The sequence below is a fragment of the Euleptes europaea genome, chromosome 8, assembly GCF_029931775.1.
Source record: "Euleptes europaea isolate rEulEur1 chromosome 8, rEulEur1.hap1, whole genome shotgun sequence".
Lineage (NCBI taxonomy): Eukaryota > Metazoa > Chordata > Lepidosauria > Squamata > Sphaerodactylidae > Euleptes > Euleptes europaea.
The window spans coordinates 14,252,609-14,314,947 of record NC_079319.1 but is presented as its reverse complement, the minus strand read 5'-3'; the positions used below and the strand labels follow the sequence as shown (position 1 = coordinate 14,314,947).

At 45.7% G+C, this 62,339-nt stretch overlaps 3 protein-coding genes and 1 non-coding gene across 4 annotated transcripts; 1 reads left to right on the top strand and 3 right to left on the bottom strand.

The window, feature by feature from the left end:
* Positions 1-7,474: 7,474 nt before the first annotated feature.
* Positions 7,475-21,113, top strand: FAM83A (family with sequence similarity 83 member A). The gene is made up of 4 exons (XM_056854669.1): positions 7,475-7,957; positions 10,167-10,334; positions 12,614-12,738; positions 20,561-21,113. The coding sequence occupies exons 1-4, from the start codon at positions 7,475-7,477 to the stop codon at positions 21,111-21,113; spliced, it is 1,329 nt and encodes a 442-aa protein (XP_056710647.1).
* A 405-nt stretch (positions 21,114-21,518) lies between these two features.
* On the bottom strand, positions 21,519-21,587 carry TRNAV-GAC (transfer RNA valine (anticodon GAC)). The gene has a single exon. It is a non-coding gene; the product is annotated as a tRNA-Val (tRNA).
* Positions 21,588-29,648: 8,061 nt separating this feature from the next.
* C8H8orf76 (chromosome 8 C8orf76 homolog) lies at positions 29,649-37,520 on the bottom strand. The gene is made up of 6 exons (XM_056854838.1): positions 37,402-37,520; positions 34,883-34,978; positions 34,407-34,550; positions 32,434-32,927; positions 31,263-31,395; positions 29,649-29,822 (listed from the first exon to the last, which is right to left on the bottom strand). The coding sequence occupies exons 1-6, from the start codon at positions 37,516-37,518 to the stop codon at positions 29,649-29,651; spliced, it is 1,158 nt and encodes a 385-aa protein (XP_056710816.1). The 5' UTR covers positions 37,519-37,520.
* A 17,345-nt stretch (positions 37,521-54,865) lies between these two features.
* ZHX1 (zinc fingers and homeoboxes 1) lies at positions 54,866-57,491 on the bottom strand. Its single transcript, XM_056854837.1, has one exon. The coding sequence runs from the start codon at positions 57,489-57,491 to the stop codon at positions 54,906-54,908; it is 2,586 nt and encodes an 861-aa protein (XP_056710815.1). The 3' UTR covers positions 54,866-54,905.
* Between the last annotated feature and the right edge of the window lie 4,848 nt (positions 57,492-62,339).

Here is a 62,339-nt window from a genome sequence, read left to right as displayed (position 1 = left end):
AACTCTGCTGCCCTTCACCTCTGCACATTAAACAAAAATGCAAAGCAATTGCAATCGTGCTGTGAATTATATAGATTATCCAAAATAAACAGCAGCTATGGCCAAAATGCCATGTACGTACGATACTAAAAATTACAACTTTAATGTGCAATTAAAAAAATAATAATAACATGAGTCTCCCTGTTCTTGGTGGGTCTGTGCCATTTTGTAAGGTTTTTTAAAATGCTAACAGGTTACATAATAACTCCCAAAAAAAGAATAGATCTATAAATTCTTTACATTGATAAACAAATTTTGCATCCAACAATACTACAACGTGATGTGACACCATCAAAAATACATATCTACCTACTATCTATAAACATAAGTACATTACAGTCAATACAGAGGACAGTGATCTATAGCGGCATCCTATAATCTGTTCAAGGCAACATTCCACATTTCATCCTCAGGATGCTAAAGGCATAATCCTCAAATCAGTTTCAATATCAGTCATATGAACCGGTCATTAAAGTTGTCATTTTTAACCTCTGCACAGCAACTGGAAGCTCCTCGGTTATTCCCGCAATTGTGAAGGCTACGGTTTTGAAACCCGCTGGTCGTAAAATAGGGGGCCAGTGAAGAAAAGGCTCTGGTATCGAACAACAGAACCATTGCCTAGCAGGGTCAGTACAAAATGACCCGCTTCTCACCCAGCACTGTGGTTTCCAGGCAAGGAACTCGCCAGATGTCTCCAAAACCAGCCTGGAGGCAATGACCATCCTCCACCGTGGGTTCCCAACCTCTGGTGCTCAGAGGTACACTGCCTCTGAATGTGGAGGTTCTGTTCATGCTCAAGAGCCGCAGATCTCTTCCAACTGAATGCTATTTTTTTACAAGCCGGGTAAGCTAGTGGCAGTCGCCACACCTTGCGGCAATGAATGCCTTACGTTCATTATGCACAGGGTGATTTCTGTTGAATATAGTGCCAATCTGCTTTACAGGAAAGCGGTATATAGGATGGTATAATACAAAGCCCTTTTCAGACATTCAGGTCTGGCACCCCAACCATACATAACAGGAGCCCGGACTATCCACAAAGTTGAATGGATTCCCCCTCTTTGGTATGTGTGAACAGAACAGGGGATATTTGAGGGTACCTGTTGGTGCATAGCAATGCTTTAGGCCAGAGGTCCCCAGCATGGTGCCTACCAACGCCTTTCCTGGTGTCTGCCAAGTGTTTTAGCAAGTTGGGGCTTCTGCCCAGCAAGACTTCTGACTGGCCATTGGAGATTTAGGTGCTATTTACACAGGCTGTTACCGCACTAGGTATTCCCAGCGATGTATTAAGAGTTTGAAAATGTTATAAAAAACATTGCTTTAAAAGGGTTTTCAGATGCCACGGCTCAGAAATGGTTGGAAGACGTCTTCACAGCTAAAGGGGCCAAACAAAGTGTGAACAGTATTTTTTAATAACAGTTTCAAACTCTTAATACATCGGTGGGAATACATAGAAAGTGCGAACAGTATTTTTTATAACATTTTCAAACTCTTAATACATCGGTGGGAATACATCGAAAGTGCGAGCAGTATTTTTTATAACAGTTTCAAACTCTTAATACATCGCTGGGAATACATAGAAAGTGCGAGCAGTATTTTTTATAACAGTTTCAAACTCTTAATACATCGCTGGGAATACATCGAAAGTGCGAGCAGTATTTTTTATAACAGTTTCAAACTCTTAATACATCGCTGGGAATACATAGAAAGTGCGAACAGTATTTTTTATAACAGTTTCAAACTCTTAATACATCGCTGGGAATACACAGCCCAAATAATGCACTTTCAATCCACTTTCACTGCACCTTAACGATCGTTTGCAAGTGGATTTTGCCCGTTCACACAGTAAAATCCAGCTGCAAAGTGCATCGAAAGTGGCTTGAAGGTGCATTATTTGGGCCCGTGAACGCACTAGCAACTTACCTCGCAATTTAAACGTGTCCAGTACTCAAGCACCCAACATGACTTAAAATTTCTGTTCCCACCGCGACGCCTTCCTCCGCTGTATTAGATAAAATCCGTTATGTTTTCCCCTCCCGGCAGCATTCACGCGCCAGCTCGAAGGAGCATTGTGATTGGCTGAGGTGGTAGCCTGCCGCGCATGCCCACTCGGTGCTTGAAACAAGGATGGCGATCGGTCCAGCGTGGGCAGGGAGGCGGGGGGAGTGGATGGTGGGCTGGCAGCAGGAAGAGGATTGAAGACAGATTTTATGTTCTCACTTCAGGTTCCGGGTGAGGAAAACGTTTAATTTCTATTAATTCGCCGTAGAAGCGGATGCTCTTAACACGGAGAAATTGTGCTCTGGAGACGTCTCCGGAATCCTTCGGAAGAGATGAAGTGCGAACATGCAAGGAAACCCTGCAGAAATCGGAGCTGCAAATGCAAAGTGCGGACGTGGTCTGGGTTGGCTGTACAGATTTTTTTTTTAAGTGTTGCTTTGGCAGCAGATGTCATCACAGCATGGGGATCCGCCTCCTGCAGCAGTCATTTTGCCGCAGCCATTTTGTGCTTGGGCCCACCATGCTGCGTCAGAATTCCAGATGTGCCGCCCTGCAGGCTCAAAACAGTTGGGGACCCCTGCTTTAGGCACACGGAAACACATGTTATCCTAGTCCAGGGGTCGGCAAACTCATTAGTCAAAAGAGCCAAATATCAACAGTACAACGATTGAGATTTCTTTTGAGAGCCAAATTTCTTAAACTATATAGGTAGGTACACTGTTTATTAACTTAATGAACTTTAATTAAAGTTTTAAGTCTTAATTAAACTATAGGTACACTGAATAAAACTTGATATCATACTTAATAGTGATCTTGTTTATTGATAAAAATTAAATTGTAAGTCCCTGCCATTTCCCCCTCCCCGTCCGGAGTCCTCGTCTGGAGGCCTGGTCTACCGCCATAAAAGCCTGTTGGTAGATCTGGCCTCCGGCGGAGTCCCATTGGGAGGCCAGGTCTACCCATTGGCTTTCTTGGCAGTAGACCTGGCCTCCAGAGGCCCATAGAAGCCAATGGGTTGACCTGGCCTCTGAAGGGGGACTTTTTCCCCCTCCTCAGAGTCCAGGTCTACTGCCAAGAAAGCCAGTGGGTAGACATGGCCTCCCAATGGGACTCAGCCGGAGGCCAGGTCTACCAAAGGAAGCCCGCCCCGCCCAACAGCTGATAGGCGGGCGGGGGGGGCAGGAACCGCCGAGCCGCCCGCCCGGCAATTGCACGGCTAGAGGGGAGGGGAGGCTTTCGCCTCCCAACCATTGAGGGCAAGGGAAAGGGGGACCTGGCTATTCTCCACGGTGGGGGGGAGAGACAGTGCGCCCGCTCACCTGCTCTCTCACGCTCGCGCTCTCTCTCAGATGCGCTGGCTCCGCAGCCCAGCTGCCGGCGCGAGCGGGCGCGAGAGCAGGGGCTCCGAACCAAGTTCGGAGAGCCGCACTCAACGGGCCAAAGAGCCGCATGCGGCTCGGGAGCCGCAGTTTGCAGACCCCTGTCCTAGTCACACAAAATGGCAACCATGCCTATCTAGAAGATTATAGGGAAAGCATACTCTCCAGCTCATTATATATGGGAACGGCGTCGAGCTTCCCAGGAATGAGGTATCGTGCATACAGAAAAAATTGATCCTGGCTGAAACAGGGAATAAAGGAGGTTAAAGCGACCGTGCATACGTGACCAGAGAAACTTCCATTTCTCCAACCTGTTCATAATTTTATATGTCGTTAATATGGACCATGGGGTGGTTAATATGGACCACCTTCTTTTCTAATCTCCTTTACAAACAAACGTGTGATATCGGAACCTTTTAACAGTTGCATAAGCCAGCAGGTGTGGTATAGGGGCCAGAGTGTCAGACCCAGAGGCTTATCGCACCCAGTCCACGAAACGTGTGGAAAACACCTTAAAAGCGTTTGTCCTGGATGAGAGTTCAAATCCAACCCCCCACCACACTCCTGCCCGTTCTAACGTCTCAAATCCCCAATCTTGCATGGAAGCTTGCTGGGTGACCTTCAGGATTTCAACCTCACAGGGTTCTTGCAAGGAGAAAACTGTTTTCCGTGAGCATAAGGGAGAAAAGTGGGAAATAAATAAAATAGCTGCAGCTTTTCTCACCCCTTCGGTGACACGTCTGTCAAGACCGACAGGCACCAGAGCCTCCTTTTTGCCTCCGGCTCAATACCACCCAATTAATCCTCAAAGACTACCTTTGATCAGGTTGCCGTTGATACATATATAGCTGGCTAAATCTCCTGTTATCACACAGTATTTCAACACGCAGCCACAAAGATTCCTTTTGTTGTTTTTATAAATTATTTTTCTTATGCTCACATAGACAAGTATTCCCAGTTCACAGAATCATCATTGCAAACAAAGTAACCTTGTAATATTACAACTAACAACTAACAAAAGCTTCTCAAGTAACTATAAAGAGACAGGATCGAATTACTGTTCACCAGAGTCACACAAGTCTCTACAGCAACACATTCACTTGCTGCGATCCTCTGTGTTGTATAAGCATTGGGCTTCTCCGTAGTCAGCTGATGGCAGCAAGTGAATGTGTTGCTGTAGAGACTTGTGTGACTCTGATGAACAGTAATTCGATCCTGTCTCTTTATAGTTACTTGAGAAGCTTTTGTTAGTTGTAATATGACAAGGTTACTTTGTTTACAATGATGATTCTGTGAACTGGGAGTACTTGTCTCTGTGAGCATAAGAAAAATAATTTATAAAAATAACAAAAGGAATCTTTGTGGCTGCATGTTGAAATACTGTGTGATAACAGGAGATTTAGCCAGCTATTATATGCAACACGCCCTTGCTTAATAGTTGATACATATATAGGCAGAGCCTCTGAGTCCTTGACTTCCTTGGCAATTTGTCTGTTAGTCTGTTGCAGCAAAAAATAAATGTTTCTGGGTTTTGTTTTGATTTGTTTTTTCCTTTTGGCACCTTCAAGGCTAACAACATTGTATTCCGGCTAGGGTATCCGATTCTCCCTGGCCACTGTGGGGTGCCAGTTCCAGATAGGGAAATTCCTGGAGATTTGGGGGTGAAGCCTGGGGAGGACAGGGACCTCAGTGGGGTACAATGTCATAGAGACCACCCCAAAAAACATCCTTTTTCTGCAGGAGAACCGATCTCCGTAGTGTGGAAGTCAGCTGTAATTCTGGGGGATCCCCAGGCCCCACCTAGAGGCTGGCATCGTACACCTTATATTTTATATTTCTGTACGTTTGGTTATTTCTGTATTACTGAATTTACTGAATTTGTTTTGCACATGACCTGTTAGTCCACGAGCGTAAGAAACAGAAATAAAGGAAAAGGAAGTTGGCATCCCTAATTCCAGCTGAAGTTTTTACGGACTAGAGCTGACTTCTTCAGACGCTTGAGTGGACTGTGGATCTTCTGTACTGTAGGGGTGCTTTTCTGGCTGCACCCATCTGTGGTGGATTCCAGCCCATGAAAGCTTTATTTTAAGCTGACAGGTAGACATTCAACAGGCAAGGCATTCCCCATCACTACATTCTCACACCCCAAAAAGCTGCATGCCTGCCTGTCACAAAGTTCTTAAGAAAAAGCAGCCATTCTAATCAAGGTTAAGCCGAACATGGTTTGAGCCAATATACCCCTCCCATGTCCCAAAAAAACCCCAGTAACTCAAATACTTGTAATGCTGATTTTAGCTGGTCTGATTGAAGCTGACAGGCTGCTATTTACCTGTCAAGTTCATAATTCCAAATAACTCTGTCCCATGTGATTGAACCTAGCAGCTTGCTGATTAATAACTTTTTTTTCCTTTCTGCAGAGGATTAATTGAGATTTGTTAGTGTCAGTTCTTCTAGCGGGGTGGCCCTGTCAGTCCGTTGCAGCAAAATTAGACAGGACTCTTGCGACATCTGAAAGACTAACAACAGTTTATTTATTGAAAGAAAATGTGGTGTAGTGGTTAGTGCCAGACTAGGATCTGGGTGACCCAGGATCGAATCCAACCTCTGCCAAGGAAACTTGGTGGGTGAACGTCCTTCTCTCAGCCTAACTTAACCTACCTCACAGGGCTGTTGTGAGGATACAACAGAAAAGAGCAAAACAACGTCAGCCTCTTCAGCTCCTCACTGGGGAGAAAGGTGAGGTATGAATGAAGTAAATAAACACAAATTCCAGCATCGGTTTTCATCAGTGGCCTGGAGCCCAATTCTTTAGATGCAATGAGTGAATCCTCTCTATGCAGGTCTTTTATAGAGGTGGTGTGTAAGGAAGGGTCATAGGGCCATGAAATGAAGAAGCACAATGTGACCACCTTTTACAACTGGTAATTAGCTTACCTGACCTGGCTAGTGCAGGCTAGCCTGATCTTGACAGAACTTGGAAGCTAAGCAGGGTGGGCCCTGGTTAGTACCTGAAGGGGAAACCACCAAGGAAGTCTAGGGTTGCTACAAAGAGGCAGGCAATGGCAAACCACCTCTATTAGGCTCTTGCCTTGAAAACCCTATGGGGTTGCCCTACGTTGGCAGCAACTTGATGGCAGCACCAGCTGCCTTAGCATAACTCCCATAATGGGTTCTGCATTTTTCCAGATTAAATGTAGATTTTATGCAGGCTTGCTTCCACCCAGCGAAAATCCACCCACTTTGCTTTCTTTGTCACTGCGAATGCAGAGACAGGCTCATTGGCAATGAAGTTTCCACAACTGGAGTTTTATGCACATAGAATCATAGAGTTGGAACGGGATCACCAGGCTCATCTAGTCCAACCCCCTGCACAACGCAGGGGGTTGGACAAGTTGCTCTGTCTTTTTTTTAACCTTCCATTCTGTACCTAAAACGTTAGCCAGACGTTGCAGATGGTGGTTGCAGATATTTCTTGATAATGCCAATGGACAGTATCGGGGCGCTGATGGGATCTGCCCCATAATGCATTCTGCAGGGACTCCAGCACACCCTAAGCCCGGTTGAAAATTGTGCAGAGGTATTCAGAAATGCTTTCACATGAGCCCAGCGTTTGCTTCACGCTTGCCGTGTCAGAGCGAGCGACAGGAAAGAGGTAATCATCTGATGAAATCAGAATTGGATAATGATGTGCTGAATCTTTTCTTTCCTGTTCCCTGGGGGAGAAGGTGTAACTTTCTCAGACGAGCAGATAGATCAACTCGAAAGCTGGATGCCGTTTGGAGCACAATCGTAGTTGAAGTGCATTGTCTAAAGCTGTCTGTATCGGGAGAACGCTGGCTGGGGTAATGCGCCTCGGGCGCTGTGGGTTGTGTGCTTTCGTTAACAAATGATGCTCTTGACAGGAGCATTTGCAGCACAGCCTATCCAGGTGCAAGATGTGGGATCTCCGCACCTGGATGGCTTACAAGTGGGAGGCCTGCGGGATTAGTTTTGTTTAAACACGAGGCACGCCAGAGCCGTCTCTTCAGTCTCACGTACGAGCCCGGTGAGGAATCATGAACCGGTTGAAACAGATGGGCAAGATCCAGAGGCGACTGGAGGAGGTCAAGAACTGGTCATCCCGACTGGCCAAAGCAGATTTTAGCCACAACGAGAGTGTGCGGCTGGCCACCGATGCCCTCTTGGACGGCGGAGTCCAGTCCTACTTCAAGGCCTTGGAGGAAGAAGGAGAAGTGGACTTCTTGTCTTCGGAGGAAGCGCACTACATCGAGAGGAATGCCAAGGAACCTTACTATGCCAACGACACTCACGCCGACGGAGAAGCCGGGCCAAGGCAGGCGAACGATGCCAGGTCCGTACAATCAGGGACATATTTCCCGCTCGTTTCAGAGGGCAGTGAGCCGGCCCTTTTCCACACATGGAGCACGACAGAAAAGCCCTACCTGAAGGAGAAGTCGAGCGCCACGGTGTATTTCCAAACCAACAAGAACAGCAATATCAGAGACCTCATACGCCGGTGCATTAACAAGACCAGCCAGGTATGGGAATTGGGCAAGGGGAGCTTTGCCATGGAGGCAGGCTGGGCCTAGGGTAGCAAAATCTGAGGGATGCCTCTGATGGTGGAAACGGTGCTCAGATCTATGTTGCCGTATTGTTTCTGGCCCAGCCCGAACATAAAGTACTCCCCCCAGAAATGCTTAGAGAGCCAGAAATGCTCAGAAAGCCAGCATGGTGCAGTGGTTAAGAGTGGTGATTTGGAGCGGTGGACTCTGATCTGGAGAACCGTGTTCAATTCCCCACTCCTCCACATGAGCAACAGACTCTAATCTGGTGAACTGTTGGTTTCCCCACTCCTCCACATGAAGCCAGCTGGGTGATCTTTGGCTAGTCACAACTCTCTTAGAACTATCTCAGCCCCACCTACCTCACAGGGTGTCTGTTGTGGGGAGGGGAAGGGAAGGTGATTGTAAGCCAGTTTGAGTCTGCCTTAAGTGGTAGAGAAAGTCGGCATATAAAAACCAACTCTTCTTCTTCAACAGTAGGGTTGCCAACCTCCAGGTACTAGCTGGAGATCTCTTGCAATTACAACTGATCTCCAGCTGATAGAGATCAGTTCACCTGGACAAAATAGCCACTTTTGCAATTGGACTCTATGGCATGGAAGTCCCTCCCCTCCTTAAACCCCACCCTCCTCAGGCTCCACCCCAAAAACCTCCCGCAGGTTGCAAAGAGGGACCTGGCAACCCTACTCAACAGTGACCCCACCAGCTGGCAGGGCAACGCAAAATTTATTTAGTTACTTAATTCATGCCCTGCCATTTCTTCCCAAAGGGGTCCCAAAGCACCTGACATCATTCCCCCCTCTTCCATTTTATCTTCACAACAGCCCTCTGAGGTAGGTTAGACTGAGAGTGTGTGGCCGGCCCAAAGTCACCCAGCAAACTTGCACGGAAGAGCAGATATTCAAACGTGAGTCTCCTAGAGATCCTAGTCTGACACTCTAACCCAGGAGACCCCATCATGGTGCCCGCAAGTGCCAGGGTACCCACCAAGTGATATTAGAAAGTAGGTATGGCCAGGTGGAGCAACTGCCCAGCAGGGCTTCCGATTGGCCATTGGAGATCTGACTGGCTGTGCAAATTAAAATAGCGTCATTTCAGCACAAGCTGCCACCAGAGTGTTTTTATAGGCCTTTCATGCAGGAATGTTTTCCCGCGGTCACCCCCGCCGACTGCTTCGGGGCTTCCTTTTGTGATGGTCAGAAAAGGCATGCATAATCAAAGGGAAGCCCCGGATGCAGTCGGCGGGGGTGACCGCGAGGAACTGTCCCTGCATAAAAGGCCATTACTCTCTCTCCTCTTTCCCAGTGCATTTTTAAAAAGTGCTTCTCTTGTCCTCTGCCTTCCTGTGTGTTTATGTGTGTGTTTGCCTTCTGCAGCGTCCGTTTTGGGGCTGGCTCCTCCTCCTGCAGCCGCCATTTGTGGCTGCACCCACCACCCTGTGTCAGAATTCCCAAGGTGCCCACAGGGTTAAAAACATTGCCCTCCCCCCTCCTCTAACCTCTACACCACACTGTCTCTCAATGCTTAAGAGGATGCCCTTATCCCAGTGTTGGAAGGAGAAAGCAAGCTCTCCTCTGCCATGTAAAGCGAGGGGATGTACTTGCTTGGCATCTGTTAAGAGCATCCATAGCCTCCAGATGCATAGTTTAGATTGGCCAAATGGAATAAAAATATTGATCTACCTAACCAGAATATGATTCTAGATTTACTGATATCTGAGCAAACTATAACAGCAAAGGATTACCAAAATACAAAGAACTTGTCTATAGAAACAGTGATACTGAGTCTGACAATTGATTAAAATGTTGAGACTAACTGAATGGATTTGATTAAGAGATAGATGGCAAAATATACCTATTTTTCTATCCATGCTGGAAACTTTTTTTTAATTGCATAATACTCTTGGGTTAACAATAGGCTTTTATAATTGAATATCTTTGTTGAGATTGCTATATGATGCAACATTCATGTAACTTTTAAAATCCATTTAAAAGTATTTTTAAAATGAATATTGGCCTACCTTACAGGGTTCTTGTCAGCTTGACTAAGATAAGTATATGTGAAGGATTTTTCAGTACGCTAAAAGTTCTATCACTGACACTGGGGCTGTGGACTCCCAGTTGCTCAGGGTTGAAGATTTCAGATCCTGATGCTCTTATTTCTGTTCTGACTTTTTCCCTCCCAGGTATTGGCTATTTTGATGGACGTGTTCAGCGATGCCGAGATATTCTGCGATGTCTTAGAAGCCGCGAACAAGAGAAAGGTCTTCGTCTACCTGCTGCTGGACCACAGCAACCTCCAGCTCTTCACCGAGATGTGCGACAAACTACATGTCACAGAAGATCACTTCAAGGTACCTCTGACCATTGCAAACTCCCGGCTGGTTGTCCTTTGTACACGTTCCCTTGAATCACACCATGATCATGCTGTTTTTCTTTGGATCCTTTTTTTGGGGAGGGGGTTAATCTGGGCTATCAGGGCTGGCTCTACAATTCAAATTTATTAAATTTATATCCCACCCTCCCCGGCAAAGCCTGTGTTTTCTGGATGCTGTTTTAGCCAGAATCTGGAAAATGCGGGCAAAACGCGCGAGGAGGCAGATTTGGGATGCTGTTTGAAGGAGGAAAACAGTCAGCTATTGGATATTTTCCTATGGGAGCAAGAACATCCCCCCCACCCAAAGTTGAGTTGGTAAAGTGTCTCAGGCCAATTCAAATATGGACAATAATTTTTATTTGTTTTGCAATACATGTTCATTTTTAGATTTTCTTCATGGCCTTGGGTGCGATTGTGTGAAGGACAGAGTATAAATATTCTATGCTCATAAAGATTTGGCATTTATTTAGGACCAATAACTGCCCTGACCTGAATGGCCCAGGCTAGCCTGATCTCCCCAGATGTTGGACGCTTAAGCAGGGTCTGCCCTGGTTAGTACTTGGTTGGGAGACCAAGGAAGTCCAAGGTCGCTACACGGAGGCAGGCAATGGCAAACCACCTCTGTTCATCTCTTGCCTTGAAAACCCCCGGGGGTTCGTCATATGTCGGCTGCTGCTTGACATCACTTTATACACATAGTCCCAATAACTCTTTTATCAGGAATCTCTTTTAGTTTCCAATTTTAGTTGTCAGAACGTCAGACTAGGATCTGGGAGACCAAGGTTCGAATCCATACTCTGCCATGAAAGCTCACCAGGGGACCTTGGGCCACTTACGCACTCTCAGCTCAACCTACCCTCACAGGGTTGCCATCAGGTTAAGACAGGACAATGTTGTATTCTGCTCCGGATTCCCCATTGAGGAGAAAAATGAGGTATAAATGAAGTAAATAAATAAATAATGAGTGTTTACTCAATGGGGATGTTAGCTGTTAGGGTAGAGGTATGCAGCCTATGGCTTTAGAGCCAAATGGGACTCAGTAAGGAATAAAATCAGAGAAGGGCTGTGGCTCAGTGGTAGAGCATCTGCTTGGCATGCAGAAGGTCCCAGGTTCAATCCCCGGCATTTCCAGTTAAAGGGACTAGGCAAGTAGGTGATGGGAAGGACCTCTGCCTGAGACCCTGGAGAGCCGCTGCCGGTCTGAGTGGACAATACTGACTTGGATGGACCAAGGGTCTGATTCAGTAGAAAGCAGCTTCATGTGTATGTGTAAATATGGATTTTGTAAAAAAAACAAAATAAAATCTATTGGGTCGGTAGGCGGGATGCTAGAATAACCAGTATATGAAGGGCATGGAACTCAAGGGCTGACCTGGATAGCCCCAGGCTAGCCTGATCTTGTCATATCTCAGAAGCTAAGCAGGGTCAACCCTGGCCAGGATTTGGGTGGGAGATCTGCAAGGAATACCAGGGTTGTGACGCGGAGGCAGGCAATGGCAAACCACCTCTGAAACCCTATGGGGTTGCCATCGGTTGGGTGTAACTTGGCAGCAAAAAAAGGGTCTGTTTAGAGAGGTTTTTACAGAAAGGGAAATTATAGAGGTGAGCAGTTGCTGTTAATCCAAATTCGAACCATGTGCAGATTAATGCCACTGCCCTGAAATAATCACAGCGTGCTCCCGTGTAGATTTATTACGTATTGTGCAACTATGTACGTGCCACTTCCATGCAACAAGGAGTGTTTTAAAATTTTTGAGTCTGGTTCGTTGCCATACAGGCTTTCACGGAGGTTCTCCCATCATACATCCACATGAACACACGCATGAAGCTGCCTTAATACTGAATCAGACCTTTGGTCCATCAAATTGTCTACTCATACCGGCAGCAGCTCTCCAGGGTCTCAGGCAGAGGTCTTTCACATCACCTACTTGCCTAGTCCCTTTGACTGGAGATGCCAGGGATTGAACTTGGGACCTTCTGCATGCCAAGCAAATGCACTACCACTACGGCCCTTCCCCAGATCAGCTTCCCATTGGAGGAAGGGGCTAAGCTTGCAGTGGCGGCCAGGAACCTAAGTCTGAAACCAAGACACTATGGACTACGTCTTCCACCCCACCACCCACCCCCACACACTAATAATTCTAAAATTCAGCGGGAAGGGATTAATAGTGGCAGCCAGTAACACATCAGAACACAAGCGGTATTTGCAAGTATCAGCGTACTAGAAGATTATTTCACGCTCTTTGATTTTGACAGAATATTTCCGTGCGAAGCGTTACCGGAGAAGTTTATTGTGCTAAATCGGGCCGGAAATTCTCAGGGCAAATCCAAGAAAAATTTATCATCTCAGACTGGAGATATGTTCTGTCTGGTTCATACAGGTAAGACCACCTGCCATGGTTTTGTAACAGAGTTCAATTCAAGCTTGTCTCTCAAGCTTGTCTCTCGAACAGCAATTGTTCTTCAGTGAGCATCTCCCGGCTGCCACAGCATTCTTTCTTGGACTCAGGCTGCAGAGCTATGAATGCTCTACAGTTCTGCAACACGCATCCTGATTTGGGGACTGAACTCTCGGTCCTTCATATTTGAAAGCGGTGCTAGGAATACTCTCCGTTTGCCCTTCCCATCCAAGGAGCAGTGCTGCTCCCTCTGCTACAAAGAGCATCGTGGAAATATTCTGCTTCGCTCTCCTGGTTTTCAAGGCCTACAGAGGGGCTGGAAAAACAGGTGCAGAGAATAAAAGGGGGCAGAAGGATGAAGGGGGGGAACAGCATCAGGGGAAGTGGGACAAGTTTCACTCAGCTACCAGTGGGCTGGAATAATTTAGATTTATTATGATCATTTTGCATAACCTGGAGGCCAGCAGGTATTGTGTAGCATTAAGAGAGTGCTGGATTGAGCAGTGTATAGTGTACGCGGGAACCCAACGAATGTGTATGAAGCTGCCTTATTCTGAGTCGGACCATTGGTCTCTCAAGGTTAGGTTTGTCTACTCTGAGTGGCAGTGGCCATCGAGAGTTTCAGGCAGAGATCTTTCAAAACACCTGCTCCCTGATCCTATAAACTGGAGGTGCCAGCGATTGAACCTCGGGCTTTCTGCATGCAAAGCAAATGCTGTACCACTGAGCCACCGACCCTCCCAAATGGGTGGTGAAACATACTAATTGCCTGTTAATTTCAATGGGACCAAAATCTCTGTCTTTTATGCTGCACTGTTTCCCTTCGGTCACCCCAGCCAACTGCTTCGGGGCTTTCTTTTCATTATGCATGCCTTTTCCACCTGTTAGAGGTCGCCTCGCTCTCCCCGCACATTTTGCCCATGTTTTCCAGATGCTGTTTTAGCCAGAATCTGGAAAATGTGGGCAAAACGCGCGGGGAGAGCGAGGCCACCTCTGACAGGCAGAAAAGGCATGCATAATCGAAAGGAAGCCCCGAAGCAGTTGGCGGGGGTGACCGCGGGAAAACGTCCCTGCGTAAAAAGCCTCTTTCTCTCTCTGGATTAAATCAGAAGGATAGACATGTTAGCCAGTTATACAAACTTTACTACTGGGTAGAGAGGGTGGCTACATCAAAGAACAGATTTTGATTCCCTAGAGCAGCAAGCTAGCAGTTAATGACCTTAGTGATTTTTACCACAGGGATTGGGGAGTGGAGAAGCGGATTTTCTGTCTCTGGTGCTAAAATATACTTGGGGGCAGTTCTGGAATCGTGCACCCTCAGAGAAGCTCTCCCCTTCCCTCCTGTTCACCTCCTGTTCTATGTATGCATTCTGACTGGAAGGTGGCAAACTAGGAGTAGTGACTCTTACAGAGACCTGGGGCAGCCTCCTTGGGAGAGGTCAGGTTATTCTGCAGCACCTTTGCATTGGTGGTGATGGAATCAGTTGTCCCCAGCTAAAAGAAGTGTCAGAGGCTGTATCCACATGCCGTGCTATGGGCGACAGTAATCATTTGCGACTGGATTTTCCTGAGTGGGCAAGGCCCTCCAGGACATGTGCAATGGCTATAGCACAATCATACTGCCATTCTCAGCAGTGTGGACGCCCCCCTGAATTACCTGCTTCCAGTGGAAGACAGTGGAAGGGAGGAAACTAGGCCAGAGCAGAGAAGCATGCAGAGATACAACAGGTTACCTCCTCAGCAGGCAGGTGCTTTGAGCTCACATGAGTCCTTGATTAAATTAGGAAGGTCCTTGCAGCCTGTGAGCAGTTCTTTTGCTGTGCAGAATTTGGAAATTAATGACATAGTGCAATGATCTCCCTGTTGGCTGGAAGAACTAGAAGAAGAAGAAGAGTTGGTTTTTATATGCCGACTTTCTTTACCACTTTCTCCCACCAAAGACTGCTAAGCAAACTTCATAGTCACGGGATAAGAGGACAAGTCCTCTTATGGATTGAGAGCTGGCTGGAAAATAGGAAGCAGAGAGTAGGAATCAATGGTCAGTTCTCACAATGGCGGGATGTGAGCAGTGGGGTGCCTCAGGGATCTGTGTTGGGACCGGTGCTTTTCAACCTGTTCATCAATGACCTGAGGTTGGGGTTAAACAGTGAAGTAGCCAAGTTTGCAGATGACACCAAATTATTTAGGGTGGTTAAAACAAAATCGGACTGTGAAGAGCTCCAGAAGGATCTCTGCCTACTGGAAGAATGGGCATTAAAATGGCAAATGAGATTCAATGTGAGTAAGTGTAAAGTGATGCATATTGGGACAAAAAATCCCAACTTCACATATACACTGATGGGATCTGTGCTGGCAGCAACAGACCAAGAAAGGGATCTTCAGGTGGTAGTGGATAGCTCGGTGAAGATGTCAACCCAATGTGCAGCTGCTGTAAAAAAGGCAAATTCCATGCTGGCCATAATTAGACTAGGAATAGAGAATAAAACTGCTGATATCATACTGCCCTTGTACAAATCTATGGTGAGACCACACTTGGAATACTGTGTACAGTTCTGGTCACCACACCTAAAAAAGGATATTACAGAGCTTGAGAAGGTGCAGAAAAGAGCAACCAAAATGATTAGGGGACTAGAGCAACTGTCCTATGGGGAGCGGTTAAGACGCTTAGGGCTGTTTAGCTTGGAAAGAAGGCAGATGAGGGGAGACACGATAGAGATCTATAAAATTATGCATGGTTTGGAGAGAGTGGACAGGGAGAAGTTTTTCTCCCTCTCTCATAATACTAGAACACGGGGTCATCTGCTAAAGCTGGAGGGTGAGAGATTCAAAACAGATAAAAGGAAGTATTTTTTCACACAACACATAGTTAAATTGTGGAACTCCCTGCCCCAGGATGTGGTGATGGCTGCCAGCTTGGAGGGCTTTAAGAGGGGAGTGGACATATTCATGGAGGAGAGGGGTATTCATGGCTGTTAGTTAGAATGGATACTAGTCATGCTGCATACCTATTCTCTCTAGTATCAGAGGAGCATGCCTATTATATTAGGTGCTATGGGACACAGGCAGGATGGTGCTGCTGCAGTCGTCTTGTTTGGGGGCTTCCTAGAGGCACCTGGTTGGCCACTGTGTGAACAGACTTCTGGACTTGATGGGCCTTGGTCTGATCCAGCAGGGCCTTTCTTATGTTCTTATGTTCATTTAAGGGAGACTCAATCCGGCTTACAATCATCTTCCCTTCCCCTCCCCACAACAGACACCCTGTGAGGTAGGTGGGGCTGAGTGAGCTCTAAGAGAAACGTGACTAGCCCAAGGTCACCCAGCTGGCTTCGTGTGTAGGAGTGGGGAAACAAATCCAGTTCACCAGATTAGCCTCCGCCGCTCATGGGGAGGAGTGGGGAATCAAACCCGGTTCTCCACATCTGAGTCCACCACTCCAAACCACCCCTCTTAACCAATACACCACGACACCACTACACCATGCTGGCTCTCTAATGGCTGATAAGTCACAGAGGGTCTGTAGCTGCAAACCAGACTTCAGCCGAGTGAATCTGACGTGCGTTTCATGAGCTGATAGCTGTGGCCTATGTAGTTGGCGCTAAAGGGGGCTTGGGGCTGACTAAAGCATATAAAAATGCACAGCAAGGATTTACTGGGATTGTCACGCTCTGACCAATGCACGCAAACCAAGGCTTGCTCAATTCTGGCAACACCCAGTGTCTGCTTGTCAAACTCAGTGAACTCCCAACTAGCAAAGTTCTTGACAGGTATTGCGGCAGCCGCGTTTAAGCTCCAGGTAGCTGTCTGGTCCCAGGCTGTGAGCACGAATGAATAAGAGTTAACTCAAGACAGGAAAACTATCAGCTCAGCGGTTCATTTGCAAGGCCAGCCACATTACAGAGCCAACCAAAAAGCGTCTCCAACCGCCAAAGCATTCTGTAGTACCGGGACGCCCTTCTGGGTACAGGTAGCAAGCCAGAGAGATCTAACAAAGTTGGCTGCAGTCCACAAAAGCAAAGCAAACACTTCAATAAATCTTTAATGGCATATCCAATATTACAAAGAAGAAGAAAAAAACACCACAACAACCAGTACATTCCTAAATACAAAAAACAACACCTCTGAGAATCAAACTGGATGTTACGTGGGGACATCTGAGCAACAGCAAAGGGCGTTTTTGAGGCTTAAAAGAGTGGGGGTGTATCAAGGCTGCAGTGAAGAAAGGAGATGGTTGATTCTTTCTTCCCATGTGGTTTTTGGAGATGCATCCCCCCCCCAAAAAAAAACTTATTTCATGGAGACTGTCTAGATGTTTTCCACCATACAGGCTGTCTAGATGTTTTCCACCATAGAGCAAGCGTCAATTACAGAAATGGGGGGGGATTTGAATTAGGGGAGAGGCTGTGGCTTAGTGGTAGAGCATCTGCTTGGCATGCAGAAAGGTCCCAGGTTCAATCCCCAGCATCTCCAGTTAAAGGGACTAGGCAAGTAGGTGATGTGAAAGACCTCCGCCTGAGACCCTGGAGAGCCGCTGCCGGTCTGAGCAGACAATACTGACTTTGATGGACCGAGGGTCTGATTCAGTATAAGGCAGCTTCGTGTGTTCATGTGAACTGGGTTAACTCCGTGGTCCCTGCGCATCCTCAAATGTGATGGATGGTGTTGCATGCAAACAAATGCCTCTCTGCCATTTACACTGGCTGCACAGTTTCTACAGAGAATAAAAGGGTATGAAGCAGACATTAAAATGGAAACACTCAACACTCAAAAACAGCAGGGGAGCATTTCAAAGTTTAGGGACATTCAGCAATGGACTTAAAGGCCGCAGTCCTTCTGCTGGAAAATTTCAGAGGACTCCCGAGAGAAATTGCTGAGTTTACTTATTTATGTGGTTTATATCCCGCCCTTCCCTGACAACACCTGGCTCAGGGTGGATCACAATATATTCCAACAGTTAAAACATAACAATTTACCATTAAAAATTCTCAGCCTCTATTAAAATTCTAATGGCGCCCTTAATCGTAAACAACAAGGGTTCATTCATGTGCAAGATTTGATATGACCGGATGGGGACTCAGTTGTGACTTTTGATTGCTTAGCTCATTACGAAAAGCGGTTGTTCCAGTTCGGATGCATCCCGCGTTCCCATTCATCAGCAGTTCAAGGTGGGAGTGACCTGGGTCCAGCCCCCCCCCCACTCTGCGGTGTCATGTCATGTCACTCACCTTGTCCTGATAAACTGGTCCTTCAGATGTCTTTAACAATTCCACCCTTCTGCTGTTTGCAATCTTACGTATAAGCCTGCCAACTCAATGTAACGCTTCACGCATCTGACGAAGTGGGTTCTTGCTCACGACAGCTTATGCCACAATAAGATTGTTCGTTATTTTAGGTGCCACAAGATTATTTTTTGTTACTTATTTATTTGAATTTATAGGCTGCCCCCATTCCTAGCCAAGGTTGGGCTCAGGGCGGGTAACAACCTATTAGTACATAAAACCACAGCCCAAAAAAAAAATTAAAACCACATATTAAAACCTCATTTTAAAACCGTTAACAGAATGGCCTTATAAATAACTCAGACACCATCATGCAACCGGGTTTCGGCAGGTCAACCCTCCCCGCCCCACAAATACCGAAGTGGGGAGGGGATGGGGAGGCCAATAATGATGGATGAAACTTGCAGCTGCCCTCAGTTGTAAGCCTGGCAGAATAGTTCCGTTTTACATACCCTGCAAAACTCCTTAAGGAGTTATTGTGTTAGGGTTGCCAGGTCCCTCTTTGCTACTGGCGGGAGGTTTTTTGGGGTGGAGCCTGAGGAGGGCGGGGTTTGGGGAGGGACTTCAATGCCATAGAGTCCAATTGCCAAAGTGGCCATTTTCTTCAGGTGAACTGATCTCTTATCGGCTGGAGATCAGTTGTAATAGCAGGAGATCTCCAGCTACTATCTGAAGGTTGGCCACCCTACATTGTGTTATTGTGGCTGCAGCAGACTCTGGAATTGTAAGAATCACATTTTGGGAGTGGCAAACCTGACTAAATATGCAGCAGCGTGAATTCCTTGAAATAAACATCCTGGATTCACTCCAGGAAGATTTCTATCACAAACTGATTTGCTTTGGGCTGGATGGATCTCTTGCACGCCCTTTTTTGCTTTCCCCTAATACATGTGTTTCAGTTTGAAAAATAATCCACGGTGTTAAGCAACGTTGGGAAAAACCGTGTGCCTTATTCAGAGCTAAGTTATGCCGAAACCTGAAGTCCCCCTCAAGCCTGGAAACAAGCCATGACCGTGGAGGGGCGGGGGGCTGAAGAGTGATTTTCTCTTTTGATCAAATATGATGTGCCGTTTGGATGGGGGCGAGGGCCCCAAGCACACCTAAAGAGGATATGTAGATCCCTTCCCTGGATTTCTACCTTTTCTTAAACAAAACAAAAAAGTATCCCTTGTTTTTACTTGCAAAGATAACAAAAAAATGTGCAGGTAACATCCTGGGTGACACAGTTTTAAAAAACAAGCAGCAAAGGCCCACCAACCAGCAGCAAGAAGGACACACCTAAGTGAAGTGAAATAGATTGGTGGGCGTTTATTTGTCACGTTATGAGAAGACGAGAGCCACCAGAAAAGACAATAATGCTAGGAAAAGTGAAAGGCAGCAGGAAAAGAGGAAGACCCAACAAGAGATGGATTGACTCTATGAATGAAGCCAGGGCCCTCAGTTTGCAAGACCTGAGCAAGGCTGTCAAAGATAGGACGTTCTGGAGGTCATTAATTCATAGGATCGCCATAAGTTGGAAACAACTGCACTTAACACACATTTATTTTATAATCAAAGTCACTTCAAATTACTACGCTACCCATTATTTTTTTTTTTTTACTGTTGAAGTCACAGGCAATAAACTTTACAACAGCAGTGCTAAAAGGCAACACTGGGTAAAGGCCTTGGTGTCTATGCCCTGTTTATTGGCACTCAGTGGCAACTGGTCGGCTGCTGTGTGAAACGGGATGCTGGACTAGTTGGACCACCAGTCTGATCTAGCAGAGCTGTCCAACACAGTGATGGCCCCTCGTTCCCATCTTACCTCCTTAGGGGGGCTTCCACAAGAGAACTTTTCTGCATGAAAGGCAAGGAAGGGTGACCCCTTACTGTAGGACAGCGTAACCGATAGAAGAGCAACAGACTAGAATCTGGGAGACTCCGGTTCGAACCCTCACTCTGGCATAGACGCTTCCTAAGTGACCATGGGACAGTCACTCTCTTAGCCTATCCTATCTCACAGGGTTGTTGTTGCTGGGAGGATGAAATAGAGGAGGGGAGAATGACTACAGTAACTGCTTGAGCGGCTCCTACCGGGGAGAAAAGCGGGAGTATAAATATATTAATAATAATCAATCACTGCTGTGGTTCCTTCAATTTAAAAATGGCTACGTGGGTTTTCCACGCAGTAAATAACGAAATGGGTCTCTGTAGGATGGAGATCTGTGGTATATCCAGGAGAATTCAAGGCCCCTTCTTAACCGTAAGTATAGCAGGAGCCTAGGGTCGCCAACCTCCAGGTACTAGCTGGAGACCTCCTGCTATTACAGCTGATAAGTTCACCGGGAGAAAATGGCCTCTTTGGCAATTGGACTCTATGGCATTGAAGTCTCTCCCCTCTCCAAATGCCCACCCTCCTCAGGCTCTGCCCCAAAAACCTTCCTCCAGGGGTGAAAAGGGACCTGGCAACCATACGGGTGCCTTTCTCAAGTCAGGAGGAAGCTGTAACACCCATGCTCACATCCCCCTTCTGCTCTTCCTCCTGCTAGCTTCACATGGCTATGCGGCCAGGTCCATCGCAACTTCCTCTCCAAGTTTACCGGCCAAGTGGTGGAGCTGTTTGACGAAGAGTTCCGGCACCTCTACGCCACGTCCAAGCCCGTGGCCGGGATGAGGCCCCCACCGCACACCTCGCCCATCTTGATCGACGAGACCACAGTGGCTACTAAAGGCAGCCTCAGCGGTGGCAGCAACCAAAGAAGAACCCACACCCGGTCAGATCTATCCAGCGGCCCGTCGATCCGCAGCTCCTCGCCCCCCAAGCAGCCTCCCGCAACTCCTGCTTACAATGGTCAACCGCTTTCTCCTCCTCCACTCAACAGAGTCCACCCTTTCCAGGGCTACACCACGTTCAAGACAACCCCGCCGTCGAGCGGCGTCCAGGTCAACTACTACCAGCGGCAGTACATCACCGATTCGCCGGCGGTCCTTTATAACAACATGAACCTCTACAGGTCCTTGAGGACCTGGCCAGAGGATGTCAACAGGGCTCAGCTGAACCCAGTCTGGAGGTGTCTTCACAAAGCAAACTTGATTAGATGATTAGGGTTTATTATCTTTTATAATAATAAAGTGCCGCCAAGTCACAACTTTCTTATGGCAACCTCCTCATGGGGTTTTCAAGGCAAGAGACGAGTAGAGGTGGTTGGCCATTGCCTGCCTCGGCATAGCAACCCTGGACTTCCTTGGTGGTCTCCCATCCAAATATAAACCATGGCTGACCCTGGTTAGCTTCCAAGCTCTGACAAGCTCATAACATGGGGGGGGGGAGGGGTAGTCTGAGTAAGGCAGGAGGGGGGAAACACATTGAACACATGAAGCTGAGTTATACTGAATCAGACCATCAAGGTCCATCAAAGTCAGTATTATCTGCTCAGACCAGCAGCGTCTCTCCAGAGTCTCAGGCAGAGGTCTTTCACAATCACCTCCTTGTCTAGGACCTTTAACTGGAGATGCCAGGGATTGAACCTGGGACCTTCTGCATGTCAAGCAGATGCTCTACCACTGAGCCACGGCCCCTCCCCCAAGAGGAGGGGTTGCAAGAGTCTTCTTGGCAATCCAATTACTCTTGCGAGCAGCCCCAAGAAATCTCTGCTATTGAGTGTTTCTAGACCTCAGAATCACTAAGAAAGTTGAGAAAACATCCAATTCCATCAGAAGCGGAAATAAAGGAGAAGCATGAGGATCTGGCTCATCCTCTTCACAGTTCCAGAGCTCATTTAAGTGGCAAACTTGATTGCTGTCGTGCTGTCCAAACAATATCAGCTGCGAATGAAACGTGCAAGACTCGGGATTTTGGCTGGGGTCCCAAGCAGAGCCAGCAGATTCGCACTAGAGGAAGGCAATTTACACCCTCCCACTGCAGCTTTATATGCCCCCCATAAAGCTCAGTGACAGCCAGTGTGGTGCAGTGGTTAAGAGCGGTGGATTCTAATCTGGAGAACCGGGTTTGATTCCCCACTTCTCCACATGAGTGGTGGAGGCTGATCTGGTGAACCGGGTTGGTTTCCCCACTCCTCCACATGAAGCCTGCTGGGTGACCTCGGGCCAGTCACGGTTCTCTCAGGTTCTCTCAGCCCACGCAGAGGCAGGCAGTGGCAAACCACCTCTGAACATCTCTTGCCTTGAAAGCCCTACAGGGTCGCCGTAAGTCAGCTGTGACTTAACAGCACTTTCCACCACCCAAAGCTCAGTCGGCCCTCGGGAACAGTGGTAGTGGGGGGGGGGGGCTAAAGTAGGAGATGGAAGTAGGGAAGATTGCTGTCCCTTCCTCTGCAAATGGAAATGCCATTCCACGGGTGAAACAGCAATTTAGGATCTAAGCCGTCTAAACATTAGGAAGAATTTTCTAACAGTTCGAGTGGTTCCTCAGTGGAACAGGCTTCCTCAGGAGGTGGCAAGCTCTCATTCCCTGGAGGTTTTTAAGAAGAGGTTAGATGGCCATCTGTCAGCAATGCTGATTCTATGACCTTAGGCACATTATGAGAGGGAGGGCATCTTGGCCATCTTCTAGGCATGGAGTAGGGGTCACTGGGGGTGGTAATTGTGAATTCCTTGCATTGTGCAGGGGGTTGGACTTGATGACCCTGGTGGTTCCTTCCAACTCTATTATTCTAAGATTCCTACATTTCTTGTGTGGATAAGCGGGGAAGAAAGAGAAAATCTAGTGGCATTGCTATAGGACACTAGCTAAGGCGCGCACACACACCCCACACAGGATCTTTTCCATATATTACTTAATATAACAAAAGAAAGCAGGAGTCCATTAGAGCTTTAAGGACTAATGCATTTTATACCAGCACAAGCATTTGAGGGACAGAAGGCTGCGTGGTGTAGCCCAATCTTGTCAGATTTAAGGGTCGGTACTTGGATAGGAGACCACCAAGGAAGGTTCTGCAGAGGAAGTAAATCGCAAACCACCTCTTCTCACCTGCTAGGGTTGCCATAAGTCGGTTGCGACTTGATGGCACTTCTGTATGTATCAGCTTTTGTGAATCAGAGATGCGTTAAGTGTCCATCTGTTAGGAAGACCCATTGATATTAAAAGCTGCATATGGAAAATTGGGGGGAGTTGGAATGGGGAGAGGCTACAAATGTTGATGCATTTGATGAACTGAGCCCTGATTCACAAAAATATTACGCTAGAATACATCTTGTTAGTCTTTAAGGTGCCACTAGATTCGTTTTATTTTGCTGCTAACACAGACTAACACCTGGAATAATTGAATGTATATAATGGCTGTTCATTTCTAACTGTTCGTTTTTCATATCCCGAATAAAACTTTAAAGAAACATCTCGGAGTAGTGTGGATTATACATCTACAAACACTCAGATCACCTGAGCCAAAATTAATGAGCATTGCAAAATAAAGAGATACACATTCTAATCTGCCTCTCCACTGAAGATCCTGGAAACTGCTGAATGGAATTCTATGTGTATTCATGCCTACAGCAAATTACTAGAAAAGGGTAAAATAAAGTTATGATAAAAAACCAGTACCATAGTCAGAAAATGGCCATGAGCATAAGGATAATCAGGTAATTTTAGTAAAGATGGCAAATCTTTGATCTGTTTACATCAAAGTTAAGTTTTAATGAAAAGGCCTTTGAGCAACTATATAATAACACAAACCTTTATTGGCATAATAACTGTATAATATAATTCTGTTTCTCAGAAGCTTATATGCTGAAAAGTACAGGTTTAATTTAAATTTTAAAAGGATGTTTCCAGTCCTCATGGTTTAGAGCGGTCATCCCCCATGTGGTGCCCGCTGATGGGTTTTTCCTGGCAACCACTTGCTTCTTCCCCAAAGCAAACAGCCAATCCTGGCTTTCTCTGCCTCACCGGAGCATGAGAACCTAAAAACAATGGACTTCATAGGAAGGGGCTTGGCTTGCCATTTCCAAACATTTTGTGATTGGTCCCAGTACCCCATGGCAGCCGTTCCAAGGTGGCGCCCATTCCCTGTTACCAAAATTGTAAGAATGGCCACGGCCGTAACAAGATTGGGGACCCCTGGTTTAGAGAAAAGTGTGAAAGGAGCCTGATGAAGACAACAAAATTAACAAGAGGCTGGCAAAGGGCTCCAGGTGCCATTTCTCCCTCTCTGTACCAGCCCTTTCTTGACCTAAAACTATTCTAACTTCACAATACTGGGTGGTGGAAAGTGCTGCCAAGTCACAGCTGATTTATGGCAGCCCTGTAGAGTTTAACCCTGTATAGAGGTGGAGTCTGATCTGGAGAACTGGGTTTCATTCCCCACTCCTCCACATGAAGCCAGCTGGGTGACCTTGGGTAGAATCATAGAATCACAGAGTTGGAAGGGACCACCAGGGTCATCTAGTCCAACCCACTGCACAATGCAGGAAATTCACAACTACCTCCCCCCACACACCCCCAGTGACCCCTACTCCATGCCCAGAAGATGGCCAAGATGCCCTCCCTCTCATGAACTGTCTAAGGCCATAGAATCAGCATTGCTGACAGATGGCCATCTAGCCTCTGCTTAAAAACCTCCAGGGAAGAGTGTCTGTTGTGGGGAGGGGAAGGGAAGGTGATTGTAAGCCGGTTTGATTCTTCCTTAAGTGGCAGAGAAAGTCGGCATATAAAAACCAACTCTTCTTCTTTAAGGCAAGAGATGTTCAGAGGTGGGTTTGCCATTGCCTGCATCTGCAGAGCAACCCTAAACTTTCTGATAACAAAAAGTACAAAGGCATAGCAATTTATGGTAAAAATGCCCCCTTTTCTATTTCTGAAAAATTGGTAAATTCAGGAGGTAGATACCTTTTTTAAAAAAAAGGCTACTTCTGTAACGATATTATTATGGTTGGCTCTTTATATGTCCCCAAGAACAAGGCAAGGAAGTAGCTTCTTCAGAAGTCTTGAAGAAATCTTGATTCTGTTTCTTGACGGTAATTTAATTTTGGGAGGTGACTTCCAATAACATCATGACAGAACAGGGGTAACAAAAAGACAAATACCTTAAATACCATTCAATCATGGTTTTTTTATCTTTCAACTAGCTGGTATTTGGCGGTGCAACATTCTAATGAAAGAGATTTTACTTTTCACTCAGGTATATAACTCATATACGAGGACTGATCTATTTCTAATTTAAAATAACCCAATTAGAAGAACATGGGATACCCAAACGGGCAATGCTTCCTGCTATGATTATGCCCTTATTTCAATAAGAATTTATTTCAGTTGACCAAGAGAGAGAACATGGTGTTTAGATAATAATCTCTTAGATGACATTAAATGTGTTGAAAAAAATCAGGTGGAATCAGAGGAATTTTTCTCTAGGAATTAAACAAGCAACACCTACAGCCCAGACAAAGGGGTGTTTTGCTGGAATTCCTTCAGAACATTTTTGCGATTGCTCCTTGTGAGTGGTTGATTCATTAAAGCACATTTTCTTTTGTTGTTCTAGACATACTGTTGCTAGAAAGAAATTTCTTGTTAATGGTTGTTAAAATAGTCAGCCACTTCTGATAATCAAAAACTAAGATTTTTTCCCTGAGCAGCTTATGTAAAGGCTGCACAGTTGATGTGGCTATATTCTTTTTTGCTGTCGTTTTTAATTCTTAAATGTTTTTGGTGTATGGCTTATGGGCTGTTAACCTGAATAAATGAAATAACATCTCAGACCCCTCTGTATGGGAAGCTAACAAAGGATTTGTGAGAGGCCTATTTATTAGTGAGTTTTCTTTCTGTAAAAAAACCCCCAAAAAACCAACAACCTCAATTAAGAAATAATCTTCAATAGAAGATTAGAAAAAGCTTTATGTGATAATGTTTGTCAATCAGCTAAGAAATGCTAGTCAGAAATTAGAAGCCTTGGATGTGGTTAAAATACACAAAATATGTTATACACAAAACAGAAGTTTTTTGAATTTGGTGGGAAAGCTGGAAAGTTTTTTTCCCATTAGAGTTAATAAGAAAAGATGAAAGATACAATTTCTCAAATGAAAATAATAATAAAGGAGAAGGTAGACTTTTGATGACCCAGACTAAGGAAATTATGGATGAATTGGTTCCATTTCTGTAGAGAACTTCACACTTCCCAGAACATGGATAAAGACAACAGTAAATCTTTTTCTGAAAAAATATCAACGTTAACAAAAGAAGACAAATTTAAGTTTTGTAAAGATGATAGAACCCTAAGAGGTTCTTCAAGCAATTAAGAACTTGAAAAACAATAACGCCTCTCGCCTCAAGTTTGCATGTTTCTGTTCTCAACAGAGTAAACCTTTCCAATTAGTTTGGGTCTTAAGAGAAAATGTAATAAAAGTGTTACATCAACGGAATCTTTCACCAGTCAGATTAGCTAAAATTTATGAAGGTATTAATAATTGTAACTGTTATTCTAATACTCCTTGGGCAGACTTTCTCCACGGGTGGCGGGGTCATGTCACAGCTAAAAAATACTGGGAAATGGTTACAATTATGTTAGCAAAAGAGGCAGATTATAATGTTATTGGCTCTCCTGAACCTTTTAAATTGAACTATGTAGTTTCTATCCCAAAGAAATTTACAACGCTCTCTTTATATGTCATAAGGCCATTAGGCTAGTGTTTGCCGAACACTGGAAAGAAAAGAATTCCAACACATAAAGCATGCTTGGATAAAATTAAGGAATCTTATTTATATATAAAATCAGTGTTACAAATAAAATGGAAGATTTTACAAATATAGTTTATTTTGGACACGAGCGTTAGCTCATAAGGAGGAGACACTGTGACTGTATTTAATTTTTTTTTGTGTGTCCTCCCAATTTAGAAGATTATATTCACATCTTTCACTTCGTTCATTTTTTGTTGTTCGGAACTTTTGTTTACATTCCTGCTTTTTGGAATTTTGTTTGTACTTCTATCTTCTGTTCGCCTGAAAACACTGGGCTTTATGTTTTTATAATATATATAAATTCTATTTTTTAAAAATAAACTAGTTGCAGGCATAGCAACGAGGGCTTGTACCCTACTGCTCTGCTTAGTAGTCTGAAGCCCTCCTGCCTGAAGAGCCCAGATGGTGGACAAACCGCATCCTTTCCAGGAAGGCTTCGGACTTCGGTGAGCAGAGTGGCAAGGTACAAGGCAGTGAAACATGCACCCATCCAACTCTTAGTTTTCTTAAAACACTTGCAGACGTATGTCTGCAGAGGCAGATGACTTTTAAAAATCGTTCCCAGGGAACAATGGTGCAGTCGTTATACAGCAAACCATTCTTAAGAAAACTTAGCGATAATCAGTATATATTCAAAGCGAAGGAACGTTAAGAACCAAATCCCCAGAAGAGAACTAAATCACACAGAGGTTCCTGTCAACAATTATCAGAACAGAGCAAGAACGATTAAAAGCCACAAGAAACGCTTAAAGGGAAAAGGAGACAAAATAATTAAGGCCACCCACTTATACACACCTTGATTTCCTGGAACGAGAACTGTTCTGATGTGGAAACAAATACAGACGCACGCACACAAATCCACTGGCTCATCCAGGAGAGCCTCAGACCTGATGATATTTACATTGTTACGCTTCAAAGCAAATAATTGCACTGGAAGGGACTATCAGTAGCACACCCAGTAAAAAAATGGAACGCTTGCCTTGAAGAGTTCATATATTTACCTTCTCAAATACAAACTCTCCTTTCTCCCTTTGTGCAAGTGGTTGTATTCCCCATGTACTGAACAAGCCCACAACCCGGATAGCCCAGGCTGGCCTGTTCTCGTCAGCTAAGCAGCGTCAGCCCTTATAAGGACTCGGATGGGAGACTACCAAGGAAGACCAGGGTTGCTATGCAGAGGCAGACAATGGCAATCCACCTCTGAACGTGCCTTTCCTTGAAAACCTCTGCGGGGTTAGCATATGCTAACTGGAAAGTGTAGAATAAAAATTTAACAGAGATAGAAAATAATAGTCATATATCTTGAACAAGTTATAGATAAAGATAAATTTAGAGCATAATCGTAGACAAAATCAGTAATGCTTAAGTAAATATCATAACAATAGAACAATGTTTATGTAAACTGATTCCTGAAGTAAGCGCAAAATATATGAATGGAAGTGTATGTATATGTTTGTTATCTTTTCTTTTGAAAATGTTAATAAAATATCTTTTTTAAAAAAGAAAACCTCTGCAGGGTTGGCTGCTACTCGACAGAAAGGGGAAAAAAACCTGAGCAAGCACCGAAGTGACTGAAAACAACCACACAGCTGAGGGGCCAGTTGCAGTCCTGTTTACCTGCTGGCTGCAGCCTTTCCAAAGAGCTATTTTCATCAACTTTAGAATCCCTGCACAAGTAAGGCGTGCAACTCACTTTCGTCAAGCAATGAATACTTTTGTACATTGTAAAAGACATTTTTGGTTTTGTTCTGCACAGCATTTCACCGCGTTTGCAAGTGGGACGACGTGATTGGAGACTCAAGCACAGAAGTTCAGCAGCCCCCACCCCCATTGCCTTGGTCCAGGTACTTCTCCAGCTTTATAAAGAGTGCCAGGGACAGAAAAGGTGAACGGGGCTCAACTAATATTGGAGGAAGAGATGGCTGTGCACCTTGCCCCACAAAAATTGTTTCCCTGTTTCTCCACATGAAGCCTGCTGGGTGACCCTGGGCCAGTCACAGTTCTCTCAGAACTCTCTCAGCCCATGCGGAGGCAGGCAATGGCAAACCGCCTCAGAAGGTCTCTTGCCTTGAAAACCCTACGGAGTCGCCATAAGTCAGCTGTGACTAGAAGGCAAAACACACACACACAGAGCACACCTGTCTTCCATCATAGAACTCAAGGTGGCTTACAGAGGATTTCCAGATGGAATTCCATCTTGGTATTAACCAAACCCAGATCTGAGGAAGAAGAGTTAGTTTTTATATCCCAATTTTCTCTACATTTAAGGAGTCTCAAAGTGGCTTATAATCTCCTTCCCTTCCTCTCCCCACAACAGACACCTTGTGAGGTAGGTGAGGCTGAGAAGAGTTCTGAGAGAACTGTGACTAGCCCAAGGTCAGCCAGGAGGCTTCATGTGGAGGAGTGGGGAAACCAACCCGGTTCACCACATTAGAGTCCGCAGCTCGTATGGAGGAGTGGGAAATCAGACCAGGTTCTCCAGATTAGAGTCCGCCGCTTCTAGCCACTATGCCATGCTGGCTCTCCTGCTTAGCTTCATCACATGCTTTCAGACCACTCCCAGCCCATCCACCTCCCACTGGCCAAGGCACTCTGAAGTGAGCAAAAACGATGTTCTTGGAGGAGGCAGCCCGAGTGTGGAATCCTTGTTCATTCCCCCGAGCAGTGTAAATGCCAAGCAGCCTAGCTGTCCAAACCCTTCAGCTATGTCCAGTGGAGTCCTCCTCTCCGGCAGAGTAAAAACCAATTGGAACGAGTCTTAGCTGTGGCCGCCTTCCGTCACGTGCAGCAGTCCAAGCAGCACAAGTTGTCTCTGAGCCTTTGGAACCACTTTCTTTCAAAGCCTGCCGTTGATGCAATCATTAGGGAAGCCAGAGCTATGTCCAGTGGAGTCCTCCTCTCCGGCAGAGTAAAAACCAATTGGAACGAGTCTTAGCTGTGGCCGCCTTCTGTCACGTGCAGCAGTCCAAGCAGCACAAGTTGTCTCTGAGCCTTTGGAACCACTTTCTTTCAAAGCCTGCCGTTGATGCAATCATTAGGGAAGCCAGAGCTGAAGCCCCTATGCATTTCACCTCTCCCTGGACATCCTCCTTGACTTTTTCAGGGGTGAGATCCTCTCCCATAACCTGCATGGGAAAACAAGGGGGAGAATATTAACTAGTAAACAAACCTTGGGCCAATCGCAGTCCTCTCAGAACTCTCTCATCGCACGCAGAGGCAGGCAATGGTAAACCACCTCCAAACGTCTCCTGCTTTGAAAACCATACAGGGTCGCCATAAGTCAGCTGCGACTTGATGGCACTTTTCACCACCACCTAACTTTAGGTTCTGCCCAAGTAGGAGGAGATCCTACCAAATACTTACCAAATAGAAGAGTTGGTTTTTATATGCCAACTTTCTCTACCACTTAAGGGAGAATCCAACCGGCTTCCAATCACCTTCCCTTCCCCTCCCCACTGTGAAGTAGGTGGAGCTGAGAGAGCTCTAACAGAGCTGTGACTTACCCAAGGTCACCAAGCTGGCTTCATGTGTAGGATTGGGGAAACAAATCCAGTTCACCAGATTAGCCTCTGCCACTCATGTGGAGGAGTGGGGAATCAAACCCGGTTCTCCAGATCAGACTTCACTGCTCCAAACCACCACTCTTAACCACTATACCACGCTGGCTACCGTCCAAGGAACTGCAAGACTTCGCTTATTGCATCGGATGCAGCTTTGGTCTGAGATTCTCAGACGGCAACCCACTCACCCCAGAGGTTGTTGTGTTTTTTAAACCTTCAGAGAATTTCAAGAGTAGTTTGAGCTGCTGGATAAGGAAGCCACTGTTCAAAGAAAGAAAGCCAGTGGCAATCATCCAGGCTATTGGCAGAGGCTGAAAGATCCCCACTGCCTGCCTATTTGTTTCCAGGCATAATTTATGTATTTTATTTTAAATGTTTATGCTGCCTTTCCACCCATTCAGTGTCCACAAATTGGAAAACATCAAAAAAATTAAAACATTGGAGTAATAAAAAATACAGTTAAAATTATAAAATAATTCTATTAAAACGCATAAACAAACAATACTGGAAGGAGGGCCAGTAACAGTTATTGGAGGAATTCCAGATTTAAAAAAGTCTTCACCTGCTGGTGAAAGACACCAATAGAGGGAGACAGAAGAATCTCCCTGGGAAAGGAGTTCCAAAGCTTGGGTGCCACAACCAAGAAGGCCCTTTTCAAGTCACCAAGTGCTGGATCTGACCTTTAAAGACGGGCTAAGCACATTTAGCACTCCTGAGCTGCATACCAGTCACAATGTGAGTGCAGAACTGAGCGACCAAAAATCTCTTTCTTCATCCTGGAGGAAATGTCTAGCCCTAAAGCTGTGAAAGGTAGGCTGTAAGCAAGAACAGGACATCTTGTTATCAGCAGGGCAGCAGCTTGGCACTCTATATGGCTCTAGCTGCTCACCTCTCTCTGCTGTTTGTAGGAGGAAATAAATATGGGGATATGTCCAGGCCTGATTGATTTGAATCACTTATTCAGGTCCTGCAATTAGCATAACCCCATTTGGAATCTCCACTCACCTCAGTCACCATGAACAAGACGTCCCTCCTCAGTCTGAATGAGGCAACTTTCTCTTCAATTTCCCGCTGCGCTTTTAAGTTACTCTCTAAAGCAAAGGAAGACTGATGCAGCTGGAGGAGCTGAAGCAAGAGCCTGGCAACGACAACAATAAAAAAGTGGACACGCACACACATATTGTGGGACCAAAAGAGCTTTGCATTAAAAAAAGACCAACGTAGGGAATTAACAAATTAAAAGGTCTGGTTTCAATGGAGGGAGCGTTCTGAACAGTTTTCAGAGGATCTGCTCCTATTGAAAAGGGGAGGCTATCTGTAATCTGCTAATTATTTACAGTAGACGGAACAAGCAAATTTTATAGAGAAGAAGCAACCTCCACAGACAGTCCTATACCTACAGTTCAGCTACCCCCACCCCCACTCCAAAAACTACCCTGAACAACTCTGAACACATGGGAATTCAAAACTCTCCCACCACCCTTGATAGCTTATTCAGGCTTCACTACTTTTGTCCATAAAAATCCCTCCCACTGAAATATCACAAAATACAGGCCGTCCCATTGCGGTCCTCCTACTGCTGCTGGCTGCTCATTAATTAGGAATGATCATTCAATGAATTATTCACTTCATTTATACCCCGACTTTGTTCCCAATGGGGGCCCAAAAGAGCTTACATCATCCTCCTCTCTTCTATTTTATCCTCACAACCACCCTGTGAGGTAGGGTAGGCTGAGAGTAGTCCCAGGCTACCCAACAGGGAAGCTTAGGGAAAACAAGAGTCCCCCCGCCACAAAATATAATTTGTCAAAGCCCCCAAAGCACAAGTGACAGTTATGTGTCACAGGTACGTGTGAACAGGCAGCTAAAAACATTTTCTGAATGAATTTGCAATACCAGAGCCTCGTGTGAGAAAGAGAGAAAATCTCTTCAGTTTACATGTCAAGTAACACAACTCTGCAACCTTCAAAAGGTATGGTTGTAGGACACCCGATACAGCCACCCTGCTGAAGGTAAGCAGGTCAGCTGAGTGCTTGGATGGGAAACCAGCGTAAGCTCCGTTCCACAGAGGAAGGAAGGGGCAATAAAAAAGCAATCACAATAATTAAGAAGTGCAAAATATTCTATATGTGAAAAAATCTAAAGTTACAGGGAATATTGGGATTTGGTACAGTACCTTGCTCTAACAAATGAAGCACATGCATATATCCAAATGTCTTCCTGTCCAATGGTACCACACGTCACACTTTTCCCTGTGGGCTGTGGCTCCAATTTTTCCAGGTCACTGATGCGTCCCTCTACCCTTTGGCTTTCCTCGCCAGACCCAAAGCTGCTGTTGGTTTTGGAGGGGAGTGGCAAATGGAAATCCTCCCTCCAGGTGTGTTTTCTGCAATGTTGAAAGCCCGCTCCGTTTCCAAGGGGCGCTGATAAAATGGCCGAGCTGTTGATTTGCAGGAGATCAGCTTCCGAGGCCAATAAGGGAAGAGGAAAAGGCAAAAAGTTCAGGTAAGCCTCAGCCAGCAACTTCCAGTGTCCAGGATGGAAAGGGTGTAATGAAACTAGTTGCTGCAAGCACTCGATCATTTTCTCAGTACAGTCTGCAATGCGGTATACGGTCAACTGCAGCCCCAGCACAGTTGTTATGTGGTCAGTGTTGGTAGCTCCGTTTCTCTGGAAAAGAAAGTCAAGAGAGTACACATGAACACATGAAGCTGCCTTATACTGAATCAGACCCTTGGTCCATCGAAGTCAGTACTGTCTACTCAGACTGGCAGTGGCTCTCCAGGGTCTCAGGCAGAGGTCTTTCACATCACCTACCTGCCTAGTCCCTGGAGATGCCGGGGACTGAACCTGGGACCTTCTGCATGCCAAGCAGATGCTCTACCACTGAGTCACAGTCCCACAATATGGCCTTTTTACAAAAGAATTTTGGGGAAAGGTGAGTAGAGAAAAGATGAGTCCATTGGACAGGAACACACACACACACACAGATACCTTCCTGAATCAGGTTAACTCCCATTCAAAACTCATACTAATAAATTCCCAAAATTAACAGGGCTAGGAAAGCATTAGATTGGAGCCTGACAGTTTTTCTGCTGACCCAAGAGGAAAGAGGGTCCCCTTTTAAGCTCCCAAAAGGCTATACCAGAGAGTCTGGAACCAAGGTCGGAAAAGCCACTTGGGATGGGAGCTGCAATGAAGAAGAGAACCAGGCAATTGCCCCTTCTTCCTCTTGCATCACCAAACGTCAATTTAAATTGCTCCACCTGATAGCTGTCACTTTATTACTATTTGGTTTTTCTCTCTGTCACTGTAGGTACTTCCTACCATCTATCCTGAGAACAGCAGCAATAAAAAATATTGTTATAAAGTGAGGGTGTTGAGTGAGTGTAAAGATATTTTTCAGTAAAATTCTCCAGTATATTAAGAGGCAAGTCCATTATTATTTTTTCTTCTGTTCTCGAGTCGCATCCGACTGAAGGTGAAGCCGTAGGGTTTTCAAGGCAAAAGACGTTCAGAGGTGGTTTGCCATTGCCTGCCTGCAGTCACAATCCTGGTGTTCCTTGGTGGGTCTCCCATCCAAATACTAACCAGGGCTGATTCTGCTTAGCTTCTGAAATCTGATAAGATCAGGCTAGCCTGGTCCAGCCAGATCAGGGCACGTCCAATAATAGCATCTCTATGAAGAGGAAGGGAATTGAGAGATAGTGTGATGTAGTGGCCAGCGCAATGGACTAGGATACAGGACACATGAACACATGAAGCTGCCTTGTACTGAATCAGACCCTTGGTCCATCAAAGTCAGTACTGTCTACTCAGACCGGCAGAGGCTCTCCAGGGTCTCAGGCAGGGGTCTTTCACATCACCTACTTGCCCAGTCCCTTTAACTGGAGATGCCTGGGATTGAACCTGGGACCTTCTGCATGCCAAGCAGATGCTCTACAAACTGAGCCACAGCCTCTCCCCACCTGAGTTCAAATATCCACTGAGTCACAACACTCACTGAGTCGCCACCCTCCCTCCACCTCACCCACCTCGCAGGGCTGCTGTGAGAATAGAAAAGGGAAAGGAGAACTGCCTGGAGTTCTTTGGAGGAAGGACACGAATGAAACTGCACGCTAGAAAGACAGAATAGGGAAAAGTACCAACCAGCATCTCTGCGATCTCCAAAGCTTCCTTATGTCGCCCCAGACGAGCTAGACAGCGAGCCTGACTCTCTTGTATGTCTCTTCTCATGGCTGTGTTGCTGGAAGGCAGCACTGCAAGACAACTGGAGTATTCACACAGAGCCTTCTGAAATGAGTTTTGCAAAGACTGTGAAAAATGCAGCCGCCAGGGATTTCATACAGATCGTAAACACACAAAGCGAGAACAAGAAGATCAATACCTGGCACTTTTTTTAAAGGGGGCAAGTTTAATCACCAGCCCCACAACCAAAGTACATGTTTTTTAATTTTGCATGTGGGGCAAAGGATATCAGATTTAACACTAGAATAAAATGAGATACAAAAACCAAGCAGTTTGTGGCCGGTTTCACCACCTGCCTGAAAGCAGATCAAAAAACAAGCCAGGAATTAGTCATAAGATACAAAAATATGAATGTACAGGGGTGTGTGAGAAAATACCTTAAACGCTTGTTGATTATATGCCAAATCTCCTCTGAATTTTTTAATGTTGATAATATCAGCATCATCCTCAAAGTCAGTTTCCTCACAAAACCACTGTAAAGAGGAAAAACAGGGTTTCAAGAATTATTTATGATCAAGAGACGTACAGCAACAGCTGGAGACAAGACACAATTTTACAGAACTGGGAACGGCTTGGGAGAAGCACTAGTGCTACCTGCCAGGTGCATACAAGTTATTTATTTGTTTCAGCTGTTATCCACACTTCCCGTGAGTGTACATAACCCGAGAAGCAAGGCTTCTTTTCAAACGCCCTTGATTCTCTGGGAAAAACAACAACACTGCCATCTGTCTCCAGCCGAGTCGCAACTTGCCGTTTGCTTTGCTTCAGATGGCAGTGAAGGAAATAGTAGTAGAAGAAGAGTTGGTTTTTATATGCCGACTTTCTCTACCACTTAAGGAAGAAACAAACTAGCTTACACTCACCTTCTCTTCGCCTCCCCACAACAAGCATCCTGTGAGCTAAGTGGGGCTGAGAGGGTGTGACTAGCCCAGTGGTCGGCAAACTCATTAGTCAAAAGAGCCAAATATCAAGAGTAGAACGATTGAGATTTCTTTTGAGAGCTACCGTCCTATTTGCTTCCCCCTGCCCGCCCTCACCGGGAGGGCGCCCTCCCCCTCCCCTATAGCATTAGCGCGGGGCCTGGGTTGGCAGAGCTCAGGGCCAGGCCAGGAAGCGCCGGGACCCTCGCGGCCAGGCCGGGCAAGGCAGGGGGCTTTCCTGGGACGCAGGGGAGGGCTGGCAACGCGAGGAGGGAGGCCATCATGGCACTGGGGGGCCCGAGGCACCGATGCCAGCTCGGAGTGGGAGTGCGGCGCCTCTGCCTGGCTGGGCGCGGGGAAGCGTAGGAGCCACACTCAAGGGGCCAAAGAGCAGCATGCGCCTCAAGAGCCATGGTTTGCCGACCACTGGACTAGCCCAAGGTCACTCTTGGCTTCATATGTAGGAGTGGGGAAACAAATCCAGTGCACCAGATTAGCCTCCACCGCTCATGTGAAGGAGTGGGGAATCAAACCCGGTTCTCCAGATCAGAGTCCACCGCTCCAAACCACCACTCTTAACCACTACACCACATTGGCTCAACACAGCTATTGAGAATGCTAAATTAGCTGGACCTTGGGCTGATCCAGCCAGACAATATGTGTGTGCTCATAAGACACCAGCATTGTATATCCTTTCTCTATTTGTATTTCACTGGAGAATAGAAACTGGCACAGGAATATCTTTTTATCAATAGCTTGGTACATTGTTTTGTTGCTGTCAAGTCACAGCTGACTTAAGGCAACCCTGTAGGGTTTTCCAGGCAAGAGATATTCAGAGGTGGTTTGCCACTGCCTGCTTCCATGTTGCACCCCTGGTATTCCTTGGCGGTCTTCCATCCAAATACTTGCCAGGGTCGAAGCTGAGAGTATATGACTGACCCAAGGTCAGCCAGCAAGTTTCCGTGTCAGAGTGGGGATTCGAACCTGGGTTTCCCAGATCCTAGTCTACCTTAACCGTTACACCACACTGGCTCTCAGCTTGGTACATAAACCTTTAAATAAATATCATAAGTGAGAACCAACGTGGTGTGGGGAATTGAGTGGCAGACTAGGACCCTGGCTGACACAGGTTCAAATCAGCTCTTCTACCATGGAAGCTCACTGGGTGACCCTGGGCCCATCAGCCTGGCATACCTCACAGAGTTATTGTTGTGAGAAAATGGAGGAGGGCAGAACAAAGTTCTAAGCCAATCTGAGCCCCAACTGGGGAGAAAAGCAGGATATAACTAAATAACTGCATCAAAAATGCAAGTGCATAAGTTACAGTTATACCAACTGTTCAGACACTAACTTTTCCAGGCAGCCATTTTTTAAGTAGGCTACACTGAAAGAAATTGACCTGCCGGAGACCACCATGTAAGAATCATGGCTGCTAAGGTTGCCAACCTCCAGGTAGGGCCTGGAGTTCTCTAGGAATTAAGACTAATCTCCAGACTACGGCTATCCGTTCCTCAAGAGGAAACAGCAGCTTTGGACTCAGGCATTATACACCACTGGGGTCCCTCCCCAAACCCCTAACCCTCCCTAGGTGACACCCCCATATCTCCAGGAACTTCTCAAGCTGGAGTTGGCAACCCTAGCCCCATATCTCCAGGAATTTCCCAAGCTGGAGTGGGCAACCCTAGCTGCAAAGAGCTCGGACCCAATCCTTAGTTTGACTCTTTAACCCACTGAGCCACTCATCCTCAGCATGAACCTGCCTGGGTGGCCCTGGGCTACCCGATCTATCCTACCTCGCAGGGCTGTTGTGAGGATGAAATGAAGGATGGAGAGATGGAATCGCTGGCAAGCACACCTTGGCCACAGAAGTTTTCACTGGAGCAAAACGTAAACGGGGGAGGGGAGGGGGAGGGGGGGGAGGGGGAGGGAGGGGTTCCCCTTCCCCTCCCCCTCCCCGCCTAGCCCCAGCTCCTCACCTGAGGCTCGCAGCAACGGGCACTGTAGGCAGGGGGGAGCGAGGAGGGGCCCTTCTGCCCCCGGCCGCCCCCCTCAAACACCGACTCCTCGAACTCAGACCCCAAAGGCAGCTCCATGCGCCTTCTGCCGACGACGGGGAGGAGGAGGAGAGACGCCGGAGGCCCTGCTGCTAGAGCGGCCCGCTCTGGCTCACGGGAGACAAGACGGTGGCGGGGCTAGAACGACCCGCTGTCAGCGACGCCGAGAAAAGACCGCGCAGTCCAGACCAGCCATGGGGACGGACGTCACTTCCGGTAAAGAAACTTAAAGGCCGCCTCCAGCCACATTTCCTATGCGCTCTACCCTTTGACTTCTCTATGGCGAAGTATCTATTTGCGCGCAAATGGGTAAATATAAATAATTATATTTTATTCGGATTATTTCATTCAACAATATAATGTTACCTATAAGTAATTACGGATAACGTCATATAACACAATACACATTTGAAATGGAAATGATCGAGGCGGTAGATAGGGGAGTCCCGCAATCGACTTCAGGTTTTCTACTTTTAATCGTAGAAAAGAACAAGAGACCAGCCGCACTTTAAGGACTAACAAAATTCCTGGCAGGGTGTGAGCTTTCGTGAGCCACAGCTCGCTTCTTCAGATACAGCTGGATACTTTCAGTCGGGAGGCTGGAGTCCGCACTTCCGGTCCGAACATGGACTTCACTGTCGCTACCAAGGCAAAGTATAGAAGGCTTTCACCATGGAGAGGTCCAAGGGATAGAGCGACACCCGTCGGGACCCACGCCAGTGCCATGGAGGCTCTCACCGGAAGTTTGCTCTGCGAGGAGGGCGCCTGGTGTGCCGTCTCCATGGCAACCCCAGTCGCGGCCTGTTTCTTTCGGCAAAGCCTGTCGCCCTGCATTTCAGTAGAGGAAAAGGGAAGCCGCTTCAGTTTTGTGGGCTGAGTTGAGGATGACTGCAGGAAGGGGGAGCCTGCTGGGCAGGAGTTCTGCACAGGGCTTTGGGCGAGTCGTTTCCTTGGTGTTGTGGACAGAAAGTGAACAGGAAATAAATGCTGAGGCGGTGCAAATGAATTGCCAGTTCCAATGAAAGAGAATGCTTCAAAAACTCAAGTTGCCCATGGCGCCTAACCCACATAACAAACCACGCCTGCTAATACCATTTACTCGCTTTTGACATTTTGCATTGCCATGGTGTGTCTGAATTCACTCTTCTCTACTTAAGGATAGATGGACTCACATTCCAGCTGCATCTGAAGAAGTGAGCTGTGGCTCACGGAAGCTCATACCCCTGGCTAGAAACTTTGTCAAAGTGCAACAGGACTCTTGCCCTTTTCAACGAATGCACGGGTTGGTAGGACGGTACGGATGCCAAATGTTGTGCAATTAGAACAATTGGAGGCCTGGATTCCCCCTAGAATGTACTTCATCACAGAATACACAATTAACTTACACAATACGTAAATTACAGAATACACAGTTAATTTATAGGATTTATTGCCACAAGATGCAGCAATGCTTTCAGAGGGCGACCAGAACAGATTTATGGAAAACAGGCCGATTAACAGCAATTAGCTATGATGGCTAGGGGATGCCAGCCTCCAGATGGCGCCTGGGGAACTCCAGGAATTACAGCTCAGCTCCAGACAACAGAGATAAGTTCGTCTGGAGAAAATGGCTGCTGTGGAGGCTGGACTCTAGCATTATACTCCACAGCTCCCTCCTCCCCAGGCCCAAATCTCCAGGGATTTCTTAACCCAGAGTTGGAAACCCTATGAAACCTCCATGTTAAGAAGCAGTGTCCCTGTGAAAGCTTGGTTGCTGGGGCAGCAGCAAGAGAAGGCCTCCATGCTCATGGGCATTATAGAGCTATGTGGCTCTGGACTCTGGGAAAGGGTGTTGAACTACACAGACATTCTGGCTAGATCAGTGGTTCCCAACCTTTTTTTGACCAGGGACCACTAGGACTTTTTTGTTCGGTGCAGGGACCCCAAGGTTCAAAATAAAAATTCTGAGAATTTGAAAATAAACTTTAATCATAACTGTTAGTTAAACATTAAACTTAGAATAATATTTGAATATATATTTTAATAATAGAGAACTTTTAATTGAAAATATTAATTTATTATGAGTTTATAACTTTGTTTTGTGGACCTTAATTTCGTTCTCGCGGACCCCTGGGGGTCCACGGACCCCCGGTTGGGAACCAGTGGGCTAGATCCTGCAGGGCTTTTTCAAGTCCACCCTCCAATGTATCCATTTTCTCCGGGGGAACCGATCTCTAGTCTGGAAAAGAGCTGGAATTCTGGGGGACCCCTATGTCGGCCTGGAGGCTGGCATCCCTACTTCTTCACCAGTGTGATAGAGAAGAGCCTGTGGAAGAGATGCTGGACTAGATAGACCACTGGTCTCATCCAGCAGACTCTCCTTCTGTCCTTACGAATTTGGTCCCTGGACAGAACAATGTGATTTGCGCACTCTGCCTTCGGAAGAGCCCTTAGGTTTCAAATAGCACTGGAGTAGAGAACTGGGGGGAGGGATCTATTTTTTTTTGGGGGGGGATGTTATTTTTTCTGGATGGGATCCAGCATTCCACGTTGTAAAGAAAAGTAGCCTTTCTTTTCTTTTAAATTACCAAAGATTGGTATAGGCTTAGGCCTGCTATGTTTTAATATCAAAACAGCTCTCTCGCAAACCATTCCCGCAGGAAGCCACTTCCATTCCTGTGGGAAGTCACTTCAGTTTGGGGGGAAGGTGTGAAGGCAGGAGGCACTACTACCTCCACTTCAAAGCAAGCCTTCCTATTGTAAATCAGCTATCTGTTCTCATGGTGACAATTCTGCCAGAGGCCTGGCCTCTCTAGAGCCTGAAAGAGCCCAGATGTTTTGCATTGCTGCAGAAATGCAAATTCATCCTTAGCTTCAAAGGCATAGAGATGACATGCCAACTAATCTACAAGCTTATTGCATTCTCAGCAATTCCATTGGGTGACCGGCCATCACCTGATGAGATTGAAGAGATAAATATGAACCCTGTTCTGATCCAAAACCATGGAGCTGGGACATGCGGGCATGTCCTCAACTTTAATCAACTTCTGTGACTCGTCCACCTTAAGGGACAACCGTGCATAACTGAAACTCTGCTTGATGGAAACAAACCTTGCTTTTGGACTCTGGTAACTTTGAATCAACTAAAGTCTTTGTAACTTTCTTGCAAGCCCTGCCTATTTTGCCTGAACTAAGACTTTACTGTGAAGTTAGAGATTGCTAAGATTTCTTGGTTTATGCTATTTGCCTCACGAATAGCTTCCTTTTCTGTAATGAGCACAATCCTTTAAATAAATTTCTTAAACTTTATATTGAAGTGTTGTGTAACCTCGGTGGGGGGCTCAAGGCTAAATCCTTAGTGCCTAAGTTCCGTTTGAAACAACCTACCTAGTGTTTTGTGGCAACAAGCCTCCCCTGGCAGAAGCTCTACTCTGCAGGGACGGTTTTTGCCTGTTTTGACTTTTGGAAACTGGCTGGGGAAGAGTAGCTCTCAGCTCATCCCTGGAAAAGCCAGCCTTTTGGAATTGGGAGCTGGTGGCAGACTACCTACACTGAGCTCTAGGAGGAATCCCTGAGCCCAGTGGGTGATTTGGGTTTTCTAAGGAAAACTTTTGGCAACTTTTGAACCAAAAGAGGAACTGGCTTGACAGAGGTCAGACCGGGTCTCCTCGACACACATGACAAAAAGTGTCACATTGGACACAGGAAAATGTTATAGACTTTCACAATCACTTGTCCGGATTGGCCATGAGTGCATTTTTAAAATTTTGGGACATGTATGGAACTTGTGGCGAAGGACTGCCTGAACCCTAGACAGGTGTTGCAAAGATAGGCCCCACAGTGAGCTAGAGGGACCAATGGTCTGAATCAGGATGAGGCAGTCCCTTATCTGTGTTCCACCACCATTGCACACTGATGACCCCGAACATCACGGCAAGATGTTATCCTATTTGTGCTGGCAGAAGCATTGCTGTAAAATTCCTGGCGACACTGTAAAGAATTCTGGGTACACCAGGGTCATCTAGTCCAACCTCCTGCACAATGCAGGACCCTGGAGAGCCACAGCTGGTCTGAGTAGACAATACTGACTTTGATAGACCAAGGGTCTGATTCAGTATAAGACATCTTCATGTGTTCATGTATTCAAGCAAAGGACACACTTGCAGGTATCTAGGGCAGGAGCACACAAAACCCTTCAGTCGGCCCTCTGGGTCCTGAGCGTTTTTGGCAGTAACTGATCACCCATGTAGCTTTTGCAGGGATGTCACAGCAAAGCTATGCCACTCTGTGATGTCACTGCATCATCTAAGGAGGCAAGTCCTGATGATGAGTTCTGGACGAGCCAAGAGGGACCTGTAACCGAGCAGCATTGAAGGCAAGAGGTTTGGGTGGTAGAGGGATGTGTGTGTGTTTGTTGTATGTGTGTGCACAAGCAAAGACTGGCTCTTTTGTGGTTTCAGTGGAATGTTGTTACATAGCTAGGTTCTACAACCCCACACTAACATAATTAGTGTGAAAGGTCCCACTGTGTTGTCTCCAAAATTTGTTAGGATAGTACAGCCCCCACCTTCTCGATAAGCAGCCCAATTTTGATGGTCCATAAAGGCAATCATTACTGTAATTCTATTTGATTTTCAAGAAAAAAAATAGAAAATCAACAAAAGAGAATTACTGTGGAATGCTGACCTTTATTAAAAGACAGAAATCCAATACGGGCAGGTATCTTTCCCCTCCTTCCTCCTCACATATTTTAAGTTAGCAGACATCAGATCATCACCCAGCTCCATAAAAAGAAACACAGATGGGGAAGAACTATTTACAATGACAGGTGGTTAAAGTAACAGCGGAAATGGGTAATAATATAAGTTATATTCCAAAGCTTCATTTCACAGACTGTGAAGCACAACAAATAAATCAGGTCAATGACTGAAGGCGTTAAGAAAGCCGAGATCACAAATAGCAATATGGAGATAGAACATGGCTAAGATTAGGGGAGATGTATTCACCAGCCATCACTGGGGGGCAAGGAGCATATACATGCTAAGGCAGACCTGCCTCCACATTCTCCGGGCCAGAAACCATTGTATGCGAACATAGTGAGGATGCAGTCATAAAAACATAAGAAAGGCCATGCTGGATCAGACCCAGGCCCACCAAGTCCAACAGTCTTTTTACACAGTGGTCAACCAGGTGCCTCTAGGAAGCCCACAAACAAGACTACTGCAGCAGCACCATCCTGCCTGTGTTCCACAGCACCTAATATATTCAGCGTGCTCCTCTGATCCTGGAGAGAATAGGTATGCATCATGACTAGTATCCATTTTTACTAGTAGCCATGGATACCCCTCTCCTCCATGAACATCTCCACTCCCCTCTTCAAGCCTTCCAAGTTGGCAGCCATCGCCACATCCTGGGGCAGGGAGTTCCACAATTCAACTATGCGTTGTACGAATACTTCCTTTTGTTTTGAATCTCTCACCTTCCAGCTTCAGCAGATGACCCCATGTTCTAGTATTAGATCACCCTTCATTTTAGCATTCGCCCTGTGCTTCAAACTAGTGGCCCTTCTCCTGAATTCTCCACAATTCTTGATGCAGCACCAGTGTGGGGTTTCTTGCTCCTTTCCCTCAGGTGGGATGGCCTTCCCATTGGATGATCGTAGGCAGGCCTGTGCTTTAAAAACAACAACGCTACACATAATAGCTGAATTCTACATCCTATGTTATACAAATTATATCTGCATATAATTAATAAGCAATTTGCCCCCATCCTCACTGACCACTAGACATCCTGCTTAGCAACCCCCTCACCTCTGAATTTCAGCAAGCTTTCCTCACACACTTTTGATCTTTCCTTTAGCGCCAAAAATTCTATGTTTAGGACTAGAAATATTTTTATTACCCACCCCCAACCAGAGCCAATGTTCACAATGCTAAATTTCAGAATTGCACAGTGCACTATCTTCCCCAAAGCATTTTGGTGCATATTATTCTGTCTGGGAACAGCATGTTTGATCTAAGGCAGTGGTTCCCAAACCTTTTGAGTCATGGAGAGCTTTTCAGGAGAGAAATTAGTCATGGAGCACTAATTTCCACCAAGCACCTATATACTAAATTGAATGACAGTAGTATTTTTCTTTCCAATCTCTACAAGGAACACTAGATTTTTGCGGAGTACCAAGTGCTCCGTGGAGCACAGTTTGGGAACTGCTGATCTAAGAGATAGGAAAGGGCAATGTGAACTCTGGGCTTTAAAATCAACTGATTCCTGTCGGCTGACTGTGGGAATGGACCACTCTTGAAAACTGACACAGGTGGGGTGATATGGAAGCGTTACCTATGTATGAAATAAAACAACCGATGCTCACTAGCAAGTCATCCTTTGATGGTACAGTCCTCAAAAAATCAATGCACATACTCCACAGCCTATGGGAACAATTAGGCAGATGTGTAGGGGGTGATCTGTGTCCCACAAGGAACGGAAGATACAGTGAAAGGGCGGGACAGGAGCCCTGCTCACTCCAACCCAACTATACCTTAAACTAGGCTATTGAGCCTGGCCTGTAGACTTTCCCATCAAGACAAAGATAACTTCGCTCAAATCCTCATGGAATGCAAGTCAAGCACAGAATGATCAAGTTGTAAAAAGGGGGGGGAATCCCAACCCTAATAGTGCATAACTCTTCAGAAATAGACAGCCAAAAGAAATCCCTGCAGACAAAAGTCTGCTCACTTGCTGTGCGAATGTCAGCAGATGGCTGTCACCTTAAAGCACATTGCTTGAAACCCGTTCCCATTAAAGTTAAAAAACAGAATCGACTGCTAGATGGTCGAGCAGTTTGGGAGACACCAAAATGGCGCTATACAGAACTGCTAGCAAAAACTATACAATTTTGCTTTGTTTTTTTAAAGCAGCATGCATACTCAAGGCTCTCTCAGAAATTCTTGTTAACAAATACTTTGCTTATGGGGAAAAAAAGTGTATTGGATTATGCAAATTCAGCTAGCAGTAGAAAGGTCTTTCACATCTGTGGATGACGTCTTACACTCAAGAAAAGCATAACTGCAATTGGAATGGGTATAAAGGATCAAGCCCCATGCTGTTGCTATGATCATTACTTAACAAGTTGCTTAAAAGAGACTGTTCACATTTTCAAGCTTTAGGTTAGTATACTCGGAACTGTGCATGGGGTGGGGGGGAAGCTTGCATTGTGTGCCAAAGCAAAGCAGGTTCTTCTGAACTCAATCTTCTGGACTTCTACAAAAACCACAGCACGCCTGCACAACTCTACAATGGAGGTCTTTCAACAAAGCTTTAAAAAGCAACTTGACATGAGCCCAACTGAGCAGGATTCAACAGACTTTAAAAAAAATGTCTCTGCTGCCACAAAGCCAGAATCTTGCGCCTGTGAACATTGTCCACATGTAACTTTGTTATTTCCGTAAGACTGCATACAAACGTTGGTGCGATCAAAGCCCAAAAGATAACTCCCAGTGAATTCAAACTGCTCACAGCCAAACTGGGTGGTGTGGGGTGAACCCTCTTAAAATGATCATCTGCAGACTTGGAAATAATTCCTTTTAAAATATTTTCTAGTTAAGAAGTAATAAATTGTTTAATTATATGCACATTAAGCGGTAATCCTCTGCTGAACTGCTTGTTCAGACTTAATTATACAGCAAGGCCTTTTCTGCATGGCTGTTTCCCTTGTGGTCACCCCTCTGACGACTTCGGGTTTTCGTTTTGATTATGCATGCCGTTTCTGACCATCAGAGGTCGCCTCGCTCTCCCCCTGCATTTTCCCATGTTTGGCCTGCGTTTTCAAATTCAAGATAAAACAGGTCCCTGAAAATGTGGGCAAAACACAGGGAAATACAGGGGGCGAGGCGACCTGTCACGGTCAGAAACAGCGGGCATAATCAAAACAAAGACCCGAAGCTGTCGGAGGAGCGACAGTGAGTGAAACAGCCATGCGTAAAAGACCTAAGATTTTATAGTAAGGACAAGCAATCAGCACCCCGGGGGGAGTAGGATCCAGCCAGCTCTTTCACTCAAGCCTGGCCCAATACCTTTCCTTGCAGCAGCCCCACCATCGCACACGGGTTTTGCCCATGAAGGTCTCAAGGTCCCTTTTTTGATGGTCCTCTTCACCAGCTTAAAAACAGGTCAGATCCAACCCAGGGCCTTCTTATCAGGCTCACAACAATACATTTCATGCAAAGGATCTCTCCCCACCTCCTCAACCGCATCTATCACATTTCTCCTCCGGAGCAGAGGCAAAAAGATCTTCAACCTTTTCTCTGCCCTGTGAGGCTTCCCACGTCTCTCATGCCGCTAGCCCAAGCCAAGACACAGGCAAATGGATCAAGCCACACAGGTGGATGCGGGGAGGTCTCTGGCAGAGCATCTGTTATTGTTTACAATGTCAGGTAACCCTTCAGCAGTCCCTTGGCTTGCAAGACTGAGTATAGTCAGCATTTCTTGTTCAATTAAAAACATGGCCTTTTTACAAATTAAGCACATGCCAGGCATGTACAAGTTGTGTAGAATTACAAAAAAAAAAAAAAAAAGCTTCAAAGTGGACTCTACTTGAAAGAGGGCTTCTATAAACACATTTTCTGGTTTCTCCTCTCTTGGGAAAGAAACACAATCAACGAGCAGATATTTCTCTTTGTCAACATTTTTGGTATCATTTTAAATATTCCCATGGCCCCTTCTGGGGTTATCCCCCAACAGCATTTAACCCTTCTCCTGTTTTCTTCATGGTGTATTCAAAAAGGACATCCAGTCTTTCACGTATTACAGGTATGGCAAAGCAGTAGCATTCGACATTAAAAATGTATCTGCACATTCCATAGAGCCACAGAGGTTTTGCATGATATTTAGAAGTACACTGCATTCCCATGGTTTCAGCAGTTGTACAAATAACGCATACAACATTCTCAGCTTGTGCAAATCCTGATAAATAAGACACAGAAATATCAGTCATGTTTACTTGTTTCTAAGAACTTTTACTCTGTAAAATGTTTGGTCACTCAAAGCTATAAGCTTAAATCACATATCAAAGAACACAGGCGATAAAGCCCATCTTTATACTAGGAACATAACAGTTATCAGTACAAGCCAGACAAAAAAAAAAATCTAGTGGTCGTTGATTCCCCCCGTTGAATACAGTTCTCAAAACAGAAAAGTTCCCATCGTGTAGCAGAATAAAAATGTTCTCTATTAAAATCTTATTTTTTCCTCTCTTATTTTTACAAGTTGTCAATTAACTAGTCTTATGTACAAGTGCAGGACTCTTGCCAACTGCAGCAGTTTTTTTTAAACTTTGGCACAGCGCAGACGTTTGGATCCTTGCAGCGTAGTCCAATCCTGGGGTTGTTGTGCGTCTGATGCTTTTCTTGCTTTCACAAAAGATCAGGCACCCCCTCCCCATTCACAGTAAATCAGAGCCCTTGGACCTGGATATTCCCCTCCTCCCCGCCCCCCCAACCGCTTCCCCCCTTCTTCGCTTTCAGGCAGCTAGAAAGGAAGAAACCCGTAAGCAAGCGACAAAACCTTCACTTCTAAAAGAGCCTAACAGCTCCGGTCACCAGCAGTTACATATACCAGGGACAGATTTAGTAATTTTGCTACATGCCGATCTCAAATCTTTACCCATAATGACAGAAGCACCTTTCTCATGATTCAAACACAGCACAATGCACTGATGCAAAACAGGACAAAATAAGATGTTTATTGTATGCAATGAAAGAAAGGAAAAAAACCTGCAGGAGCTTCACTGAAGCAAGTCTGGGATTTCAGATCTCTTGTGCTATTCAGTGCAAATCTTTCAACCCTGTGTCCTAAGGAGAATACCAAATGGCTCTAACTGTACTTTTCCAGAAGTTGGGAAGAAAGCCATTTTGAAAGGCATCGTGTAACAGTCGGGAAGTCCTGTAGCCTGCATCTCGTCACGGGGCTGGGTTGGGGCCTCGCAACACCAGGCCTGCACAACCGTTTTCTGTCCGTAGCAAAGTTATGGGGGAAATCGGGCTGTAAACAAATAACAAGACAAACAAACAAACAAAAATCCCAGAGTAGTGTCAGGCCAAAACGCTTTGCAAACTGAAATCTGAAATATAAAGAGAAAATAACATTGCCGAATGCATAGGGCTCACTTAATCAGCGCTAAAATGCTTCCTACCTCTGGAAAGGGAAGTCGCTTGGGTCCCCAAAGTCACCGGGACGAGAACCAAAGAAGTTTAATATGCAACAGTGTGCTGAAAATGGGAGGCACGTCTCTTTAAAGCAGAATGGGAAGTGGCCTATAAACTCCAAAATTCTACTGAAGTTCTGGTTTGGTCCCAGATGTCAATACTGCATGGTCCCTGGACTTTTTTACTGGTGTTTTTCATCTGTGTGGGACGTGAATGGCTCCTATTTTAACTTGCTTCTCAGAACAAAGGTAAACTCCATCTTAGAAAGCATCTACCATGTTTTTAAAAGCCTATCTGCAGAACAGGACTGTGAGTTGATTAATCATGTGACCTTGAAAGGATACGTATTTCCAAAGTTTCAATACAGGTGCCTTTCTGAGATGTTCAAAGTGTGAAATAGCTTGTGGTTTAATAAAGAAAAGGGTACCATATCCAAAGCCTCATCTACACAGGAGGGCGAAATTATGCCCCTGCTATGGCAGCGGCTTATAACTTTGAGCAAGAGCAATTGTTCAGAATGAGGTGGCTTTCTTTGCCAATGCATATTTCTTCCCACCTGCAGTTTTTAAAATCCACACTGGATTACAGCATTTCTATCTCCGGCATTTCTATCTAGCATGCCCAAGGGCCTGGTGGTGTGGAAGGACAATAGGGAAGATTCTATGTATGTTCCTGGACCTTTAAAAAAGAAGAGTTGGTTTTTATATTTCGACTTCCTCTACCACTTAGGGAAGAATCAAACCAGCTTACAATCACCTTCCCTTCCCCTCCCCACAACAGACACCCTGTGAGGTAGGTGGGGCTGAGAGAGCTCTAAGAGAGCTGTGACTAGCCCAAGGTCACCCAGCTGGCTTCATGTGTAGGAGTGGGGAAACCAACCCAGTTCACCAGAGGAGAGTCCGCCGCTCATGTGGAGGAGTGTGGAATCAAATCCAGTTCTCCAGATCAGAGTCCACCGCTCCAAACCGCTCCACCACGCAGATACAACTTGGAAACAGGCAGCCAAATATCCCTCCTCCCACCAAACAGTGCTGGTAATAGCAGGTCCAGAGGACAACTTTGTGAGATTTTAAGGACAACACAAGAACCTCATTAAGACTAACTCCTTCCATTCCCCATCGATACACGCACAACTTCAGAAAAGTCTCTTACAAGTTAGCATGAACTAAGTTTTTTTCAGTTCAGAAAATGAAGATATGTTCAGGGAAAACCCTGCAGTGGCAAGAAGTCAGGGAAAACTTACGGGAGCCATGTTTCAGACAAAAACCACCTGAGGCCCAGAAAGTGCGATTTGGACCTTCAGAGCTGTAAGAGAGCCAACAACCCATTTCGGTCGGAGGGGCAGAGTGGTAAGGGACTAAAAAGATTAGAGTCCACCACTCCAAACCACTGCTCTTAACCACTACACCATGCTGGGTGGGAATCAGAGCTGAGGTACAGGCCCAACATGGTTAGCAGCAAAGTCAAAACTGAGCACATCACAGCTTAACAGGTTCTGTGATCAAATCTTGCTTTTTGTTTGCATGGAAATGTTGGCATTTTCATGAACACAAAAGGCACTAACCCATGACTGGTGGTCTTTTTGCATTTATACCATGATATGTGTGTGTTATGTGCCACCAAGTCCTTTCTGACTTATGGCAACCCTATGAATCAATGGCCCTGACCTGGATGGCCCAGGCTAGCCTGATCTCGTCAGCTCTCAGAAGCTAAGCAGGGTCAGCCCTGGTTAGTATTTGGATGGGAGACCACCAAGGAATACCAGCGTTGCTGTGCAGAGGAAGGCACTGGCAAACCACCTCTGTTAGTCTCTTGCCATGAAAACCCCAAAAAGGGGTCGCCATAAATCGGCTGCGACTTGATGGCACTTTACAGACAGACAGATGAATCAATGACCTCCAAAATGTCCTATCATTAACAGCCTTGCTCAGGTCTTGCAGTCTGAGGGCCATGGCTTCCTTGATTGAGGCAATCCATCTCATGTTGGGTCTTCCTCTTTTCTGGCTGCCTTCAACTTTTCCTAGCATTACTGTCTTTTCCAGTGACTCATGTCTTCTCATGATGTGACTGAAGTACAAAAAGCCTCAGTTTAGCCCTTTTAGCTTTGAGAGTTCAGGCTTGAAAATACTATTTTGATATTCTTAGCCCCAAGCTGACAAATACCTGGAGACGGCTTTTCAGTGAGCTTAGAAATCAGTTTTCAAAATAAAGTTAGCATTCTTTTAAAAAAATATCTTTGATTTTTGAGCCTGTTAACACGCTCCATGTACTTGTGGGCTTTGCCTTAAAACCAGAAGGATGAGAAGGACGTCCTTTTCATGAAAACAAGCTGTAATTCCCAGGATTTTAATAAGAGCTAGATATACAAATATGCCATGGGCAAAATATTACGTTCCTATTTTCTGGAGTACCTATGCTTATTTTTTAATACTGTAAAGTAAACACAAGATGATTTAACCATGCAATTTCCACATGATAAACCGTTATGAATAAAACATCACTTAGTGACAGCAGGCTTGAGAATAAGATCAGCTTTTCCCTCTGGGTGGTAGAAGGACCTGCTCATGAGACATATTCACCGTATGAGAGTGGAGCAGGAAAAATAACCTTGTGACATCAAAAACAAACTTTGTAATCAGGCCCGCTTCCGCGTGCAATGTTGGAAGCCACCACCCCGCAGTGCCTCTGTGCCGCTAGCAAGTCTAGACATGCTCATCTCTCCCATATTTCACACTGTGCATTAGCTAGGATTTATTTTCCCCATAGCTCCAGCCACGCTAAAAGAGAATGTCTTTTGAACACATTTGGAGTTAACAGTATCCAGCCCGTTTATCTGACATTGAAGAATTGGCTTGCAAAGTCAGGGCCAAGTGCGGATGCAAACTTGGCTCCCAGCAAACTTTTCTTCCTCCTGCAGATTAAAATCACAAGCCTGGATAGGCACGCTTCCCTCACCTTACAGCAAGCCCCCATGGTATTAACCATGGTATAGACTTCATGTGAATTGACATGAACATCTCTCCCCTCATATGATCTGAAACAATTTCCTGCAGTGAGTTTGCAGGTTATGATTCTGTGGTGAGCCAGAGTGGGTGAGGGCACCTTCCCTCGCCACATTTTTTAAGCAGTCCCTGGGAAGGAAGGCGGCAGGGTATAGCCCAATCTCATGAGAATTCAGAAGCTAAGCAGGGTCGATACTTGGATGGGTGACCACCAAGGAAGACTCTGCAGAGGAAGGCAATGGCAAACCACCTGGGGGGGGGGGGAACATGATTGCTCTCTTTAAGTTCTTGAAAGGCTGTCACTTAAGAGGAGGGCAAGCAGCTGTTCCTGTTGGCAGCAGAGGACTCACAAAAATGGGTTTAAATTACAGGCGGAAAGATACCAGCTGGATATTAGGGGGAAATTTTTTACCGTAAGAGTTGTTCAACAGTGGAATCAGCTGCCTAGGGAGATGGTGAGCTCCCCCTCTCTGGCAGTTCTTTAAACAGCAGCTAGACAAACACTTGTTTGTCTAGCTGCTCTTAGGCTGATCCTGCATTGAGTTGGACTAGATGGCCTGTATGGCCCCTTCCAACTCTATAATTCTATGATTCTACCTTTGCTTCTCACCTGCCTTGAAATCCCTTTGCTGGGGTCACCATAGGCTGGTTGAAACTTGATGGCATTTACACATGTATGTAAGGCTGTCCCTCCTCAAGAAAGCATTTGGTGGAGGGTGAATTTTTCCAGCAAATCTGGCTGTGAGGCTGCTGATCCTGTTTATTTTAACTCTTTGGTGGGTTAAGTCTGAATGCTTTCACACTGATAAACTGTGTGTTAAAAACTTCTTTTACTTTAGGCCTTTGGTTGCTACACTATTTGCCACCTTGAATCCAAGGCGATAAGGCAGGATAGAAAAGCCTTAAATAAATAAATACGCTTACAAGAGAACCTGGTTAACGCTAACCTTGGTTGGTGCACTTGCAATGCTAAACCACGGCTAACTCCCCCAAAGGGAAGGGAACACACATTCTCCAGTCAATTTTCCAACAATGTTTTGCAGGGAAACAGCATTATGTCTGCACCAAACCAGGAAGCGGGGCTCCAAGGGGCATGTTTGAGGGCAGAATTTTTATTTTAACAAATTGAACCAAGTTCCAATACACTATTTAACTTGGACCTTTAAACCCTGGGTGCGCGGGGGGGGGGGGGGGTACGATGCAGTTTTTTGGATGGTGACACTGAACAACAAAAAAGAATCATCACTATCAAATTTAGAGCACTTCTGAAAAGTTATGCCAAAATAAAGCTGAGAACTGAATTTGTAATTGTCGGTGCTGCTTGACTGTTGCAGAACCATGGGAATAGCTGACTGTCTGAACTCAATTCCATTTATCCTGGTCATACTAGCTGTACAATTATTCACTTGGGCTGCCACTGCAAAGGAAGACAAAGCAGGCAAGTGGGAACTGTGTGAATTACTTGTGTATGTGTGTAAAGTGCCGTCAAGTCGCAGCTAACCTATGGTGACCCCTTATGGGGTTTTCAAGGCAAGAGCCTAACAGAGGTGGTTTGCCGGTGCCTTCCTCTGCACAGCAACGCTGGTATTCCTTGGTGGTCTCCCATCCAAATACTAACCAGGGCTGACCCTGCTTAGCTTCTGAGATCTGACGAGATCAGTCTAGCCTGGGCCATCCAGGTCAGGGAGTGAATTACTTAGCAACACCCAAAGCTAGAAAAACAGGAAATGGCACCCTCTAACTCCTCCTATGAATTCAAACAGCGGAATCCTGGCCAAAACTTGTAGACTCTGAAGGGTTCGTTCATGAATTGGTAGCTGTTCGGCTTCTTCAATTTCATACCTGCCGCAGTCCCAGAAGTCCCTAAGAGAGGAATGTTGACATCTGCCAAGGGTACTGCAAATTGTCTGCTAAATCCTCCACATTTGGGGTTTATAAGAGCCTTGACTGGATCACTAACTCCAAATCATGGGACCTACGTATAATTCACATTCTGAGGATTGCCCGTGCTTGAGGTCAATAAGAAGCAGCTTGCTTTCTTGCCCTTTTGCTGGATGATATTCAAAGAACTATGCAAGACAGAATGGTCTTGAACCTTCTTAGTCACTTGATTTCCCTGTTTGAAGGGTTACAGATTTAGAACAGATTTAGATTTCCCTGTTTTTCTCTCTGTGTTATGCTTAAGAAGGTTTAAACCTTCCTCAATTTAGGCAGTCTTGAGAACCCCTGTCCTTCTAAACTAGGGGTGTCAAATGCAATTGTTATGAGGGCTGGATATGATGTAAATGTCACTTGGTAGGGCCAGGCCAGGCCTCGCCAGAGCAGATCGAGAGTGGGGTGGTGGTGGCTGCCTCAGTTGGCTCGCGGGCCAGATAAGAGCTCTCAAGTGGCCAAATCCAGCCCACGAGCCTTATGTTTGACACCCCTGTTCTAAACCAAGTGATGGCCAAAGGGAAGCTTGCAGGTATAATTCAACGTCCACCCTGATTCTGTTCGAGTCTCCCCTGCCCTTCTTCTGCATACAGCACCACTTCTGACCTGAGGACAGAACCACAGATGCTGGAAAGCCCAACTGTACTACTGTGGTATATAATCCTCTTTTATACATGAATGTTAAAATTATGTACACAAAGGAGTACGAGTTACGGAATCATTACAAATACATTAGACATGATTGGACATCTCCCAGGAGTCTGGTAACTTTCCTGTTCCAACATAATCCTCTTCAAATATTTTCAGGAACCTCTGAAGAGTTGATGTTTCTGACTTAATATCAACACATCAATGACTCCTGCCGCAGATGCAATATCAAAAGCTCTTAAATCAAGAGAAACTAAAGACCGGCTTAGCAGGACTCCAGGCGATCGCTGCCTCCAACAATGTTTCACACCCCAAAACTCAGTGAATTTCTTTCATGGCTTCCAAACAACGAACAACAGCCACAAAAGTTGCAATTCATACTCCTCTTTCTCTTTGTGTAAAATTATATGCCACATTAGTACGGCTGTGCATTTGGGGTTCTATCAGATTTGCGACAGCTTATTCTTTGCTGTTTGCAATCACCACATCTTACCCGGCAGGCACTCTTCCAACTGAAAAGGATCTGTCAATCTGGAGGCAGCCAAGTAAGACCTGGAGCCTTTGCAGGCTGCCCTTGGACTGGATCATGCAATGTCTCAAGCCAAGATGGAAAAAACTGGCAGGGTGCTGACAATCTGGCAGGCACTCCTCTGATGATAGCAGGGGTACCAGCCAGCCAGGTTGTAAGGCTTGCTCACCTCAGCCAAGCTTCTTGGTTATGTACATCTGAGGGGCAGAGAAGAATAAAGAAGCCGAGGCCTCAAACGGTCCAGCTGTTCCAGGCTGAAGAATCTGGCGGTGGCTGCTTTCAGCAAAAGCAATCTGTGCAAGCATTTGAACGTTGTTTCTCTTGTTATCTTTTAGAGAAACGTGCTAGAAAGAATTCTGGGGGCTTCTGCATATGGAAGCAATCTTTATCTTACACTTTTCAAAAAGGATGCATGACTGAAAACAAGTTTTGGTATTGGCTGCAGTATTTTATCTTGTATTTAAATATGATACACACCAGTTTGATTTGATATAAAAAACACCATACTTCTGGCCCAACCTCCGCTCCCTGAAGACAGCTTGAGAGTTCTGTAAACCCAGCACATGGCTCCATATGTAACAAAGGTATTGCTCCCTCCCCTCTATTCTTCTAAAAGTAATCCCCCCTCAAATAAAACCATCAAACAAACCTCACCCCGTTGCTGCCACTTTCCTTTGGTATCCGTTACACCCACCCATCCTGTATTCCTTTTAAATTTTCCTTATGCTGGAAGGGAGGAAGACAAACACTTGCAAAAGGAACACTACAATCAAATCTTTTTTCGTTTTGCACTTGTTTTCCTCTGGCAATAAGAGGAAAACAATCAAATGCACCTGTGTCCTTACAAATTTTTAAAAAATGAAACATAAGGCAATGAAGCGTACAGTCCCTTAACATGATGTATCCCCTAGCATTAGAGATGTAGAGGAGAGCTGAATTTGGGGAGTGGGTTTTGTAATTCCAAATCCTGGGCTTGCTTTTCCACCTCTGCTAACCAAGACTGTTAAATGCACGAGTCAGCAACTCAACCCCTTTCCAAAAGCGAGCAAAGTGAAAGTTGGTGGTCACTAGACCCAGCACCAAACTCTTCTGGCAGCACAGCAACGTTACGTTCCCCACAACCCAAAAACTTACATGTCAGTCTGATTTTGACAGCCTACGCCTAACATGCCGAGGGGGTTCCCAATTGTCACTGTCATCCGTTTCCTCTTCGTCCTCGTTGTCCTCTTCATCATCCTGCTCATCCGGTGTCTCCTCCTCTTCCTCCTCCTCGTTGAATAGCTCAAGGCCCTGTTCAGCTCTTTGCTGCATATCGGCAAACCACTCTCTCACCTGCTCGTATCCCATGTGCGATTTGGCAACCAGCTCGTCGAGGTCCTGTTCGTTAAGGAATTTGTGTTTTAGGTAATAATCCTTCAGGATCGCCTTTCCAGTTTTAAATTTGATGACCGGAGTCCGGTCCCAGTGTTTGATCCTTTTGTTCCCCCTGGCTCGCCCACGAGGCCTTCCTCTTCCTCTTCCCTTTGGTCTTCCTCTCCCTCTCCTCCTGGAACCGCTTTGACCATTCATACTATTTGCATTGGCCCCTTGATAGGAGTAGTACCATTTCAAGCCACCATTTTTCCACGCGTAACGTGTATCTCCAAACCAACTGACAATCTCTGGTCGAGGGAGTCCGCTTTCTTCAGCCAACTGGTCATACTCTTCCGCGGACGGCCACTGAGTTCTGACAAATGACATTTTCAGCATATGGAGCTGCTCTGGAGTCTTTTTGCTTACTTTTCCTGACTTCTGAGATCCAGCCCCTTCACCACCAGTTGTCTCCGCAGATGCTTCCTTTGAGATGCTTCCATTGCTATCGTTTAGCTCCTCACTTTCCTCGCTTAATGTTTTGTTTTTCTGTTCTGTGAACCAAGCATTGATTTCTTGCCTGCTCAGATTCGTTTCTGACATTATCCTAGCCAGTTCTTCTTCTGTGAGTATGGAATAGTTTTGATAACTGTCTTCGAGGATTTGTAGTTGCTTGGGAGTCTTCTCTTTGGATTTCTGCGGGGTGCCGTCAGAAGCGTTCCACGACTGCTTCTGCGGTGGCGAGGCCAGTGTTGGGGATTCGTTTGTTTCGTCACTCGAATCAATGATGATGGTGCACGAATCGTTGTTGAGATTATTGTAATGGTTATGCTTTGAATTTCGCTGGTTGTACCTGGTGTCACTGAACCATTTCTTGATCTCCCCTTTCGTCAGGCCCGTTATTTTCATGAGCCTAATTATCTCGGAATCCTGAGGAAAGTGATTCTTAAGGTAGCTGACTTTTAACTCCGTAAGCTGTTCTTTTGTTTTCTTTGCCCGCACTCCAATGGCGTCTGCGTTTGCTACCACTACCTCCGGTTTGGTAGGCTGAGGGGCCGGGGCAGCGGCTACTTGCTTGGTTTCGGCAACAGGCTGTGCAGTTTGGACTTGCGCTTTCTGCAGCTGGGGCTGATTTGGGACCCCCGCCACAGTCAAAGCTATTGGGGCCGTCACCGGAAGCGTGCCTGCGCCAGCAACTTGTGTAAGCACTAGGCTGGGCTGACCAACGATTTGGCACGTCTGCAGAATGGAAGGCAGACCGTTGCCAGCTGTTGAAATGTGTGCCGGAATCACTGTGATCGTCTGAGGGACCGTGTGCACGGTACCGTTGAACTGCTTCCTTCTGGCTTCTTCCACTTCCTCCGGCGTCCAGCTGACCCCGTGTTTCAAACGCTGGGCAGAGAACCAGATTTTGATCTGTTCCTCGGTATATTTCGCTTGATTAGCAAGAAGCATGATCTCTGACACGGTTGGATAGGGAAACTTGTTGTAGGTGGCAAGCAAGAGGGGGTTGTTATCCAAAGCAGTGTTGTAGGTAGGGATACTGTTGACAGGGATCAAGACTTTAGAAATTAAGTTTGAGTTCTGCGGAGATGCTAGGGTAGCAATCACTTGTGTAGGCTGAATCACCGTGGTGGGATTCACAATTGTGCTAATGGTTTCTGTGGCCAGCGTATTACTCGTGGTGGTCTCCGAAACGGCAGAAGAAACTGGCTTTTCTATTATTTCCTCACAATCTGGGTCAGTTTCAGTATCTTTCTCTTCCCCAGGACGTTCCTCGGTAGCATTGTGGAGAACAGCAATTCGCTTGGTCTCATTCTTGTTTTTTATCATTTTCATAATAGGGGTTTTGCTAATTGAGATGCCCGAATTGGGATACTCAGATGATTCTGTCTCTTCCGACTTGTCCTCATGTACAAAACTCCCGTCGAAAGTAAGATCGTTCACTGTCTGCTCAAAGATTGTCTGATTGTTACGTCTTACCATGGTCAGTTTAAAGTTCTCCTCTCCAGGGTGGTACTTCACATTATGTTCCGAAAGAGCATCATACCTTTTGGTAACAAACTTGCATTCGAGACAGACGTAAGAGGAACTTAATACGACGTTAGGGTGCTCGGAATCGACGTGGAAAGTAAACATATTGAGATCTGTAGTCTGAAATGTGCAGTATTTGCATTCGTATCCTCCTTCAACTTTTTTGTTTTGCTGATTGTCCGGGTCCACGTCTTCTCGAGAATCCTCATCACTTAACACACTTTCCGCCGGTGTGATTACAGGTGGACCATCCTCAACATCAGACACAGCTTCCAAGTCTGGGTCGGGCTCACTCGCAAGCACCATGCAGGGTACGGTGGATTTTCGTTTACTTGCCATTCTGCTGCTGTTAAATATATATCAGTGGAACCTGTGTTGGTACTGCTACTTCACTCTTTCCAGATGCTTGGTTTTACTATAATGGCTTTAAGGTACAACAAGTCAATGCATGGCAAACTCTGCACATTTATCATGTCAGCAGCATTGTTGTAGTGCAACTAGGTAAGACTGTAGCTTGCAGTCCAGAGGACAAATGAATGAGCAGCAACTTGACATCTGCACCTGCATTACAAAGAAAGAAAGAAAAAAGAAAATTAGATACCTCCTATAGAGTTGCTGCTGCTGCACTAAGCCAAATGCCTTCATACAACCTTGGTAGTATCTTACTCCAGCAATTTCAACAAGGCTACCAAAGGAATAGTGCAACCCTGTATCATTCATGAAACTCCAAGCAAGACACAATACACCAGCTATTAATGGTGGTCCATCAGGGAACTCAGGGTGGTAAGCTGCAGTACTGCAGTCAAAAGCTCTGCTTACAACCTGAATTCGATCCCAACGGAAGTTGGGTTCAGGTAGCCAGCTCAAGGTTGACTCAGCCTTCCATCCTTCCGAGGTCGATGAAATGAGGACCCAGCTTGCTGGGGGTAAAGGGAAGATGACTGGGGAAGGCAACAGCAAACCACCCCATAAACAAAGTCTGTCTAGTAAACATTGGGATGTGAAGTCATCCCATAGGTCAGGAATGACCCGGTGCTTGCATAGGGGACCTTTACCTTTACCTTTTTATCAGGGAACTCATCCTGACCTGGATGGCCCAGGCTAGCCTGATCTTGTTAGATCTTGGAAGCTAAGCAGGGTTGGTCCTGGTTAGTACTTGGATGAGAGACCATCAAGGAAGTCCAGGACCTCTATGCAGAGGCAGGCAAGGGCAAATCACCTCCGAACGTCTCTTGCCTTGAAAATCCTACCTGGTCACCAATTGTTGGTTGCCACTTGACAGCACTTTCCACCACCAAGACCTACAAATCACCTCCTGGTAAGCAACCAAGTCTCATTAGTTCCCAGGGTTGCTACTACAGCCAGCCAGTTATTTTTAAAAGCACGCACAGCAAAGCCATCAATCACCCAGAGACAAATGGAAGCCCACTGGATACAGTTATTTATTTATTTAGGAAACTCTGTATGCTGCTTCTCCAGACCATCTCAAGGCAATTCACAGCTAAAACAAAGAAAACCAAGCTGCACAATAAAACCAAGTCTGTAAAAACAAATAATGCCAATAAAAACTAAAACAAGTCAAGCCAATAAAATAAATTTAGACCCAATCAATAAAATCATGCCAATTAAAGCAAGCTTAGGCATAGAAGCAGACTAAAATGATATTGATAAAATAGTCCTCCGGCTAGGAGCAGTCCCAATGGCTGGATTTGCTGAAAAATTTGGTAAACATTTAAAAATAGGGAGAAGAAGAAGAGTTGGTTTTTATATGTCAACTTTCTCTACCGTATAAATGTCAAACTGGCTTACAATCTCCTTCCTTCCTCTTCCACCACAGACAGCTTGTGAGGTAGGTGGGGCTGAGAGTTCAGAGAAAACTGAATTAAATTGTGGAACTCCCTGCCCCAGAATGTGGTGATGGCGGCCAGCTTGGAGGGCTTTAAGAGGGGAGTGAACATTTTCATGGAGGAGAGGGGTATTCATGGCTGTTAGTTAGAATGGATACTGGCCATGCTGCATACCTATTCTCTCTAGTATCAGAGGAGCATGCCTATTATATTGGGTGCGGTGGAGCACAGGCAGGATGGTGCTGCTGCACTCGTCTTGTTAGTGGCTTCCTAGAGGCACCTGGTTGGCCACTGTGTGAACAGACTGCTAGACTTGATGGGCCTTGGTCTGATCCAGCAGGGCCTTTCTTATGTTTTTATGTTCTAACTGTGACTAGCCCAAAGTCACCCAGCAGGCTTCATGTGGAGGAGTGGGGAAACCAACCCAGTTCTCCAGATTAGCGTCTGCCACTCATGTGGAAGAGCGGGGAATCAAACCCAGTTCACCAGATTAGAGTCCACCGTTCTTAACCACTACACCACGCTGGCTCTCAACTGAACAACATGTGCTTACCATTTGGGGTAGGAAACAGAGCAAGACCCAAATACTGATGAGCCCTCCCCCACAGCAAAAGAAAACCTCATCTACTTCTTTAACGTGAGTTTAACCAGGCTGTTCTTCAACATTGTGTTACGGGAAATTACCATCCAGGTCCACTGGTTCTGGGTGAAGTATCAAAATTTTCTCACTCAACTTCCAACACGCATGAGAAAAGGGCTGACATTAAAATACAACTTTCTCTCGCTAGCCTTAACAGTGCCCCAAATCCACCATCTGGGACAGAGCTGCTTCCTCTTACCCTATGAGTAAGGTAATAGAGCAGGGGTGGGGAACCTTTTTTCTGCCAAGGGCCATTTGGATATTTATAACATCATTTGCGGGCCATACAAAATTATCCACTTAAAAATTAGCCTAGCAGCTCCATAGCTAACGACTCTTCTGCAAGGGGGAAAAGAGGCTCCTTTTCTTGGCAAAACAAACTCACGTCTTCCTTGAATAGAGGCTATTCCTGTCCGCGGGAAGGGGCAGATCGCCAGTCTTAGACCCTTCTGAGCTAGAGATCTGCCAGGACCCACGAAGGGCAAGATCAAATGATTTTGTGGGCCTTAAATGGCCCCCGGGGCCATTTCCCTGCACCCCTGCAATAGAGGCACAAGTCCTATATTGTGAGTACAGCCTGCACAAGGTAGTAGGGGGCAATGTGATGCTTCTGCTTGTCCTGAGACAACAACATTTGCTTTACCCATCCATAGGATGCGAAAGTGAAGTTCAGTGAAAATGTGTGAGAGACAGACTGACAGTACGGGAGAGCTCAAGGGCCATTTCAGGTTTTTAACACATATTGGCTAGAAACTTGGGGTGTTTTTTTTAAAAAAACTGCACCTGAGTTTTTTATGGATTGTTTTCTGGTCAAGATTTCAAGCCTTTCTCCTGCAAAGCAACTAATGGCCCAGGGGAGGGGGAAAAATTAAACTAGGGTAGTGGTATGATACCCTGACATGGATAGCCCTGGTTATCCTGATTTCATCAGATCTCAGAAGCTAAGCAGGGTCAGCCCTGGTTAGTATTTGGAAGGGAGACTACCAAGGAAGATCAGGATTGCTACACAGAGGCAGGCAATGGCAAACCACCTCTGTTCCTCTCTTGCCTTGAAACCCCCATAGGGTCACCATAAGTTGGCTGTGACTTAACAGCAAAAAAAGAGAGGGTGCTACAGCTCCAGTCTAATTCCCCTGCCTTGGGGGGGGGAGGCTATTAGACACTTGAAAACAGCAGGAGATTCATTCTTGTGTAGCTGTGATCAAGGCTAAAGCAAACCAGCCAACTGTTATCACCCTCTTCCATTTCTATAAATGCACCATAAGAATTGTAGTGGAAAGACTGTGCATGAAATGCACATCAGGTTATTTCAGGTTTGAAAAAAAACAAAGCACTGAATTACATTACTAACATACAAAAGGAGAGGTCAACGTTAAAACAAAAGCCAGTGTGACCAACATAGGCTGGACTGGGCAGAGATTGGAAATCTTATTACATTAGCTGAATTAAAGAGTACAAGTAAGGTAGGGTGTGCCCCCCCCAAAGAGAGAGTTTGAGAAAGTCCAAGTTTAAAGTAAGAAAATGAGCACACCCTGTCGCTTGAATTAATAAAATGGACGAATTTAGGCTTTGCCAAGGGAAAATATTAGAGAATGGTTTTTATTGGAAACAAGAACTGCGGGCTGGAGCCAACCAGTGTTTCTGCTGATGAAAGAGGGAAGGAGAAGGTACCCTTTGACCACCAAAAATGGTATTCTGGAGATCATGGGACCTGTATGGACAAAAAGGTGTGTGGAATGGGGTTTGTAGTAAGGAGAATTAGGAGTAAGGTATATAGTAAGGAAGGGATTGTGTGAAAAAGGTGGCTGGGAACCAACCCTGTTTCTTTGCTTTTGGTACCAACTTCTGGGTTATCAATTATCTCCCCCTCCCAGCCAACTACTAAAGGGAACCTCCACATTCAGAAGCAGCAGAAGAAGAGTTGGTTTTTTATACTCCGCTTTTCTCTACCTTTTTAAGGAGTCTCAAAGGGGCTTACAATCACCTTCCCCTCCCCACAACAGGCACCTTGTGAAATAGGTGGGGCTGAGAGTTTGGAGAGAACTGTGACTAGCCTAAGGTCACCCAGCAGGCTTCACGTGTAGAAGTGGGGAAACCAACCCGGCTCTCCAGATCAGAGTCCACCGCTCTTAACCACTACACCACACTAAACGTCTGAACACCAGGGCTAAGAGGCAGCATCAGGGGAAGATCGCAACCTCTTTGCCATGTTGTTAGCCTCCCAGAGGAACTGGTTGGCCACTGTGTGAGACAGGATGCTGGATTAGATGGACCAATGGTCTGATCCAGCAGGGCTCTTCTTATGTTAGGCTGAATATCACAAAATGGAATTTTATTTTGCAACTCTATTTAAGGCTGGAGTAACATTTTAATAAAAGTACTGAAAGGAAAAAAAAACTAGGGATGCTGGAGGAGGAAGCAGCATCCGTACTATAACACCAATTCAAAACCTTATTTGCACGGCAAACATCTTTTCCTAAAAGTAGCAAATACAATATTTTTCTTTGCACTACCAGTGAAGAAGAATGAACTATTTTGCACACAAAAAATATGCTTATGAGCCAGGACTGGAAAAATAGACAAGCAAACCCACCCAAGTACCTGGTTGCTTACATTATATTTGAGCCTATCACCAAGGAATCGAGAGGCTGGGATCCAGAAGGGGGCACCGATTAGTTCCGCATGCCTAAGAGGGCTCAG

Coding starts and splice junctions, on each gene's coding strand:
- FAM83A (XM_056854669.1), top strand. CDS start 7,475: ATGAACCGGTTGAAACAGATGGGCAAGATCCAGAGGCGACTGGAGGAG. Junction 7,958..10,166: donor GCATTAACAAGACCAGCCAG/GTATGGGAATTG, acceptor TTTCCCTCCCAG/GTATTGGCTATTTTGATGGA. Junction 10,335..12,613: donor TCACAGAAGATCACTTCAAG/GTACCTCTGACC, acceptor TGATTTTGACAG/AATATTTCCGTGCGAAGCGT.
- C8H8orf76 (XM_056854838.1), bottom strand. CDS start 37,518: ATGGAGCTGCCTTTGGGGTCTGAGTTCGAGGAGTCGGTGTTTGAGGGG. Junction 34,979..37,401: donor CCCGTTGCTGCGAGCCTCAG/GTGAGGAGCTGG, acceptor TCCTCTTTACAG/TGGTTTTGTGAGGAAACTGA. Junction 29,823..31,262: donor TCTTGTTCATGGTGACTGAG/GTGAGTGGAGAT, acceptor TTTCCCATGCAG/GTTATGGGAGAGGATCTCAC.
- ZHX1 (XM_056854837.1), bottom strand. CDS start 57,491: ATGGCAAGTAAACGAAAATCCACCGTACCCTGCATGGTGCTTGCGAGT.